The sequence below is a fragment of the Camellia sinensis genome, chromosome 6 (genome assembly GCF_055761805.1).
Source record: "Camellia sinensis isolate YWXY chromosome 6, ASM5576180v1, whole genome shotgun sequence".
NCBI lineage: Eukaryota > Viridiplantae > Streptophyta > Magnoliopsida > Ericales > Theaceae > Camellia > Camellia sinensis.
The window spans coordinates 189,176,641-189,243,800 of record NC_138966.1 but is presented as its reverse complement, the minus strand read 5'-3'; the positions used below and the strand labels follow the sequence as shown (position 1 = coordinate 189,243,800).

General features: G+C 36.7%; 1 protein-coding gene across 2 annotated transcripts; it reads right to left on the bottom strand.

Annotated features, from left to right (window-relative positions):
• Positions 1-10,654: 10,654 nt before the first annotated feature.
• On the bottom strand, positions 10,655-34,960 carry LOC114262636 (DUF21 domain-containing protein At4g14240). Of its 2 annotated transcripts, XM_028203013.2 has the most exons (14): positions 34,547-34,913; positions 18,850-18,926; positions 17,239-17,336; positions 17,038-17,121; positions 16,823-16,936; positions 14,073-14,156; positions 13,854-13,925; positions 13,069-13,136; positions 12,827-12,914; positions 12,660-12,733; positions 12,202-12,565; positions 12,067-12,113; positions 11,898-11,979; positions 10,655-10,944 (listed from the first exon to the last, which is right to left on the bottom strand). In XM_028203013.2, the coding sequence occupies exons 3-14, from the start codon at positions 17,245-17,247 to the stop codon at positions 10,834-10,836; spliced, it is 1,197 nt and encodes a 398-aa protein (XP_028058814.2). In that variant the 5' UTR covers positions 17,248-17,336; positions 18,850-18,926; positions 34,547-34,913; the 3' UTR covers positions 10,655-10,833. The 2 variants fall into 2 exon arrangements, with proteins under 2 accessions (XP_028058814.2, XP_028058813.2); XM_028203012.2 differs by lacking the exon at positions 17,239-17,336 and having other exon boundaries at positions 34,547-34,960.
• Between the last annotated feature and the right edge of the window lie 32,200 nt (positions 34,961-67,160).

Below are 67,160 nucleotides of genomic sequence, written 5' to 3'. Positions count from 1 at the left end.
ACAAACCCAATATAGTACTAGACCATATTTCTCTCTAACTAAGAAGAAATCATATAAAAGTGTGTATAAGAGATTTTTTTCTTCACCACAACTCAGTAGCAATGTTTTCAAACCCAGACCGGACCGACCAGTAGAACTGATGACCGGACTTAGTTCCAATCCAAATGGCCCTCCAAACCTGAGCTATGCTCAAAATCAATTTAGAATTTGAAAATCAGAAGAACCGCCGGTTCAACCGGAATAACCAGTGAACCGGTCACGGTCGGGTTTGAAGAATTAAATTTTTTTCCAAAAATATGTTGTGGAGAGAGTTTGAATATGGAACCAAGTGCATAAAAAGCAAACACTCAAACCATTAAACCATCAATACAATTATTGACAATGTAATAAGTATATATACTATACATTCAATATTATCTTAATTATTTTTACTAAAAAAATTTTAATATATTTATGTCATAATTATGACATTATGATTCAATTCCAGTTCACCCGCAATTAAACCAGTGACTTATCCACCCGTTATTTTTTTTGTTCACTTACTGATCCGATTTTCAAGACATGGTTTCATTTATTGCAAAATGCAAATGTAACTTAATAATGACAGGACAGGACCAGTAGCATAAGTCTCTAACATAAAAATAGGAATGAGCAAGGTTGCCAAGACCAATTCAAAAATTAAAGTCAATTTATGTAGTCGGTGATGAATAATGATCAATCATCAGAGACATTTAAATCAATTTCAGATTTAAATTGGTCTGTAAATCATTTTTATCTATCTAGAAAATAGAGCAAATTCCAATTCTAAGGTTGTAGCTGTAGTATCTACGGATGACATTAATTCCAACAGTTAGGAGGTTTCACGTGAAACTTGACAAAAAATTGAAAGTGATGCATGTACATACAGCGTGATGATCAAACAGACTTTTTTTATGAAAAAAATGTGTTCATAAAAATAATTCAAAATAACTGTAATTTTGTGAATGACCAAAGTGCAGGATACAAGCCCAAAGTGATGTTGAAATGGCTGTGTAGTGTTCGATTGATATATCATATCAATCGAACAAATAAAGCCCACAATTACTTATAAATAAAAACCATAAAACAACAATCAAACTTCATCAAATCAACACGAATTAATACCTATGTTCACTTTAGAAAACATAAAGCTCACATCATCAAACCCATGCAATAAAACTCAACAATCAACTACCAGTATAAAAAATAATCAACTGCTCTCTGACAATATTTAGACAAAAACATTAACAAATAAATTATCAGAAAATTAAAATATAACAAATAAATCAACAAAAGTGAATAAATCACATTGATAAAATTATCATTCACAACAATAGGACTAAAAAACTATGTTTAAACCTCTCTTGTTTATCTTTTGAGTTGATCTCAATCAAGTTTTAATCAAGTCAATCATAAGTCAAACTTGAGTAGTTTTGTTTTTTTATAATGTACATAACCAAAGTTAAACTCTAAGTAGTAGATTGCTATACCTTACATTGAAACTTTACGAGTTTCAAAATGTGTTTAAACTTGATTTATTTACATAATGAGTCAATCTCGAACAACTTTTTAATAAGCCAAACACGAATCAAATTTGAATAGTTTGGTCCATTTCACACTCACATAATCACATTAGTTCATTGAAAGCAGACATAGAGCAGCAGTAAATTAAAAGCCAAACTTCATGAGCTAGGGCAGGCTGATCTAGGGTTTTCAATTCTTATCACTTCACTTCACAGAAAACTTAGAAAAGAAAAGGTCAATTCACTAATTGAATGGTCATCTGAATTCATGCTATCACCGTCACAGGTACAATAGACTGTTCTTTTCTATTTACCCTTTTGGAAGGAACTATTACGTTGTGCTTGGTTGGGAGATTGAGAACAGATTTAAAAAGAAAAAGAAAAAAAATGTATGAAATTAGGTAAAATAAAAACATATTTTATTTATATTTTACCTATATTTTTCTTTTTCTTTTCCTTTTTTAAATTTCTTCTCAAATCCTCCAACCAAACACATTGTTAATCTCATGATCTTTGATCTTTCTAATCAGTCAAATTTTTAGTATAGTTTTGCTTTTGGATTTCTAGTATAGCTCTCTAAGCAAATTTTTGAGTTGAAAGTGCCTCCACACTCAAATTCTGGTCTCTCTCTCCCCTTCCCCTACACATGTTTCTTTTTAGGGAATGTTGTGAATGTGGTGTCTCAGTTAGTCACATCCAGCATTACAAATCAACTTTTTATCCATTATTGTACTTCAAAAACTTTCAACTATGCAACAAAAGAGAACTCAACAACTTGGGTATATCCTTTTCTTTCTTTTTGAGTTCAATAACAAATCAGAAACACTGCAATGACTTGATAAATAAGTTATGTCAATGTTGCTTACACTCCTCTAACTCTCTGCCATGTGTTGTCCATGTCATTGAACAACAAATATACTATGCCTCCATATAATAGATGTGTTGATAGTTAACAATTTAACATAATATTATAACAGATAATAAAACTTGTGTTTCAAACCTCACCGCCTATTCGATAACTATAATACTTACACGTATTAACAATTCTATAGGATCATGTGAAAATTTTGAGACACAAAAATTTTGAACCATAATCCAACAATTACGAATGTTCTGAGATAGGAGAATAAATTTGGAATCAAAGAATCCCGAACCTGAGAGACTGTCTGATTAGGACCAATATTAGCTGGATATCAGTAGTTCATAAACAGAGGTCCACATAGATTCATATATGCTATAAAAGATCTTATCTTTGATTCATCTACTTTAAAGATAAGATATAAACATGTCTACATGAACCCACCCTTGCCAGTCTTTAACATGGCACTGGGACAAGGATAAACACATGAAATAGGACGTTTGATTGACTTGAAATGAAACATGTCACACTCTTGACCCCAAGATAATGATATTATTATAGCTTCATGTAAGGTTCGTAGTGGATGTGTCCAAGAAGCTAACAGCTCTGGTAGAGAAGAAAAAAAATGGAGTACAAGAAAAAGATGAAGATGTGGGGTTGGCAACAATGGAGGATAAGGTTGATGTTTGAAACTTTAAACTGCTTTAACATGGGCTGCAATGATCAGTGGCCAGCAACTTTACCAATTGAAAGGATGTTTAACTTTAAGAGAGTCTAGGGACCTGTTATGTAGGTTGGTTTGTTTTTCACTGCATAACATATTAGTGGGCTAGTAAGTCAAGTTAGTACAATAAGACGTTTGCTAACCGTTTGTTTTCAGAGATAGAATGGAGGGGATTCATAATGGGGGGATTAATAGTGAGGAATTGTTAAATTATTTTTATATAAAATAATAAGACAAATAAAAAAATATAAAAAATTAAACAGTAATATTTAAAAAAAAATTCCCAATATAAAAAAAAAAAAAAATTCTAATCCCCTCACTATTTTTCTAATATCATCTCTATCTTCTGCTTACCAATTTCCCTTCCAAGGGGACTACTAATACCAAGGGATTAATAGTCCCCTCCCCATCTCTCAAAATAAACGCCCCATTAGTAATACCAAGGGATTAATAATCCCAATCCCCTCCCTATTTTTCTAATACCATCTCTATCTCCTCCTTACCAATCTCCCTTCCAAGGAGACTACTAATACCAAGGGATTAATAGTCCCCTCCCCATCTCTCAAAACAAACACCCCATTAGTAATCCCAAGGTATTAGTAATCCCAATCCCCTCCCTATAACCCCAAACAAACAGGGCCTTGATGTTTTTTCATAAACTCAAATTCCAAATCTCCTATAAACCTAAAGGTACAACCACTCAAATTTGACCTACTATTTTTTGGCCTTTCTGTGATTCTTTTTTGTGTTTACAGCAAAGCCGCAACCAAGTTTGATTCGTATTATACTCATTAAAAACACGTTTGAGAGCGGTTTAATATGTAACCAAAACAAACTTAACAACATTTTAAAACTTTTTAGTTTTCTAATCCTAACTCGAACTTGGTTTAATAGTTTGATGTGTTGGATTTGCATAAAAAAAAAAGAAAAGAATGAAAAGAAGAAGAGAGAGAGAGAGAACTGCTGTGTTTATTATCTTACTCTTAAACATATTAGGGTTACACATATTTATAACAAAAGACTAAAGGAACAAATGATATAACTACCCTTACACACTAATACTTAACACTCTCCCTCAAGTTGGTTCAAAGATATCTCTCATGCCTAACATGCAACAAATGGGATGAAAAGCCTTACTACTAAAATCCTTAATAAAGACATCAGCCAATTGATCTTCAAACTTCACAAAAGGCATACATATTAAACCCTTATTCAATTTTTCTTTAATGAAATGTCTATCGATCTCAATATGTTTTGTTCTGTCATACTGAACAAGATTGTGAGCAATACTAATGGCAACTTTGTTGTCACAATACAGTGTCAATGGTTCACTGCAAACAAACCCAATACCATTCAACAAGGACTAGAGAGCCATATCAGTTCACATGTACCATGCACCATAGCCCTGTATTCTGCCTCTACACTAGATCTAGACACTATTGTTTGTTTCTTACTACGCCATATGACTAAATTCTTCCCCAACCACAAATGCACAGTAACCAAAGATAGATTGCCTGTCATCTATAGAACCAGCCCAATCAGCATCTGTGAATACCTCTAACTTCAAGTGACCATGATTGGAAAATAAAATCCCTTTTTCCACGAGCAGATTTAAGATACCTCAAAATGCGATACACTGCATCCAAATGAAGTGCACGAGGCTCATGCATAAATTGACTCGTTATCCCAACCGCATAGGCAATATCTGGACGAATGTGAGACAAATATATAAGCCTTCCCACAAGTTGCTGGTACCTTTCCTTCTCCACAAGATCACCAACACCACTACAAAGATGGTGATTAGTCTCAATTGGCGAATCAGCAAGTCATCAGTCTAACATGCCAGTTTCCTCAAGAAAATCTAGGATATACTTCTGCCGAGAAATAAAGATGCCTTTGTCAGATGAAAACTTCAATCCCAAGAAAGTACCTCAACGGACCAAGGTTTTTGATCTCAAATTCCTTAGCCAACAGCATCTTAAGATGTGTCACTTCTTTCTCATCATTACCTGTCATAACTATGTCATCCACATATACTATAAGCACAATTACCTTATCTGCATGGCATTTGACAAACATTGTGTGATCTGCATTGCTTTGCTTATACCTGAATCTTAACATAGCCTTCAAGAATCTATCAAACCAAGCTCGAGAAGACTGTTTCAAACCATATAACGCCTTCAACCTACAAACTTTCCCAACTGTAGACGGAGATGAGAATTCTGGTGATACATCCATATATACCTCCTCCTCCAAATCACTATGGAGAAATGCAATTTTCACATCTAACTACTATAAAGGCCATCCCAAATTAGCTGTACATGAGAGAATAGCTCGAATGGAATTCATCTTTGCTACAGGATCAAAAGTTTCTTGGTAATCAATTCCATATGTCTGAGTAACCCCTTGGCCACTAGTCGTGTTTTGTATCGTTCAATTGTTCTATCTACTTTATGCTTAATCGTGAACACCCACTTACACCATATAGGCTTTTTTCCACTAAAATGAGGAACCAACTCCGAAGTGTTATTCTTGCTTAAAGCTTGTATCTCTTCTACCATAGCTACTTTCCACTTAGGATCATCGATAGCTTCCTTCCAACCATGGGGAATACGCGCAGAAGACAAAGACGAAACAAAAGCACGATATGTAGAAAACAATGAATCATATGATACAAATTTAGAAATGAGGTGTTGAGTACAAGCCCTAACTCCCTTTCTAAGAGTAATAGGGAGACTCGAATCATCGACAACAAGACTATCAACTACAGATAGAGGAATAGACTGAGGTGCATTACCTAAAATTGGCAAGAGGGATGATGATGGATCTGGGGGCACAAGGGAAGCTTGCTCTTTCAGACGCCGAGAATAAGTCTTAAGATCAACCCTATCCAAACAACCACCAATGTCAAGCTCCACATCAAGAGAAATATTAGGCTCCCCCTCACCACAAATAACAATCTACTAACTAGGAAGAAAAAAAGATAACTCGTGTTGATAGGCCATCTCCTCATCCGCAATCTCATCTATGACACCACTCTCTCCTAAAGGAGATGGTAGAGAAGAAGGAAAGAAGGCTTCAGATTCACGGAAAGTGACATCAATACTAACATACACTTTGCGAGTGTAAGGATCATAACATTTGTAACCCTTCTGAGTAGTAGAATAACTAATAAAGACACAATGCACAGCCTTAGGATCGAGTTTTCCACGAGTACGAGGTTGCAAATGAACAAAACAGACACCCAAATACCCAAGGAGGAAGAGAAGAGATGGGATATGTTACAAGAAGTAGTTGAAGAGGAATCTGAAATTGGAGGACACTAGAAGGCATATGGTTAATAAGATAAGCAGCAGTAAGAACAACATCACCCCAAAAAGACTTAGGGACATTCATGGTAAACAAGAGAGAGTGAGCAACTTCAAGAAGATGGCCATCCTTGCGTTCGGCAACTCCATTCTGCTGAGGAGTACCAACACAACTAGTCTAATAAAGGATGTCATGCTCCTCTAGGTATGCTCAAAAAACTCCATCAACATACTCAATCCTATTATCACTTTGAACAATTTTGATTTGAGCATTAAAAAGATTGGTCACCATTTTATGAAAAGTTTGGAAACAATAAAAAACTTCACTCTTAGTTCGAAGTAAGTAAATCCAAGTCACAAGGGAATAACAATCAATAAATGTAACAAACCATTGATACCCAGAAGTAGAAACCACAGGGAAAGGGCCCCACACATCGGGTATGAATAAGCATAAAAGGAAAAGTACTTTCATTAATTGAATAAGTAGAAACCACGTGCGTTTATGCCTTACAAGTTCACAAGCATCACAACCAAAAATACTCCTAGGACAATCACGAACTAAAGAAAGAAAAATTTTCTTTAAAACACTAAAAGAAGGATGAACCAAACAGTGATGAGGATGTACTAAGAGCACTAGCCGAAATACCTCTGTGGGCAAAATTAGAAGAAGCTGGAGTGGAAGAAGCTGTGGTAGAAGGAGAATCAAGTCGAGCCATCAAACGCACGCCTGAGAGTGTGTAACTCATCCTGGGAAAGAGTGCTAGGCTCAGAAGGACTCGTAACAATCTCAGACACATGTGCTTGGGAACGAGCTGTACTACCCCGACCCCGTCCCCAAGTAAGGCGACCATTTAGTTTCCAACAATGTTCTGGATCATGTCTGTCTTTCCCACAATAATCACACTTCAATCGATCTCGATCAACTAATGTACCCTGAGTACCAGACTGAACCGAACTACGCTGAGGAGCTCGAGTAGGAGGAGCAACAACCAAAGCAGAACGATCTTGAATAGAGGAATGAACCATAGCCCTACGTCGACTCTCCTCTTGTTGGACAAGGGCATAAGCCTCGCGAAGGGTGGGAAAATGGGAACGACCTAACACTTGGACGCGAATCTGATCATATTCCAAGTTCAAGCTAGCAAGAAAGTCATACATACGCTCCTTCTCCACGTTTGCTGAAACAAAGTGGCATCCTGAGAACAAATAGCCTGGAAGCTTTAGTAATAGTCTAGTTCTTGCCATAAACTACTCAACTCAACATAGTATACTGCGAGTGATCTATCCTTCTGATCTAAGCTCCGAAGCTTCTTCCTCAACTCATACGCTTGTGCATCATTACCCTCTTAGGAGTACATCTGGGCTGCAGTTGTCCAAATCTTATGAGTAGTATCTAATGAAAGGAAACTCCGACTAATGGTGGGCTGCATAGAGTTAATTAGCCAAGTCATAACAAGAGCATTCTCAGAAATCCATTGAGTACGTAGTGAGTCATCACCATTTGGGAGGGGAAGAGAACCAGTAATGTAGCCAGTCAAATGGCGAGCAACAATAGCAAGACTACAGGAGCGTGACCAAATCAAATAGTTAGAACCGTCCAATTTAATGGAACTAATTTGAAAAGAGGGACTGTCGTTAAGAGTAATAACACAACGCAGCCCACCCTTATCACTAATTGTATCCTTAGTCTCACCCTCGGCCACTGAAGATTAAATCCCAACAATAGAAAAAACAAATACTAGCCCAAATCCGGCAAAAACAAACTGAGGCAAATCCACAAACTTAACTTAGGGACAAAAATTACCTCTGGAGACAAAAACAGAGCCAAAACATGGGCTGGAGAGGCCAAAAACAATCAGAAACTGAGAGAAACTGTGTTGAAACTGAGGAAAATCGACAAAAACAGAGTGGAACCTTGCCAAATCATCAAAACCAGGTCTCCCAACCTTAGTACAATCCTAGTCAGCTCCCAAGGTAGAGGGAGGAAGGAAAAAATCAGCCAAAAACTAGCCCCAGTAGGGACTCGAAAAATCAATTAGTTTTTCCAAAAGATCAACAAAAATTAGAAAAACACTCAAACACTCATCAAAAAATTAAAATAAAAATTTAGGATGAAAACCCATCAAATTTTGACCATGGAGGAAATTTTTTTTTTTTTTTTTTTTCTGTGTACAGGGAAAAACAAATGAAACAAGGAACAAGAGAACAATCTTCAAGAAGGAAGATGAAGCTCTGATATCATGTTGGATTTGCATAAAAGAAAGAAAATAATGAAAAGAAGAAAAGAGAGAGAAATATTGTGTTTATTATAATTACCCTCACACACTAATACTTAACAAATGCACTATACAACTGTACAAAATAATCAAGATTGATACAAACAAAAAAACCTATTTTTCAAAATTGTTAAATTTTGAAATCAAATTTCAACAACTCACCAATCTGACACTCAACCTCTTTATAACCCTATAGAGAGAAGTGGAACTTCACATCAATGTGTTGTGAAGGTACAAGTGGAGTCCCTAGTAAGGCTACTAATAAGTCTACATGTGGGTCCAATTTTGGCAAGTAGAGTCCTTACACATCAGATAAGAGGTCTCAATAAATTAGGCATACATGGTTCAAGCAAGACAGTGCAATTTAAGGCTACTAAAATGGCAAGGATGGGTAAGAGATATGCTAAGTGGAAGAGAATGGTGAGACAACAGAGAGCCAAACTATATATCACGAGGGTGTGCATCTCTATGCTCCTATGTTGGCACAGGTACTCCTAAAAGCATATATAATGCTTTTTTTGTAGCTAATTTTAAAGAGCCCTCGAGTTTCTTCAATTTTTCAGTTTTTGCACTGTACTTTATTTCCCTTTCCTTTTTTGAGGGGCTTTTTTTATTTTTATTTTTACCTTTTCTATCACCTTAAGTGTACCATATTTGTATATTATTAGGGTTTTAAATCAAAATTCTAGGAAAGGAATGTCTTAAAAATCACTCTCTCTCCAAAATTCCTATTCCTAATACAGTAACCAACTGCACGATGTGGTATGAATTTTGAAATTGATCGTACGATTACGAGTACATTGAAAAAGTGAAGACATGAATTTTTCGAGAACAGAAGATTATGAGCCCATGTTAATAACACCAGTAACACTGATATAGTAGGAAATTTATTTCATAAGAAACCAACTGGGAACTGAGTTGATCACTCTTTGTACACTCAAAATTTCAATTGAAAAGCCAAGAAGTCAATCATTGTCAAAGGTAATAATCTCCTTTTTTTTTTTTTACTCTAAATTGTTTTATTACAGGATCTTTTTTAAATTTTTTGTTTCTTCCCTAAAACATGTAATGATTGCATGCGTTGAACTTGTGGTATGTATTGTTGATGTTGCTTACATAATTGATTGTCCAAATAAAATTCTCCAGCATTAGCTTATTCGATCTCATTAGCAAATGTGGTAGCAACAAACTTGTTACATATAACTAGCAATACCAATCAATGAATTAGCTTGAATCAACAACTGAGTTTGAGTCTGCTCCAACAGAGTGATTTTTGTTTGCTCACTAAACATTTTGAGGAACATTAGCCATAGAATCCAAACACACCCTGAAATTCAGGGAGCCATTTGCTATCTTCCACACACTGGGACAAACACAGCACTGTAAGAGACAAGGGGTGGCCTTCGAAAATGTGATATTTATTAACATTTTTTTAAGTCTCTTTCCATGGAGTTTTTGGTAGGCAGACAAGCTGATGTGTCTGCCTAGTCATCTTTCACAAACAGAGGATCCCCGTCAAGCCCATCCCCATATTCCCCAATCAGGGGCCAACATCTGTCACCCACCACACCTTGTCTCCCACATATCTCCTGCAGCAGCCTCTTTCTCTGTATATATATATATATATATATCTACATAAGACCTGTACTAGCAGAGCCTTCCCATAACTACCAAAATTCAAGTACCTCTACTCTAAAAGTGCATGAACATGGCACAACAATCGTCCCCTACAAGAATCCGGAAGTTCTGGTCATGGAAAAGGTGTTCGAGGTATATCCAAGAGCAGAGAGCGCGCCTCTATATCATATGGAGGTGTACGGTGATTCTTCTACGTTGGAATGAATAGAGTTTTGCACCTAATGTACTCTTTTTCTAGGTAATTCAATAAGTTTATGTTGTAGTCTTAAAGGCTTCTTATGTTTATGATCAGATGTTGAAAGACAATGGAGTACAACCTGACCTACAAGGTCGGTGGTAAATATCATACATGTATAGCTAGTTTTTTCGATTAAGTTTCCAAATTTACAATATATAGCACAAGCCTTGGTATTTTTGTTTGCCACAAAAAAAAAACAAAACAAAACTCTCAGGACTAACACACAACAAATTAAACAGAATTGTATATTCATCTCTTGTTATCAAGAAAAGGCTCACCGCGATTCCCTTGTAACCTCATTGAATTTGAATCTTCCTCTGTAGACTTCTTTGGGGATTGTCCATGCTTACTTTGGGTTCCCTGTGAGATTTTAATACATGGAACAAAAACAGCCTTCAGCAACTAGAATGAGTTTGATATTGAATGAAAATGTTATATCAGAGCAGCAACCATCGAAGGTAAAACCTGACAAGAAACTTTTACAAATGTAATTCCCTTCATTGCAAACTTATTTATCGGATTTTTACAAATTTATTTATCAGAATTTTACAAATGTAATTTATTTGTTTGGAGTTTTTGTGTTTATAATGAATGGGATCCAAACCCCAGCATCTGTTCAACAATTGCTCCCACATTACCACTGGGCCCAAGACAATAATTTCCTTCTTTGGATGCTTATTTATGTCCAATTCACTAAATTCATTCATTTTACTGCTATGGATCTTGAAAGATTTAAAAGCTTTATTTTGGATGAGATCAGAAAATAGCAGTGGAGTCAGAACTTGGCAAAGTCAAGCATGTTTTTTTGGCAGCCATTCACTTTTTGTGATGAAAACATCAGAATAAATCAATCCCTTGTTCATTTATTTATTTGTTTGTTTGTTTGATTATTTTATTTATTTTTAGAGGTAAGCACCTATCCCATTCAGAGATGTAAGAACTACCACTCAAATGATCAACAGGTGCTTAATACTAATGACAGAATTCAATGGTAATTAGAAGTACTGTAGATCTCTCAAATTGAGCTACTAATAGGTAGGTGTTTCTCAGTTTTATAGTTTTCCACAGTCCAAACAGATCCTAGTGGTCCTACATATTATCTGGATTGACTTTCTAGTACCAAATGAAGCCTTCTTGTCATTTTGCTGGGTCAACTTAACTTCAGAAATCCTGATAATATATTATTCCATGGAGAATAAATCATGCAGGGAATTTTATTTTTAAATGCTAAAATGTTTATTACTTTATCTAGCGATAAAGAAGAAATACAAAAGAGAAACCAGATAACAAAATTCATAAAAGAATCCACTTACTGCTCCCTTGTGGCTAGTTAACCTCCGAATCGATGGGGCACGTGCCATTGATGAAGCAGCTGCAGCTGCAGCCACACGTATCCTGCAAAATAGAAACAATATCTCATGATTATTTTCTTTTTCTCCAGCAACTGCTCAAGTTCATATAAAATCTTCAAAGTTCAAGTACCTTCTATGTACATCAACAAATTCATCTGTCTCATCTACAATCTCCTCCTGCATCGGTGACAAAATCATCGCCATACACTTCATTGTTAACTCAAGAACACATATATGAGAAGAAATGAGAAATCAAGTTAATTACCTGTAGAAGTTCTTCAAAGACATCTTCCAAGGTGATGATCCCAATTACTTCACCATCTTCAATATCCTCCGACATAGGAGGCAATCCATTTGGTGCAGCATCGTTATGTTGAGAAGAGGTTTGCCTGTTTATAATAGATGGCCTTGAAGCCTTCTCGATATCAACAACAACATTTTCTGGCTTCTCATCTTGCTTCGATAGCAGAGGGGTAGTTAATTGAGAATCCCCACTAGCAACTTTCTCTTCACTATAACTTAATGGAGGGTTTTTGTTTTTCCCTTTAAACTTCACCACAGCTGCCATATGACTGCTACCCTTTTGAAATTCATTCAATATGTCATATAGAGGCATATCAGCAGGAACCCTGGGGAGAACATTCCACATATGAACACATCAATTTCAATTCTTAATTTCTGAAAAAAGCATACATAAGCAATGTGTCAGGACAATAAGCACACCGTGGAATTCTTCGAATGGAAACAGCACTGACAGGAGTCTCTGTTTCTGGTCTTACTGTAAGAAGACTTTTTACCTAATCTCAACCAACGTAGAAAAATAGAGAAAAATATAAGGATAAAGTACTCAACATATTTAGCTTGCTGATAGTCTAGATTATAAAACCCACCAGTAAAAGTCCAATAATATTTTTTGGGTTTCCAGAATAAACAGGTACTCGACTATGACCTCGAGCAAGAATTTTTCCCATCGCTTCCCTGAGATGATATTTTGAGGGGGGGAAAAAAGATTAAAAATCTAATATGCATCTGTTTACCAGAATTTCTTCCATTGATAATTCAAGAACTTATCAGAAAGAAACACTTGATTGGAGTTCCAAACAGACTGTAAATATCAAGGAGCAGCACTAACCAGTCCAATTTTGAGTTCACATCCAAGGAAAATGTAGACTCAATGGGTGTCATAGCCTCCTCAGCAGTCTGTTCAAAAAGAAGCGGATGTTGTTTGAGATTCTGATGGCAACAATATCACTTTGTTTTAAGATTTAAGATCAATGAGCAAGTAAGATGAAAAATAGAAAAAATATAATTTGGAACTTAATGCACTCCGGAACTAATTCAGAAGCATTGAACATATCTGTAAAATCATCAGTTTTCACCTTTACCTCTATGCAGGAGTCAATGTATTTAATTTGATATTAAATACCTGAGTTGAATCGAGGACAAATTCTGAAAGCATTGCCCGAAAATTTGCACAGAAAATTTGGGGTATACAGTGAAATTTGTGAAAGTAAAACTGAATAATGAAAATATTTAGTAAAGTTAGGTAGCCAAAGCTTGGGTACAAAATCAGTTCAGAAAGTACCACGTTCAGTTCAAATTCAGTAAAAAGTCACTTCCAATTTTCATATATTTAATACTTGAAAAAAAAATGTAACCAGATGTACTAAGGATTAAATACATAGTAGTAGTACTCGCATATTTTCATCCTTTTTCATGTGCAAAGTACTACAAGACAAAACTGAAAAAAGGAACATGACATATTGTTTTGTAGTTTCAAATCAACTGCTACAATTCCTAATTCCTATTTCCACAAGATAAAAGGATGTAATTCTAGAACTTTATGTTAATGTATGGAAAGGAAAATAGACAATTGATTGACAGAATTCAAAATAACAGTGGCAGTGTCCTTCATACCTTCTCGGTTAAATCTAGCGCTCCACTAATAATCGTCGTCTCATCATGTGTTAGTTCACCACCTTTACCAGCCTAGAAATAACAATAGAACCATATTATGTTAAGAAGAAAAGGCAAGAAGAATTTGTGGCATTTTTGGCATTTTATAAACCTTTACATAGCATATCCATGTGAAAATTGTAGCATTTGTACATAAAATTATAATTGGGTTCAGTTTACCTCCTGACCATGGATGGAGACCAGAGCTTTCAACTGAGCCCGTCTAAATAGGGCATCATTATGTCCCAATACCCAATCTAGAATCTGGAATGACATATAGAGTTCAGCTAAAGCCCAAAAAGCCTTAAATATTTAAGGAGCAGAATATCAAATTGCACAGTTGATCACAATAAGAAGACTGAAAAGAAACATGATCTTCTTTCATAAATAGGTGCAGAATAGTATTCTCTCTCTCTGCCGAAAAAAGAAGTTTGGGAGAGCAGGTAGGAGAGACCTAATTACTTCTCCTTCCATTCTATTTCTTTTCTTTTTCTAGTGATAGATGTTATTTCTTTTATTTTTTTAATGTAAAGGTATATGAATAGGCTGCAAATGTAGAACTTCCATTTCTCATAATAATTCAGGATTCATAACCATACTAAGGCCTTGTTTGTCATAACCTAAAAAAAGTCAAAAAGTCACTATCCTATTTAAATCACATCATCTTATTTAAATCACATCACCTCTCTACCACATCACTTCAAACCCAACCCATACCCAACTCATATTTCATAAAAAGTCAAAAAGGGTACTTATTTGGATCATCCCAAACCACCCCTAACTGTAAATGCACCATTAATCTAAATTCAAATTCCTGTTTATTTTAACCCAGTAAAATTGAAGACATAACAAAGGAAAGGAGCACAAGTGCCAATGGATCAATTTTAAGAAGCACAGACACTAAGGGTAGGATGTTCGTGTTGACCACCGACACTCATCAGACACTTCCTAACACGTGTTGGACACTTGTCCAAAAGTGTCCCATTATTTTTAATTTTTTTAAGACATGGAGTTACACACATATCCATGGCTCCAATACACATAAAACACGTTATAGGTTTGAAGAAAATAACTTCAAATAAAATAATAAAATAAAAACAATGTAATCCCTCATGCATTAAACTGTAAGAAAATTTGTGTTATATTGCATTTTTAGTATTATTTTTTAATGAAATATTCATATATATCATAAAATAAATATATCAAAACTACATATATTCCACATCTTCCATGTGTCCCCCACAAGTCATCGCCTGATTTTTTTAAACTTGTCGTGTCAGTGTATTCGTGCCCATGCTCCTTAAGATCAATTATACAACAAATAAGAGTACACAAAACTTAAACACAATGAAATTCTTGAAAGTAGTGTTTACTCAACCCCATAAAGAATAATCTCATCTCATTCCAACTACTTGCGATCGCCTAGACAACAATTTTTCTAGCTTCAGATCTATCTAGAGCCACATCTAATGCTAATTTTTGGGCCATCCTGTCTTTTTCTTATAGCATCAATCTAAATTATTTCATTTTCCTCTACTCCTTGTGCCTTCAACTAAAAGCCTAAAACCATGTCACTGCTGCTGACCAGTCATCATTCTTCATCACACATGAGCAAACTCTCTCAAGTTTTGTTCGACTGTCACACACAGCAGCTTATCATGATCGAGTTCACTTGTGATTCTATCACTTCTTATCTTGTCACCCATCTCAATAACATTATTTGGACACAAATCTAAGGCCCAAACTGTTTGATATCATTGACCCGCCACCAGCGATGAATCAAGCCAGCTTAAGTCATCCTGAGCATGCCCCATTCACGTGACCTGCGATGGGGTGCCTCCATGCCCCATCCCAAAATTAATTGGCTAAGGCAATAATCAACACCCAAATCCCAAATTATGTTTAGGAAGCAGTGATGCATCATCTTCTCAAAGCAATAATCTCTTCTATGTATGATCAGAGAGAGAGAGACAGCATGAATCCACATAAAGAGTAGGTAGCTCCAAAACGGCCACAAAGGCAACAGCCCCACCAAGCCATTCAAGTGACAAGCAGTGAGACACCTAGGGTCTAACGCAATGTGCACAGAGAAGACCATGTAGAGCTTCTAGGACTATGCTTCCCACAATAAGAAGCTGTCAAGCATCAGTTTTTCACACTCAGCTGCATGACTTCAAAGGGACCCTTAAAACATTTCCTACTAATAGCCCTTCTCAGAGTTCTATGGCCATGTGTACATTTTGAAATGTGGTCATCTGAACTAGAAACAAGCTTCTGACATATGGTGGGCGCTCATTGGACAAGTTAGGCTCTCACCTCTTAGCCTTGAGACAGATTAATAATTGTAAGATTGTCATCCCATCAGCCATGTGATGCTCCAAGGTCAATGAGTTGTAAGCCTTCCATCAGGCAATGCCAAATAATAGATCTAGAATACTAACAATTTTTTCTTGAAAATATTTCATAAAATAATAGACAGCTCTCCAAAATGGGTGCCGTGTCCATGTTCGACGCCGCAGGGATACACGTGTCCACGTGTCCGACACACCACATGGTGTGTCAATTTTTTTAACTATTATTTTTTGTAGGACATGTTGGGGACACTTGAACACGTCTTGTATTTGGACATGCTCAGGACACCTCAGTAGGTTTTTTTTTTTTTTCCTTCCAAATTTTAGAAAGTTGATTTGGGGTCAAAGTCTAATATATGAAATAAAGAGGGAAATAGTAGAAAAATTAAGAATACACCCACATATTTATCAATGCCTCTCATATCAATGGTGTTGATACCAAATGATCCTAAATATATATTCATATACATAGTAAATAAAAATATATTTTTTTGCCGTATCCATATCTTGAGAATCATTGTATACCATGTCCGTGCTTCTTGTAATTAATCTTAGCAATCCATATATTTTGGAAATTACCTTTCCGATAGGATAAGCAATTGGATAGCAAATTATCATCAAAATGCGCACGAGCCAAACAAAATTTGCACCGACAGCAAGTCCATATCTAGTGCATATTGCTTGTGGAATAACCTGCCAACAGAAGGGTAATTTGCCAATCAAATTCCATCCACTGTATGAGTTTAAAAAGAATCAAGAATGACACTTAATAATATAATTGAAATTCAATAAACCTCTCCAAAAGCTAGAACAAAAGTCACAGATAGCACAATAGCAAGAAACTGATTGAAAAGCTTATCCAGGTATATGGGAAGGGCCTGCAGATTGCAAAGAACAAAGCAAACAACTATCAGTAAAATGCAATTATACAAGAGTAGTATAGTTGATATAAAGTTTTCAATTAAAAGTTAAAACAAAAGCTTCATAAATATTACCAAGACCATTTCATTCAAATATCTAGAGTCCAGTTAGAGAACACCCCCACTGTTGACACCATTGTTGTCAAATCTCGAATCAAATCTTGATCGTTTTGCTAAAATAATGAATCGTGAATCATAAGATTCACTCTATTTAATACAATGTATAACACATGCTTATACATATTAAAATTTTAAAAAAAAACACTGTTTAAATTGAAATAAATGTCAATATAATTATATTATATATATATAATATAATCACATATATCTAGATAACTAATTGATCTCTTTATTTTATTGAAAAAAAAAAGAAAAGAAATGGCATCATCTCATTCATTATGCACACAAAAACAAAAACAGTATTGAATCACAGAATTTTAGTGAGTCGTAGTGAATTGTAAATTGAATTACATTATCCACTCGATATTCGATTCAACAGCACGATTCAAAATTGTTTTGGTTGAAACCCATTGAATCATATAAATTGAATTGTGAATCGCATGATTCTAAGAACCATGGCTGACACTCCTTTCATCAGACAATCTCATTTTCTTGTTCTTCTTTCCTTCTCCTCCCCTTTGATTTTATTTTTATTAGGTATAAATCTCAATGCTATTACATATGCAATCTCTTTAATTTATGCTACAAAATTAAGAAAAAAGAGAAGAAAATTACACATCTGTGTTGGGGAAGGGAGGGGCATGTCTGCTTATGAATAAATAAATAAATAAAATCAATAGTAAAAAAAATTTCAGATATATATTTTATAGATATGTATATGAAAACAGTAACTTAAACTTTCTTTCTTTCTTTTTTCCTTTTTTTTTCCCCTTCTTTATCTTGTTCTCAAAAAATCAAATAATCTCATAATTAGATGCATAAATTTCAAGTTACAACACCACGCTTCATTATTCATTTGCCTTCACTTTGGAAATGTTTCTCCTTGTTCTTTTCCATTTTTTCAATCTCCATTCAGCAAAGACGGATATGCACATATGTATTTTTCATTGCAGAAGCATTTATGGGATTTTGCAAACTTAATGAAGGTTTAATAAACTTAAGAGTCATGCATTATTCATTTTTTATTATTCATTTGCTTTCACTTTGGAACTGTTTCTCCTTGTTCTTTCCCATTTTTTCAATCTTCATTCAGCAAAGGCGGATATGCACATATGTATTTTTCAATGCAGAAGCATTTATAGGATTTTGCAAACTTAGGCCTCGTTTGGGAACATGCTATTTTAGTAACTTTTTGACTTCTTATGAAAAGATGTGCAGAAAAGTAGAGAGAGTGATGTAACAACTTATAGTAAATTTTTTACTAAAACTGAAGGTTGCCAAACAAAGCCTTAATGAAGGTTTTAATAAACTTAAGAGTCATCCATTGCTTGGGGATGCTAAAAACTCAAACTTCCAAGCAATACCAATTCTAGTTTGAGAGTAGTCACTTTGTGCAAATAATGCCAAAGCTTATGTTTATCTCCTGCCCCTCCCAACACCCTTGAACAAGAACCAATGGCATGTAATGTCATTTTAGAAGAGGTATACCACATTTGCAATTTTAATTCCAGACAGTTAAGACAAAATTTCATATATTTACTAGAAACATAAATTCCATTCACTCACCTCCATAGAACATGCATTACATAGGAGCAAAGTCACAAGAAGTTGGTGTTGCTTCTGGACAACTGGAAGGATAGCAGCTGAATACAGAAAAAGACACATAATGTAAGCTCAAAGAATAACCATAGCCAGCACAAGTTTTCCTAAAGAATCATTCCAAAAATGGTAGCCTTGACAACACCTAAAGTAATATCATACAATGATGGAACAAAAACTTATTCTAGTAATGTCTTTTTTAACCTTCCTCACACTAGCACCTTCTACGTGCACAAAATTACAGCTCAAATGTGTTGTTGATCTGCTTTGATAAATGTAAGCATCTAAAACTTGACTTTGCATTTTGTATATTATTTAACGATTATGGCATCTACAATGTCTGACTACGAAATTTTAGTCCTTATATTCAATAATGTAAAATAAAAATATTTGAAAACATATTGTTGGCTGTGTTTAATGCCAAAAAATTAATATTTGTTTAAGTAGACAAAGCAAAACAAAACTTCAACATCCATAGTAATTCTTCCCTAAGCAATTAAATGTATAAGCATCCATTGTAAGTTCCTCCCTAAGCAATTTATATATAAGTATGAAGCATTTTGTATTTACTTTAGTATTTCATTAATACTTCAAAGAGATAACACGTTCAAAGGACATTACAATCACAAATCACAACTGTTCAGTCAGAAATTAAATTACCTTAAAAATGATCAATTTTTACATGAACTTAAAATTGAGATTTTCTTGCCAAATCGAGTACAAGTTTCTCGAGTATCACTATCAGTATGATTATCCAGCTTCATCATTTGGATAATCAGCTTGCAGTCACTGCATTCCAACACTGGTTTCGTCTTAATCCAAACACAATCCATTCATCATCCGTATCTTCACTAGTTCCATAGTAATCAATCCTAATCTCAAAAAGGCCTAAGCTTTCGCGCATTCAAATCATTCAAGTCGTGGAACAAGGAAGAGCAACAGTTATGTCTTATTAGAGATATTTTGTAAAAAGGAGAGGTTCTGGTTCTCTCTTAGAACGATAAGGTTTCTGGACACCTCTTGGGTTATATGAATGGCTAGTTATGCCATTTGGATTGAAAAATGCTCCAGCAGTCTTTCAAAGGAAGATGGATCTATGCTTCAAAGGAACTGAAGAATACATTGCAGTCTACATAGATGATATTCTGATTTTCTCTCCAGACGAAAAGACGCATGTAAAACATATACGATCCATGCTCGAGATTTGTCAAAAGAATGGGCTCATCCTAAGCCCAACAAAAATGAAAATTGCTGCAGTACAGATGGATTTTCTTGAACTTTGTTTAAGATTGTCAAAACAGGTTGAAGCACTTGAAGGGAAAATCCGAGCTTTGGAAACCCAGAAGTCTCCAGCACTATCAACCGACGATCTGGCAGTTTCTGGATCTTGGCCTTGATCTTATGGATTAAATCCCAATCTTGGGCATTGAGCCTCTTCTCGCCATTAGTTCAATTATGGTATTATTTTGTCGAATCAGGGTTTTTACTCCTGATGGTATGGACATAGGAATGAGGCTCGTTACTGGAGGGGTAACGAAGGATTTGGAAGCACCGGAAAGGCTGCCCTGGAGTACAGAGATGAAGATTCAGATGATTCTTTGGAGTATCATGATCCTTTGGGGTATCAACATGAAGAAGAAGAATCTGACTCCACTCTTAACATAATCGCCATGATGGAGGAAATAGAGGAAGCTTGGTATCCCGTCCATCTTGTGTCCCGTAGAACTAGAACAGCAAGGTTCCCTTGTTCTATCCGATGTAAAACTTTGTAATCGAGTCTTGTAACAAAAAGATTGAAGAAGCTTCCGCTCTCTGTAATAAATTTCTGTAAGTTTCTATCTAGTTCTTTGCTTCTTACTAGTAGATCCTGTACTTGGTATCAGAGCTAGTTAATATGGCTATTGCAGCTTAAACACTTATCAGGGTAGCAAAGGCCTCTGTTGATTGATGATTTATTCTGCTTTATTTAATGTTTAAAACTATATTTTGTTATTAGCATCCTGCCAGGGCAAAGGTAATCGTATATTAACCAAGGCAAAGGCTGTTAAAGTTTCCAAAATTATAAAAAGATATAGCATGAAATCTAAATATAGTCTATAGCGCTTTCTTTTGGTAAATTGGTAACCTAGACAGCTCAGACTAGTTAATATATTCTTACTCAGACCAGTAGGAATGCTATGTCAAATATATGGGAACAAAACATTAGAGAATGGTATGAAAAATCTGAGACTTCACGCCTGAGCTACCTTGATCTTGCCTCAACTGAAAAGCCATCCACTAAAGAACTAGCTCACAATATTGCTGTAATTTACGATCGAGTCTGTCTCTCAAGCAAAGTTAATTTGAAAGAATTTAGAAGCCAGCAAATTCAAATTCAGTCCTTGGAAACCTCAAGCAAGCAGCTTGACAAAAAGATGATACCAATTTCTGTAAGTTTCTATCTAGTTCTTTGCTTCTTACTAGTAGATCCTGTATTTGGTATCAGAGCTAGTTAATATGGCTATTGCAGTTTAAACACTTATCAGGGTAGCAAAGGCCTCTGTTGATTGATGATTTATTCTGCTTTATTTAATGTTTAAAACTATATTTTGTTATTAGCATCCTGCCAGGGCAAAGGTAATCGTATATTAACCAAGGCAAAGGCTGTTAAAGTTTCCAAAATTATAAAAAGATATAGCATGATTTCTATATTTAAGTTTCTAAAGGCAGTATAATCCTTGAAGTTAAGATTTAAGTAAAAGACACAGGCCCTATATCTGGCAGAGAGGAGTAAGTCCAGTGAAACCCTGTGGTGAACAAGAAATTTAACTGGTAAGGACTACTTGGACCTTGAAATCTAAATATAGTCTATAGCGCTTTCTTTTGGTAAATTGGTAACCTAGACAGCTCAGACTAGTTAATATATTCTTACTCAGACCAGTAGGAATGCTATGTCAAATATATGGGAACAAAACATTAGAGAATGGTATGAAAAATCTGAGACTTCACGCCTGAGCTACCTTGATCTTGCCTCAACTGAAAAGCCATCCACTAAAGAACTAGCTCACAATATTGCTGTAATTTACGATCGAGTCTGTCTCTCAAGCAAAGTTAATTTGAAAGAATTTAGAAGCCAGCAAATTCAAATTCAGTCCTTGGAAACCTCAAGCAAGCAGCTTTTTGTCAAATTCAAATTCAAATTCTCTATCTTTTTGTCAAGCTGCTTGCTTGAGGTTTCCAAGGACTGAATTTGAATTTGCTGGCTTCTAAATTCTTTCAAATTAACTTTGCTTGAGAGACAGACTCGATCGTAAATTACAGCAATATTGTGAGCTAGTTCTTTAGTGGATGGCTTTTCAGTTGAGGCAAGATCAAGGTAGCTCAGGCGTGAAGTCTCAGATTTTTCATACCATTCTCTAATGTTTTGTTCCCATATATTTGACATAGCATTCCTACTGGTCTGAGTAAGAATATATTAACTAGTCTGAGCTGTCTAGGTTACCAATTTACCAAAAGAAAGCGCTATAGACTATATTTAGATTTCAAGGTCCAAGTAGTCCTTACCAGTTAAATTTCTTGTTCACCACAGGGTTTCACTGGACTTACTTCTCTCTGCCAGATATAGGGCCTGTGTCTTTTACTTAAATCTTAACTTCAAGGATTATACTGCCTTTAGAAACTTAAATATAGAAATCATGCTATATCTTTTTATAATTTTGGAAACTTTAACAGCCTTTGCCTTGGTTAATATACGATTACCTTTGCCCTGGCAGGATGCTAATAACAAAATATAGTTTTAAACATTAAATAAAGCAGAATAAATCATCAATCAACAGAGGCCTTTGCTACCCTGACAAGTGTTTAAGCTGCAATAGCCATATTAACTAGCTCTGATACCAAATACAGGATCTACTAGTAAGAAGCAAAGAACTAGATAGAAACTTACAGAAATTTATTACAGAGAGCGGAAGCTTCTTCAATCTTTTTGTTACAAGACTCGATTACAAGGCTAGATATCAAGACAAGTTCCAAAAACTACACTTGACACTTGAAATCTAGCCTTGTAATCGAGTCTTGTAACAAAAAGATTGAAGAAGCTTCCGCTCTCTGTAATAAATTTCTGTAAGTTTCTATCTAGTTCTTTGCTTCTTACTAGTAGAACTTTGTCGGACCTGCTATCCTATGAGTGAGTATGAAGGCTTTGATGCGGTTCAATTCATCAAAATGTTACCACAAGCAACCAGACCAACTCGTGCAACTGATGGAGCCGTTGGCTATGATTTAACATCAATAGCCATATATGTCATTCCAGCCCATGCCTTTGACTTTGAATTTATACCATTGAACTCAACAGTATATGTGTTTTCTTCCAAGGCTTCAGCTGGGATGGATTCCGAGTCTACGACGCAAGTTGTTGCTCCTGTATCAAGAATTGCGTGTAGAGGGATCTTCTGCAATCCTGGAATTTCTAGTTCCACAGTGAGATTGTAGAGCATGTTTTTCTTTTTCTCTTTTAATTCTCCTCCTGCTACAACTTCTTCAATAGCAAGAACTTTTTCTGGTGGAACTTCTTCAAAATGAACATGAGCTTCAGCTGCTTCGGCCTCTAAATTCAGAAGTTCATCTTCTTTATACTTCCCTTTTCTCCTTAGTTCTCGTTCATCATCCTGTAGCTGAATAATTAACTTGAGTTCTTCAAGCTCTGTCTTGTATTGAATAGCTTCTTCCCTGAGCCTTTTCATTTCAGCTTCACACCATCGGATGTACTCTTGTTGCTCCTGTAACAATGGCTTTTGGTTGTAAGGGATTGGAGCCTTCCGAGTGATGAACGTTGTGAGGTTGAAGTAATGCTTGGCACATAGTACACATGTTAGAGCATTACATTTGTTACAAAAAGCCTTCGAGTATGAGGATAAATCTCTCTTGCACGTGGTGCATTCTGGTCTCCTGTCTTCTGGTAATGGGTTCTGTTGATCCCACTCATGTTGACAGTGGTAGATTTCTGGTGAAACCTTGATCTGTGCCCTGTATCCTCCTTCCTTCCCAAGCCAATAAGATTTATCAGCTTCTCGAAGCATATAGATTGTTTCTGTCAGACCTCCTCCAATCTGTTCAGTATCATCAAATCCTTCTGATACCGAGTAGATTGCATCTGAGTCGTCATCTCCTGGTTCTACAGACATCACATCATAGTCTTCAGGAATGCTCAGATTTTCGAATACAGCTACCCTCTTGACATTCTTCTTCTCCTTCGTGCAATCCCTGGCATAATGTCCTTCTTCCCCACATAAATAGCATTTACAATGTTTTGACTTTTGCAAATACTTTCTTTTGTCAATTCTGACATGAGAACTATGTGGCTTTCCTTTGTAGGTGGTAGCTTTTCGAACACCATACTTCTTCTCTGGTTCCTTATAGTATCCAGGGATAGGAATCTCCCTGCAGAAGTCCAGATTTCGAAGTGACTTCTGGAATGCCGCGTCCTTGCATTCAGCTTCCAGATATTTGTATGCATAAAGAATTCGAGGAACGACGCCAATTGTATTTGCTCCATGTCGTTCTGCAAATCCTTTCTTGATTCGTTCACCAAGGTCACCTGGCATTTTTGACCAAAGCTTAGAGGACAACTCTTCCCCAATGAATAATCGTCCTGACTTTGTTGCAAGATGTAGATAATCATTTAAGAACTTAATGATATCTTTTACATCCCTGCATGAAAGTCGTTCGAGATCCCGATAAGCTTCCTCTTGCATCAGGGTTGAACCTTGATAGGGGTCTTCTAGAGTAAACACAGTTCTCATCTGAGAGATGATGTTCTGTGTACCTTCATTCCCATCGCCTATGGCTACAAGATTAGCATATTCATCTGCATATCTCATTCGCCACTGCGTCCAGATTAACTTCTCTGTTTCACCAAGGAGATTCTCCATGAACAGGAGTTTATCTCTGACATCTGTAAACCCTTGAGAAGCAACATACGACCTTGTGATTGATTCCCATCTCATGAAAGTATCATCAAATTTTCCAAGAGCTTGGGGAATAACAAACATAGCTCCTGTGTGATGCATTGCTGATGGTAAATTCCACATCTCATTGTTGGCTCCGCGTCGGAAATTTGATCTTATTCCTGTATAAGAAGGTCTTTCAGGAATATTGATTGAAGGGCCATGTCCCGTTGCTGGTGGATAACCTGGGGGACCCATCATAGAATCCTGCGGAGGATTATAATGAGAGGTTACCGCTGATGATGAGGATAAAAGATAATGAGGCTGCTGCTGTTGTCGCTTTTCAATCAAAGCTTTCAACTTTGCGATTTGCGGGTATTCGGTCTCTGCTTCTTCCTCTATTTCCTCCATCATGGCGATTATGTTAAGAGTGGAGTCAGATTCTTCTTCTTCATGTTGATACCCCAAAGGATCATGATACTCCAAAGAATCATCTGAATCTTCATCTCTGTACTCCAGGGCAGCCTTTCCGGTGTCTCTGTACTCCAGGGCAGCCTTTCCGGTGCTTCCAAATCCTTCGTTACCCCTCCAGTAACGAGCCTCATTCCTATCATCGTGCCTGATGTCGCATAAATTACGACCATCTTTCTCCACCATCCTTGGTAAGGAAACCTTCTCAAAGATTATTTGAGCAATCCTGTCACCGGCACGAACTATGAATTCCTCCTGATTATGATTGAAAAGGAGTACCTTAACTTCTCCTCTGTAATCAGGATCAATTACTCCTGCGCCGACATCTATTCCATGTAGTAAAGCAAGGCCAGATCTTGGGGCAATGCGACCATAAAGACCACAGGGTATCTCCATGGCTATACCAGTAGAGATTAACGTTCTTCCATGGGCTGGAATGACATATATGGCTATTGATGTTAAATCATAGCCAACGGCTCCATCAGTTGCACGAGTTGGTCTGGTTGCTTGTGGTAACATTTTGATGAATTGAACCGCATCAAAGCCTTCATACTCACTCATAGGATAGCAGGTCCGACAAAGTTTTTCTTTCTTGTCCTTCTGCTTCTGTTTTCTTGGCTGTTGCTGAGGATGCTGAGGAGGATAGGATGATTCAGCATCAGAATTAGTTTCCGGTGGTTGCGGCGGTTGTGGTTGTGGTTTCGATTTTGATTTTGATCTCCTCCTTTCACCACCTTCCGTTCGTCGATGATACTCTTCATAGCGGGTGTCTGGATGTCGGGTACTAGCTTGTTCCAGAGTTTCCTTGAAAACATTTGGTTGTTCTTCAAAGAATAACAGTGTTTCTTGCCGATTGTGGGATTCATTCTGGATAGACTGAGTGTCATCGTCAGACTGCATCACTTCATTATCATTAGAGTCATAATGAACTGGATCTGCACGTTGAGAGGCTACATAATCTCCGAATCGCAAGCTGAAATTTCCTCCTGGTAAATTTCGGGAAACAGCAGTTGTTGGCTGTTGAGGATGTACCCTTCTGGTTGGTGGTCGTATAATCCAATTACGACCTCGTAAGACGTCAGTGGGAACTTGTTCTCCTGGGATAGCTTTGACTCCTCGAGATGTAAGAAATTCAGTTACTCCTTGAATTTCATATGCAAATCCAACGTTTGGAGTGTTAGATAATCTTCCGACTAATCCTCGAGTTATCAATAGGTTGGCTTCACCTCCTCGCCAATTCTCGTATCCCCTTGTCTGAATCACGATCTGCACATGATTGTAGAAATCTCCGATAGTCATCATAGTATTGGGAACTATGTAGACCATCTGTATCCCTCGTGTAAGATCAACCTCCATAGATGCGAAGGTTGCTTGGTCTCCCGTCCATCTTGTGTCCCGTAGAACTAGAACAGCAACGTTCCCTTGTTCTATCCGATGTAAAACTTGAAGTCGGATTTGAACTACACCGAGATGGATGTACTGCATATGGCTCCTTCGTAATTCTTCATAACTTTCTTCCTGGATGAAGGGCCTTTCGATCTGCGTTTCTCCTACGCAAAGTATGGCTTCCTCCGATCGATGAACATAAACTCGATGATGAACATCATCTCGTCTAGTCCTGTATAACACCTCAGTTGGTGCTATATTTGCTCGTTCCGCCATAGATAATTGTAATTGTACCTCTGGAGAGATCTGCTGCTCCAAGGTATTTGATGTAGAAGGACGCCCCCTTATTCGTTGAAGTGCATTTCTTGCTCTTCTCTGCAAAACATAATTTCGTCGCTGGTCCTGACGATATTCTCTGATCTGATCTTCAAACAGTGGTGCTCCAGGTGTTGCTGTTGTTGGTCGTGGTTGGTTGGTAACTCGTGGCAGGGTCACCGTCCTTGTCCTGGATGTTGAAGCCATCACGAATTTTTAAGCCTGAGTTTGTCAAGCTCCTCCTGTAGCAACTTGTTTGGATCCCGATGAACTCTGAGAAGTCCTTTTTCTTCCTTTGGCTTCTCCTTTGGTCCAAGTGAGAGATTTTTGATCTTTGCAACAAGATCGTCGGTTGATAGTGCTGGAGACTTCTGGGTTTCCAAAGCTCGGATTTTCCCTTCAAGTGCTTCAACCTGTTTTGACAATCTTAAACAAAGTTCAATTATGGTATTATTTTGTCGAATCAGGGTTTTTACTCCTGATGGTATGGACAACTTGTCAGAGGAAGTTGATAAACCAATTCCTGGTGCTTCTGTTGTTTCAGATGCTTTGAGGGCTTCTAGATACACCAAATCGTTTTGACTCATTCAACAAGTGCTTTCTTAAGCTGTTGAAGAATCCCTTCAATTGACTTTAACTGTTGCTCTTCCTTGTTCCACGACTTGCTTTCAAGGAAAACCTGAGTTAAGGAATTAATTCCTTTTTCAAGTTTCTCTATCTTTTTGTCAAGCTGCTTGCTTGAGGTTTCCAAGGACTGAATTTGAATTTGCTGGCTTCTAAATTCTTTCAAATTAACTTTGCTTGAGAGACAGACTCGATCGTAAATTACAGCAATATTGTGAGCTAGTTCTTTAGTGGATGGCTTTTCAGTTGAGGCAAGATCAAGGTAGCTCAGGCGTGAAGTCTCAGATTTTTCATACCATTCTCTAATGTTTTGTTCCCATATATTTGACATAGCATTCCTACTGGTCTGAGTAAGAATATATTAACTAGTCTGAGCTGTCTAGGTTACCAATTTACCAAAAGAAAGCGCTATAGACTATATTTAGATTTCAAGGTCCAAGTAGTCCTTACCAGTTAAATTTCTTGTTCACCACAGGGTTTCACTGGACTTACTCCTCTCTGCCAGATATAGGGCCTGTGTCTTTTACTTAAATCTTAACTTCAAGGATTATACTGCCTTTAGAAACTTAAATATAGAAATCATGCTATATCTTTTTATAATTTTGGAAACTTTAACAGCCTTTGCCTTGGTTAATATACGATTACCTTTGCCCTGGCAGGATGCTAATAACAAAATATAGTTTTAAACATTAAATAAAGCAGAATAAATCATCAATCAACAGAGGCCTTTGCTACCCTGATAAGTGTTTAAGCTGCAATAGCCATATTAACTAGCTCTGATACCAAATACAGGATCTACTAGTAAGAAGCAAAGAACTAGATAGAAACTTACAGAAATTTATTACAGAGAGCGGAAGCTTCTTCAATCTTTTTGTTACAAGACTCGATTACAAGGCTAGATTTCAAGTGTCAAGTGTAGTTTTTGGAACTTGTCTTGATGCTTGAACTTACAAACTTAAGACTCTATTTATAAACCTTAAGAGATAAGATCAGAATAAGATTGAGGATACGTGTAAGGAATTCAGTGCTTGACACGATCGCGAATCTTATCAGAAACCTTATCGTTCTAAGAGAGAACCAGAACCTCTCCTTTTACAAAATATCTCTAATAAGACATAAACAAGGGGATAAGGGATAACATTCCTTCAGCTTTTCCCAATAGTGGGTATTGATTGAAGAGGAACATTATCAAGACTGACACAGACAGACTGACATAGACACAACTGGTCAGAAGAGACGGATACAGATATGGCGAAGCAGACTAGACCCACCACGTTCTTCCACTTATTGAACATACAATAATATCAACAGATACTATAGATAACCCTTATCAGAAACGAAACACCCTCATCAGCATGACGACGTCAAATAGTTCATTGTCAATCTCCTTCAATTCACACGTTTGCTGATGGACTTCTGGTAATTTGTCTCCATACTGGTTATCAGAGGTTGCAGCTCTGGCAATGGCTTCAAGTTTGAGCTGCTGAATCTTGAGGAGCTGTTGCAGGGAAGTCCTGGCTTGGTCAATAGCATCATCTTCTTCGTTGGCAAGCTGGACTTGGATTTCTGCCATTTCATCCAAGGTAATTCCTAAGTCGTAGGTGAAACGGTCCTCGATTCGTTGCAGAAGAGACTGGTAGTGTGCAGCACGGGGATGAAATTGTGAATCAATCCAACGGCTGGATGGTTCTGTCTGAGAGAGAATGATTCTTTCTTCTCTTTGCAGCAGAGGATAAGTTCTTCGAGTTGCTGAAGGCCTGCTAGCACCTCCATATCTTCCGGTTCCACCTCGGTTGGCCATTCTGTAACAGAAAACAGTGAATAAACAAGCCTGGATAATGCATCAGCAAGAGTATTATCAGAACCATTAATGTGTTCTAATGACACTTCTATGCCTAAGCCAGTGATGTAATCCGTGAAGGCTATCCATCTAGACCGTGAAGGTTTATGATCCACTATCTTATTAAAGAAACTGATTATGGCCTGACAATCAGTTCTTAAAGTGAGCTGCTGTTTATCAAGATAATAAATCTTGAAGGATTCTAGAGAATTCATGCATGCGTAGATTTCGGCGTCAATAGTGGATTTGATTGGATTGAATTTTCCACTAGCGTATGCACAAATTTGTTCTGTAGATCGAGGATCTTTAGCAACTGGTTTCCACTTGCAGATTCCTCCCCACCCTTCCATGCATCCGTCGGTTTCAAGAATGATAGCACATTGTGATGGAGGAATTGACAGATCTGGCAGTTTCTGGATCTTAGCCTTGATCTTATGGATTAAATCCCAATCTTGGGCATTGAGCCTCTTCTCGCCATTTGGGCTGACCTTAGAATATAATGGGCTTAACATTCGGCCCAAATCCTTAATATAATGTCTGGCATAATTGAGAAGGCCCAACCAAGAGCGTAAACCCTTAGTTTCCTTAAGAGTATCATCTGGGAATTGGGCTACCTTGGTTACCACATGTGGTTGTAGCTTTATCTTTCCCTGCCCAATTGTTGATCCAAGAAAATCCATCTGTACTGCAGCAATTTTCATTTTTGTTGGGCTTAGGATGAGCCCATTCTTTTGACAAATCTCGAGCATGGATCGTATATGTTTTACATGCGTCTTTTCGTCTGGAGAGAAAACCAGAATATCATCTATGTAGACTGCAATGTATTCTTCAGTTCCTTTGAAGCATAGATCCATCTTCCTTTGAAAGACTGCTGGAGCATTTTTCAATCCAAATGGCATAACTAGCCATTCATATAACCCAAGAGGTGTCCAGAAAGCAGTCCATTCAATAGAATCAGGGTGCATGGCAACCTGATGAAATCCACTTTTTAAGTCAAACTTGGAATAAATACGGCTATGGCTCACCTTTGCCATTATGGTATTTATACCAGGTAGACTGTATTGATCCTTATGGGTGTTGTCATTCAGCCTTTTATAATTGCACACCATTCTTTCTTTGCCACGCTTTTCTTCCTTCGTGACTGGATCAATGTATGTACCAGAGTTTACAATGAACGCAGTGGTTCGATGTCGACTCTGGCTTGGTCGGATTACCTTAAGTTGTAGAAGCTGCTCAATATGTTTCTTGAAACTCTCCTTCATCGCTGGAGTTATGTGCTTCATTGGCCTGTCATTGATTATGAAATCAGGATTCTTCAGGTCCAATTTACAGGTAATCTGATTGTGTGACCAATATTTCATAGGGTCTTCGCCTATGATTCCACAAGTCTTGAGCTGCTCCATTAATTTCTCAAAGTGTTGCTCAAAATGAGGACTGATTTTGGTGGAATGAAAAAGCCATTCTGATGAAGGCTCATAATAATGATCCACTGTAAAATCTTCCTCTTCTTCAAGACCTTCCAGAAGATTTACCGATTGACGGGTCTGAATTGTTATTACATTCTTGTAGAATGTAACATTGTCTCCTTCGATCCGTACGCCTCCATACATTGCTCGAATGAAGTTGCACCCGATAATCATCTGGATTCTTCCTCCAAGGTGGAATGGGAAGCTGTATGTATAAGGGATTCGAAACCAATTATCCCCTATATACATTTTTCCACCCTTCAATTTGATAACTCGAGGATTAGTCGGAAGATTATCTAACACTCCAAACGTTGGATTTGCATATGAAATTCAAGGAGTAACTGAATTTCTTACATCTCGAGGAGTCAAAGCTATCCCAGGAGAACAAGTTCCCACTGACGTCTTACGAGGTCGTAATTGGATTATACGACCACCAACCAGAAGGGTACATCCTCAACAGCCAACAACTGCTGTTTCCCGAAATTTACCAGGAGGAAATTTCAGCTTGCGATTCGGAGATTATGTAGCCTCTCAACGTGCAGATCCAGTTCATTATGACTCTAATGATAATGAAGTGATGCAGTCTGACGATGACACTCAGTCTATCCAGAATGAATCCCACAATCGGCAAGAAACACTGTTATTCTTTGAAGAACAACCAAATGTTTTCAAGGAAACTCTGGAACAAGCTAGTACCCGACATCCAGACACCCGCTATGAAGAGTATCATCGACGAACGGAAGGTGGTGAAAGGAGGAGATCAAAATCAAAATCGAAACCACAACCACAACCGCCGCAACCACCGGAAACTAATTCTGATGCTGAATCATCCTATCCTCCTCAGCATCCTCAGCAACAGCCAAGAAAACAGAAGCAGAAGGACAAGAAAGAAAAACTTTGTCGGACCTGCTATCCTATGAGTGAGTATGAAGGCTTTGATGCGGTTCAATTCATCAAAATGTTACCACAAGCAACCAGACCAACTCGTGCAACTGATGGAGCCGTTGGCTATGATTTAACATCAATAGCCATATATGTTATTCCAGCCCATGGAAGAACGTTAATCTCTACTGGTATAGCCATGGAGATACCCTGTGGTCTTTATGGTCGCATTGCCCCAAGATCTGGCCTTGCTTTACTACATGGAATAGATGTCGGCGCAGGAGTAATTGATCCTGATTACAGAGGAGAAGTTAAGGTCCTCCTTTTCAATCATAATCATGCATGAATTCTCTAGAATCCTTCAAGATTTATTATCTTGATAAACAGCAGCTCACTTTAAGAACTGATTGTCAGGCCATAATCAGTTTCTTTAATAAGACAGTGGATCATAAACCTTCACGGTCTAGATGGATAGCCTTCACAGATTACATCACTGGCTTAGGCATAGAAGTGTCATTAGAACACATTAATGGTTCTGATAATACTCTTGCTGATGCATTATCCAGGCTTGTTTATTCACTGTTTTCTGTTACAGAATGGCCAACCGAGGTGGAACCGGAAGATATGGAGGTGCTAGCAGGCCTTCAGCAACTCGAAGAACTTATCCTCTGCTGCAAAGAGAAGAAAGAATCATTCTCTCTCAGACAGAACCATCCAGCCGTTGGATTGATTCACAATTTCATCCCCGTGCTGCACACTACCAGTCTCTTCTGCAACGAATCGAGGACCGTTTCACCTACGACTCAGGAATTACCTTGGATGAAATGGCAGAAATCCAAGTCCAGCTTGCCAACGAAGAAGATGATGCTATTGACCTTATGGCCTGACAATCAGTTCTTAAAGTGAGCTGCTGTTTATCAAGATAATAAATCTTGAAGGATTCTAGAGAATTCATGCATGCGTAGATTTCGGCGTCAATAGTGGATTTGATTGGATTGAATTTTCCACTAGCGTATGCACAAATTTGTTCTGTAGATCGAGGATCTTTAGCAGTTGGTTTCCACTTGCAGATTCCTCCCCACCCTTCCATGCATCCGTCGGTTTCAAGAATGATAGCACATTGTGATGGAGGAATTGACTTCTCAGAGTTCATCGGGATCCAAACAAGTTGCTACAGGAGGAGCTTGACAAACTCAGGCTTAAAAATTCGTGATGGCTTCAACATCCAGGACAAGGACGGTGACCCTGCCACGAGTTACCAACCAACCACGACCAACAACAGCAACACCTGGAGCACCACTGTTTGAAGATCAGATCAGAGAATATCGTCAGGACCAGCGACGAAATTATGTTTTGCAGAGAAGAGCAAGAAAAGCACTTCAACGAATAAGGGGGCGTCCTTCTACATCAAATACCTTGTTGCTTGTGGTAACATTTTGATGAATTGAACCGCATCAAAGCCTTCATACTCACTTATAGGATAGCAGGTCCGACAAAGTTTTCAAAGAATAACAGTGTTTCTTGCCGATTGTGGGATTCATTCTGGATAGACTGAGTGTCATCGTCAGACTGCATCACTTCATTATCATTAGAGTCATAATGAACTGGATCTGCACGTTGAGAGGCTACATAATCTCCGAATCGCAAGCTGAAATTTCCTCCTGGTAAATTTCGGGAAACAGCAGTTGTTGGCTGTTGAGGATGTACCCTTCTGGTTGGTGGTTGTATAATCCAATTACGACCTCGTAAGACGTCAGTGGGAACTTGTTCTCCTGGGATAGCTTTGACTCCTCGAGATGTAAGAAATTCAGTTACTCCTTGAATTTCATATGCAAATCCAACGTTTGGAGTGTTAGATAATCAAACCCTTGAGAAGCAACATACGACCTTGTGATTGATTCCCATCTCATGAAAGTATCATCAAATTTTCCAAGAGCTTGGGGAATAACAAACATAGCTTCTGTGTGATGCATTGCTGATGGTAAATTCCACATCTCATTGTTGGCTCCGCGTCGGAAATTTGATCTTATTCCTGTATAAGAAGGTCTTTCAGGAATATTGATTGAAGGGCCATGTCCCGTTGCTGGTGGATAACCTGGGGGACCCATCATAGAATCCTGCGGAGGATTATAATGAGAGGTTACCGCTGATGATGAGGATAAAAGATAATGAGGCTGCTGCTGTTGTCGCTTTTCAATCAAAGCTTTCAACTTTGCGATTTGCGGGTATTCGGTCTCTGCTTCTTCCTCTATTTCCTCCATCATGGCGATTATGTTAAGAGTGGAGTCAGATTCTTCAGCAGGACATGAATAGTTACTGAATTCATCAATAAATCTTAGATATCAGTCAGAAATTAAATTACTCAAATACCTCAAAAACAATCCATTCGTACTCAAACAACTTAAACGTGATATTTTCTTGCCGAATCGAGTACAAGTTTGTCAAGTATCACTATCCCTATGATTATTCAGCTTCACCATATGGATAATCAGCTAGTATTAGTAATCACCACCACACTCCAACTCTCCTTTGGTCTTAATCCAAACACAGTCCACTCATCAAGCAAGTCTTCACTAATTCCACAACAATCGATCCACGACATCTACTTAAATCTAAAAAACTCCTAAGCTTTCGTTTCGCGCATTCAAATCAATCCGCACGTTATGAATAGGTACTGAATTCATCAATAAATCTTAGATATATGCATTTACAGATAGAATACTTGTATGAATCAATAGAATTGGGGAATCGTTTACCTGCTTGCTTCTTCTCGGTGGATGTGCCGCTGCGCTGGAGGATCTCGAGCTCGACGAGGCCGAGAGACATGAGGCCGAGTGTGAGGCCGGACATAATTCCAGCGAAGAGGACGAGAAAGCATGAGATTCCGACGTATACGAACCACCAAACCGATCCGAACTCCATCCCTTCCGATTCCGCCGCCCCCAACCCTCTCGCCGCCATTAGAGCCACCGCCGCCGCATTTATCAGCTGCATCGCCCCTCTCTCTCTCTCTCTCTCTCTCTGTTTAATCGGATTCGCAGCTTGAGAGTTGGAGAGAGTTGGAGAGAGTTGAGACCGACTGATGAGTCGTCTATTTGCGCTGAAGATAAAGGTCAGACTCACAAATAACCCATGCCAAGGAGTTAGGCCTTAGAGCATCTCCAAAAAGGGTTAAATATTGCTATAAAGTTTATATTTTATTTTGTCTATCAACTATTTTATGTTTTTACTCTAATCATGCTCTTTATTTTAGTTATTTATCCAAATACTATTAATTTTATAGAATGCCACGTCAACAACAAAGATGGAGGGAAATGATTCTAATGATTGAATACATTTTGCTTAGCGTTGAAGGCTAGCTACATGTAGCTAGTGAATATGAGTTGAGCCAAAATGCCTAATCATATGCCTAGTGCATTGGAATTGAAAAAAGTGAATCACACTAAGTATTTTAACTAACAAGTATTATATGCCTAGTGCATTGGAGATGCTCTTATCTAATGAACATTATGGGTTGGCAAGTTAGGCACGTTATGAACGAGTTAAGACTTATCCCAGTAGCTAGTCTCCAACCATTCATCAGAATTATCATTAAGGCCTCGTTTGGCAATCGAACATTTTAGCCAAAAAGTCAAAAAGTTACTAAATTTGCCAAAAAGCCAACAACCCATACCAAAAAGTCAAAGATTCTTTTTTCTCTCTACTTTTTACACATTTTTTCGTAAAAAGTCAAAAAGTCATCCCAAACATACTAGTTTTTTTAAGCTCATATTTTAGCCAAATAGCCAAAAAGTTACAAAATTAGTCTGTTCCCAAACGAGGCCTAAATTTAAATTTAGTAAAAACAGATTTTTTTTGTTTTTTTTTTTTTTGTGTGTGATCTCTAACAGTTTTATTAAAACAATATCTAATTAAGAACATTTTAAAATTTTCACCAAATTAAAGAGCTGGGGCAGATTTCACCATTTTAATATACACATACGTTGGTATTAGAGCCTATCGGACGACCAGCCGGACGTCTGGCTGATTGTCCCCCGGTCGTTCGGATTACACAAAAAATGAAGAACAACAGCCATGGTTTGGATTGCGAAGTAGCTTGAAAAGTTGGTTATTTTTGTGATACCAAGACGAAATTCATTACCAACATTGATCCATCAATAGCAAAAGCAAATGCATTGCATGTAGATTTAAATTTGTATCAAAATTAGCCGTTCATTTAGCAAGTGCAGCTCCAATAAGGCTATCGTTGGTTTTGCAGAGGATTTGACAAAATTACCATTACTGTGGTTTATAAAATGACTCTACTAGTCTTTTAATTTCATAATATCATTACAATTTCTATTTTCTGTGTGTGTTGGATGTTGTATTTGTTGGAATTTATAGTTTTATAGGCTTATTTTGGGCAAACTTTGAGCCAAAATTTGAGTGGATTTCACACGACTTTTGAGGTGGGTCCAAATAGGTGACATGTTTCTTGCCGCATGGCAAGTCACACAGTGAAGACGGTTTGTCAAAACCATTTATGAGTGAATTGGAAGTTGATGTTGTTTTCGAGTTCGTGGAATGGACAATTCAAGAAGTAAAATGTGGGTTTCCTTGAAATGGTTATCCCACATTGGAAACTTAAGAAAACTTCTGTGTGTATATAAATTCTATATGGCAACACTTGGGTTGTGCCCCAAGGGGCATCCCAAGTTTGTAGAAGAGAAGAGTTATAAACAAAGTGAACCTTAACTCAAATCACCACACGCGCGTGCCACCGTTCAAGCCGAGCAGGGTGGGGGTCGGGTCGGTCCTAACATTAATTTTTGAACAAAAATTATTTAAATTTTTCCAAAAAAATTCTTATAGGAAAAATTTGAATTTTGCACCAATTTGAATTTAAATTTTTTGCTTCCAACTAGTGTGTCTTTTCCAAACCAATCCAAGCAGATTCAAACATATTTTTAACCTATTTGCACCGAATAGATTCTATCTCTTTCCAGACAGTTTTAAAATTACCCAGCAGTTTCCAACAAATCAAACTATTCCAACAGATCAAACAGGTTTTCAAACAAATTTTTGCATCTGTTCAGTTTGAAGTTGCACTTGATCGGATCTATCCAAGGGTCACCATCTATGCCTATAAATAGAAGTCTCATTCTAGCAGATTTTCACAATCACAAATATCCAGAAAATTCATTCATTTCCCTTTTTTGCACTCTTGCATTTTTATTCTTCATCCTAGCTTTTAGAGAAATATTTGCGAGTATAGAACACAGGTTCTAGTTTGCCGTACAAATTGTTTGGAGTGCTACTGCAATTTGTGTAGATCATTATATCTTGGGAGATAGATGCCATTTATCTGTAAGCACCGGAGCGGGACGAATCTGTCTTAAGGACAAAGTGTCACACACTCAACTTGATCATTTTTGTATTTATTCATTTCGATAAAATAAATTCTGTAAGTAATTTATTTTTATTTGTTTGATTTGTTTCAAGTTATTTATTTTGCACAGAAGATTGTTCGAACAGTATCCTATTGAATTTTCTTAAAATTATGGAAGATTTTGAAATGTTTGAGGAATCACAAACTTAAGAGCAAAACATTGATATTAACTTTATTTCGGAAACTTCTCGTGTTTCTCGTGGTAAAGTGTTCACTATTATAGAAGATGAAACTTTATGTAGATCTTGGTTGGCCGTCTCTCAAGATCTCATTACTGGTAATAGTCAAACCATGACAATATTTTGGGTACAAATACTTGTTTATTTTAATTCACAATTGAATGGTGAATCAAATCGAAACCGTATTTCTTTGTCTTACTGTTGGTCTATCATGCAAAAGGAAATTAATAAATTTCGTGGTTTTCTTGAGCAAATCCAATTGAGGTAACATATTGGAACAACTGAGGTAGACATGATAATTTTCATTTTTGTTATTAAATATTAATTTTTTTAGTGCTCAGTCTACTTGTTATTGTTCATGACCCTTCCATCTATCGCGATGTATGTATTTATGTCCTACAACAGAACCACCTCTTTTCTTTGATCGATCACTTGCTACTATAATCTGTATCATACTAGCATTATTTATCTCATAAACACCTAGAAGTTTCATAATTTTTTCATCATCAGACTCATCATCAGAGGATGAGGAAGAAGAAGATGATGAAAATGAAGTGAACATGCAAGAACTTGAGCTAGTCATTACGTTCTGGTTTTTAATTATGGTTGGTTTCAGATATAATGTAAATCATTTGGTTTATATGGTACATGGGTTAATTTGTTAATTTCAATTTTTTGAAGGAAATAATTATTGAAAGGAAATAATTATTGAAAAAAAAAAACAAAAAATGGAAAAGATTTAATAAAGGGAAAAAGAAATGGGAAATGAATTGAGGAAATAGAAATGAAGGGGAAAAAAATCATTTTCTCTGTTCGGTCAACCGACCGGTAATCCCCTCGGACGTCTGTAGACACCCAATTTTGACCACTCGTAAGACTTAGGCGCTTGGTCTAATGCACTCGATGATGAAGACTATATTGTGTGATTCGAGTTCTCGACGAAAAAATCCAAGGTCGACCCCCAAATAATCCTAAGACCTTCCTACTTATCTCAGTCTTACCTCAGAGGTTCATTTTTGACCTTTGTGCCACCTTTTTTTTGAGTTTGAAACAGGGGAGTGGGGCAACATATTAGGGTCCGGCCGTGCCCCCTTGGAAGCCGGCCATGGCTATTTGGGTGTGAAACCCCGTATTTTTATATAATAAAAAAAATAATATATATTTTAATTTTCTTAAATAATTATTCACAATATTTTGAATTTAATAGTCTGTATATTTTTATACTGACCATTTATTCAAAATAAAATAAATAAAATATATTATTACTCAATATTACTTTCTGAACCTTATGATATTTTTATTATATTTTTCCCTATATTTTTTTGTAATCAAATTCCACTGGAACCTAATATTTTCTGTACTAAAATCCAATCCAAAAAAAAAAAAAAAGAAAAGAAAAACCATGGGCTTGCTCCCCATGTTTTCTCACCTCCCACTTTCCACGTGCAATCATTTTCTGTAAAGAAAATGTGGTGGACATGCAAGCTATACACCTCCCTTCTTTTTAATTTGTCTTCATCATAAATTGAGCCTAGCTTTTCCTCACATTTCCTCATCTTTCTCTTCACTTCCAGTTTCATCTCTCTCGGTTCCCTCTCCCTCCACCTCTCATTCTCAAAACTCTCTTTCTCCTTCTTTTTCTATGTTTTTCCTCCTCCCCCGACCTACATAGCCATGGCCTCAACCCATACTATCACCATCCGAAACACCAACTCGTGAACTTCACCACCATTGGCGCACCGTCGGACCGCCACCACCACCATCACCTATTTCAATTATCATCTAGAACCACCATTCACAAATGTGTTGTAGGTGAAGAAATAGAAAAAGAAAGAAGGTGGAGGAGAAAGAAACAAAGTTAGAGAAATTTATTTTGAATTTCAAAAGTTGGTTTTCGGCTTACTTTCGGCATGCCAAAACCATCAATTCCGGGAAGAATTGAGAAAAAACAGGTCATGTAAGATGAAGTACGGAGTAAGTTGAAGAGAATGGCGAAAGAATGAAGTAAAACCGTTAAGAATTAGGAAAGTTATGGGGTCCGAAAGGTGGTTCGAAAAAAATGTCCGAGACGATAGGAAAACAATCTTATTTTTTTTCAAATTTTGGAGATCCGACGGCATGCAAAAAGAGACGGAACAAGGCGTGTGAGTAGTGAACCAAAAACTAGGCCGTGAGGTAAATCCAATGACAAAAAAATAAGATAAAACGGAGTTACGATGAAGAAGATACAAACATGTGAACTGGTGACATTGAAACTAAAATTCTGGGTCTTCTGTTCATGCTTGCTACGGCTGTTGGAGAATATGAGCTTAAATTTTATCCAGCGTTTCTCGGCCCATGGTGCTACGGTGCACTCTAGTACCTTTAGGTTAATCGAGTGGTCCTATGACTTTGGGGATGACCACCCTTAGGTTTTTCGACGTGTAGAATCCATTTTTGGGGTTAGATCTTGCAAATTCTGAGTCTAAGATGATGATCAACAACTGAAAGTTCTAAGAGAATCCAATGGCAGATCAACGGTGAGATTGCGTCCGATTGATATGAAATTTCAGCAAGACGATCATAGAGCCCGGACGATCATAGCTTACGATTAGAATCATAAATCAAATTCGGACGATAAATTGTTAGCAACCTAACATAGTAAGAAAACTCTCATAACCGTCTCATTCTTTTTAATTGTTAAATTTTTAGATTAGTGTTCATATGTTAACATAGCTAAAACTTTAGATAAAATTTTGTTTATAGTTGTATATAAATTTGTGATTGGTATGTTAAATATTTGAAGGTCATTTCTTTATTAGTAGCCTTAAAATCATGATATAATCCTGGAATTAGACTTGCATGTGTAGTTTGTGCCATTAAAGAGATGATTAAAGATTTTATTTGGTTCGATTATATAACTCTTCAATCTGCCAGAAACTTGTACGAATTTTTAGACAATTTTATGCTCAAAATTTTGAAAGGATTTCTTTTACAAAGTTGTTGATAATGATGTCTAGTTCATCCAACAATTTTTCAACAATTATTGAGCTTGGTACGAATTTATACAAATTTATAATTAAATCTGCTACTGTAAGACAGATTTTACTATATGTTTAAAAACTTATTAAAAATTCTATATTAAGCCAAATCTGGTAATTTCTAACTAAAATATTAAATTTGAGAAGTCTAATTTCATACTAAAATTTTAGATTATGGATCTGATTTATAAATTTAAGTATGGAATTAATTTAAGAAAATGTGATAAATCTGTGTCATAAAATTTCTGGGAATTTTACAGAATTATTTATAACTTATTTTTGGGAATTTATTTTTGAAAAATGACCCAAACATATTTATTGAATATTCTGTACATTTTCGCGAATTTTAGAACTGTATAAATAATTTATTTATAATTTTTATTACCTAAGGTATAACCTGAAAATTTCTAGACAGGTTTAAGATCATGACTTCAATTATTTATTCGGATAAAAATCAGTTATTGTGTTGGTCCAATTCATCAAATATAGTAAATTAGTAATTCATGTATGGGTGTATTGTGGTTTATTTAATATTCAGGCAGTCTAATCTTGTAAATTAAAAATCCATGCACGTGTGTTACTTTGGTTTATTTTCTCTGTATCTAAATTATTATTTCATACCATGGTTTAAATAAAATGTTTATTTAAATGCTGTACATTTATTTATTATTGTGTGACATGTGTAATATTTTATGTTGGGAATTTTAATAAGTTGGTGTAACATCAATTATGATTAAAAATTGGAATTATTTGTGAGTAATATCAAAATTAACTGGAATGATTAACGGCATATACGAAGTTAACAATTGACGGTCAATACCAGTTGCTCAAAGTGAGTCTTGGTTTTAAAGAGTGTACGAAATTAAGAGTTGACGGTTAATACCGGTTGTTCAGGGTGGGCCCTGGTTTTGAGAATTCTCACGTAAATTGTGTTGCGAAACTCTAAGATGGCATGGGACTTATTTGAACCCTTTTCGATATTTGGTTTTGGAATAAGGGTGGATGTGCCGGTGGCACACAGGGAGGTTATGTACCCCTGGCAGACCGTTTCCTTGGGGCAGACCACGAATGCTACTACTTGGGTATATAACTCCGGACGTGGGCATCCCTGGTAGTTACGGTTGGTAACACTAAAATATTTGACCAAGGGAGGGTTTCAAATTAACCGTTGCCATGCTTAGTGGTTGGTAAGTTCAATATCTTTGGTGAGATTTCGAGTGTCACCTAATTTATTAAAATTATTGAAATTATTTTAATGGTTGTAATCCATGTTTACAATTATATTATTATCTCGTGTTTGTAATCTCATTATTTTTCTCTTAAAAAGAATGGTAGGTTGGTTATGTTTTCTTACTGTTTTGCAAAACTCATGGCATATATTTTTGTTACCCTGGCATTTTATGCCAGGTTTTGGCAAGGAAATAATTGAAGCTGAAATGGAGTTGACGCTAACGTAGAGCCTTGGTTGACTTGAAATCATGACTAAAGTCGAATAACCTTATTATCTTATAAATTAGCTATTAAGGACCTTATAATTTCATTTGATGTTGTATTTGGATAATCTTAAGTTTTTATTTAATATTATTTGAATCTTTGGTTATGTACGAGAGCTGGAATGTCCTATTAAGATGTCAACTTTTTAGTTTATTAAGTCATTTTGTTTATTTAATTTCCCTTGATATTTCAAAAAAAAAAAAAAATTGGGGCGTCACATTGGGCCCGGCCGTGCCTCACTAGCGATACACACTATTCTGGGTGAAAGCCCACCAGCTGTCCATATTTGAAGATATTTTTGACTTATTTTGCTCAAATTCTATAAAAACGAGATTATACCTCTGTTTTGAGAGCTGAAAAAAATTTCAAAGAACATATACACACAAGAGAGAGCTCTTTCTTCCTATACAAGTCACCTTTGAGCCAAAATATCTCTCTTGATCAATATCCATACACCATACATCACCTTAGGTCATAACCTTAGAACTTTGGTTGAGGCTTGAGCATCACAATTCAAGCTTGAGAGTATGCTTGAACCAAGTTTGTGTTACAAACAAGAGCTTACTTCTTTGAGAGGTATAAGCTTATCACTTTCTCTTTTACTTCTTATTCTATCTCTTACTATCTACTTCTTGTGTTTTTATGCTGTCTTGAATCCATTTCAAGTGTTTAAACTTGGGTTTGGATAGCTACCAAAGGGTAGAGAAGGTTAACACCTTCTCTTGCACCTTATTTCATAGCTCAAGCCATTGCTTTTACACTCTCTTCTTTGCCTTTTAAAATGATTTTTAGAGCTTGAAAAAGGCTTAAAAAATATGGTTTGAAGTCTCAAAAATTGAGAGGTTAGCCATCTCTCCTTACTTTTTGTTCACTAGCTTTGCTTTGCCTTATTCTTTCATACCTTTTTATGCTCTCCAACATGATTTTTGGTCACTATTTTTAGCATATTAGGGGCTGTTTTGGGGTTGTTGCAATTTATTTAATTAGTATATGCTTGAATATCAAAGCTTGTCGCATTGTAAATCTTCACATCTAGCTTGTTATGTTGTGTTATGCATATTTCGGTAGCTTTTCGATAGCTTTTCTATGATTAATTAAGAATCAATCTTACAATCATGTCTGCAATCTCCCTCTTTTCTTCTTTTCTTATTGTTTCAGAGTTATTTCAACCGGTTGATGGCTATTCAAAATATGAGCTAGAGATCTATGCTCAATGGCTTAATCTCTACGGAGGTTCATCATCAAAGGCATGCTCTCTCCTTCATATTTAGGAGTACCTCTCGCTTGACGTTCTTCTCATTTAGCGGACTTAACCATCACCTTGGATAAATGGATTAAAGAATGGACAAGACTAATGAAATTGGCTTAGATTGGATCAACGAACATAAAGAAAATAAATGGAGTTGCTCGGGTTTGGCTGAGCGTTATGCCAAATCCATTGTGTCAAAAGTCGTCACACATCAATTCATGGTGCTTTGACGACCCTTAAAGCGTCTTTACTTCCCTCTTTGAGCTCACTCCATGATAAGATGGAAGGGTAGGTGTCGTTCATTGCATTTATCGATTTTTGTCCAATTCATGCCCGAAATCATCAAGCAATTAACTTGCTCATTGATGGTTTTGGAAGTGATTTTATCATTCTCTTGAGGTTTTCCATGATAAAAAAGTGTAGAAAAGACAAATAGAGCTCAAAAAACTCTGTATGTATTGTTTTCACCTCAAGACACAAAAACAGAGTTTTACACGAAATCAAGGCACGGCTGGCCCTATTTGGGCACAGTCGGGCCCCAATGTTTGGTACACAGAGCAGTTTTGAGAAATACAGGGCAATGGCTGTAGGTGAACACAGGGCAATTTTCCAGCAAGGCAGACAGAGCAGCTTCTGAAAATCGTGCATCTTTAGTTCATATTAAATGTTGTAATATTATTGTTGTGATTATTATTGTTATAATATTGTTATAATATCATTGTTGTAATAAATTAGTTAGCTAGTTATTTATTTATTATTCATTATGTCGGACTTGTAATAAGTAGTTTATTCAGACACTCATTCGGACCCTCTTGCATGAAGGCAAATATGTAATAACGTGTATATCTCTCAACCCATATTTCTTTCTCCCTTTTATTTACCCGCTTATAATGATAATGTAGAGCATCATGTCTCTTAGCATTTCTTATGTTCACATACACTCGTCTCACATGCATTTGGGTTCGGTTCATCATACTAACCAATGTCAATTTCATTTTCATTGTTTGAATACATGATTTATCACATGTCTTGAATTGGATCACATACCATGCCCATAGCCGAGCCTATAAGATTGCATAAATGTGTGCATTGCATTAGTCATATTGCATCGTTTAGAAACATGCATATTTTTTAATTATTTTGCTTTCTTTGGACTTGCCTTGGAGTACTAGGTAAGCGATTTATTGCTTTAGCATCTTGCATTGCGTGTGATTGTCGCCATGTCGAGTATGCTTTAGATGATATACCTGTTTGAATGCCGGTGGATGAAGGCTAATTGCTAAAATTGAGATAAGTTGATTAATGTGCTTACAAACTCGCTTTTTTTAAATGACGAGTATCAAAAATAATTTTCAAACAAACACAAAATCAAAGCGTTCCAATTTTTACAAATTAGTCTATACTTGTGTGCAACACATAGTAATGTTAGTTTAATAATCGGAACAAGAACATATAATGTAAATAAGAATCACATCATGATTAATAGAGGCCGATCTTTGATCGGGCGAGTGGGGTGCTCAATTCATGACCTTCTCCTTCCGTACTTAAGTTCCCGAGCCAAGACACTTTGGTGATGATGGATAAGTACCTTTGGCACGAGTCACGGATTTCCTAAATTTCCTAAAAATATTTAGGTGTCGACTCTGAAATCTGGCAATGTAGCCCATTTTTGGCATTTTTCATTCAAATCGATTTTTCAAAAAAATTGTCAGATTTGGACTCTTTTTTGAGTTTTCACTGTTTCACATTGCACTTGTGAAATTAGATTCAGAACCACGGGAGTCTGAACTATAGGGCTAGTCGTATCCAAAAAGAGCACGAAAAGCGAGCTACAACATCTAGTGTGTTTTGATGACAGCTACAGTGCTTACCATTAGAGTGACTGATATCAAATTGAGGAACTCGTTTTTTTTTAAACTCAGATTTGGTAAAAATTCTGGTGAACCATTGGAGATGCCCTTAGATGGTTGTGTTTGGTGGATATATTTTAAGTTAAAAGTAAATAATCGGAAAAAGGTTTTAAAAAATCAAAATTTTAATTTATTTAAGTTATTTTTATTTAATAAATTATAAGCAGAAGTTATATCAAATAGTTTCATACCAACTCTTCAATTAAAATAAACTACAAACTATTTGTATAATTCTCACTAATTATGGGTTGTAAGAATTTTTTGTGAGTCTCAAATATTTTTTAATATTGAATTTTACTACTGCTCAAGGAGAGCGTATATATTATTGTAATTTTTATAATTTTTTTAATAATGAATACCACGCACTCGTTTGGCATAGCAAATTTTGGGGTTAAAAGGCTATTTTAGTTATAAAAAAAAAGAAGAGAAAAGAGTTATAAAGTTAATAAGATAAAATGTCACATTTAAACTATAATTATTTCATTTTTTCTATTATAAAAGTCAAAATGTCAAAAAGCCTATCCTAAACGAAATTTTTTAATGCCAAGTTAAAAGCCAAAAAGAAAAAAACTAATCCAGATCTCAAATGAATGCTATATATATGACTATAATTCTTTTGGTTAAATTTGTGAATGGGTCAATTTCTTTTTTATTTTTTATTCTTACAAAAAAACACAAGAAACAAATTTGTTTTTTTGTCTTGAAAACACAAATTAAAACGTGTTTTCTGTACATAAATTTAATAATAATAATAATAAAATTGATGAATTGTTGGCGAAAGACGGTGAACAAATGTGAAGCCATGATGGACAGTGTTATTAGATATTACGTGAGTTTCAATGGTTTAAATTGGTTGACGAGTCATTAGAAATAATTAGAGGTTATCAGAGTGTTACTATCGACTATTTAAAAGTCGTCAACAGACAGTGAATAGTGGTCAGAGGTATCAAGGGAGAAAAGAGAAAGTAAAATATATATTTTGGAAAAAACAAGTGATTTTTTTAATTTAATTTTATTTTATTAAAAACAAAATTAATATATCAAATAAGTTTTAAGTTTTAGTTTTTTCATAAATAAAAATAAAAACAAAAAAAGCAAACCAACATGTGGCATATTCATGTGTATTTTATAATGCAGTGGACGAGGCAGACGTTGATGGTTCGTAAAGTACTTTTAGGTCATAAAATAATTTGAGAAGAAATTAAATTAACATTAGAAACAAATTTAGGACATAGGATGATTAGAAAAATATTTTAATTAATGTCAGAAGTGCTTGTTTGGTTTTCATTTTTAGAAAATACTTTTCAGAAATTTTTTTTATTTTTCATTTTTTTGTTTTCAATAATTTTTTTAATATTTTAAGTAATTTTTAAACGCACCTAACATAAATATACTTAAAAAATATAGTATTTGTAAAAAAATCTTTAAAAATTCACTAAATATCAAAAATACAAAAGAAATACAAAAATTCAGTATATTTTTCATATTTTTGTGTATTTATTATTTTTTAAATATTTTTTCATAAATATTTTATTATTTTACATCTAAGTAAATTGGATCTAAAAAAGTAAAAAAAAATGCTTAAAATTATAAAAATATCCACTAAAAATTAAAAAAAAATAAAAAACTCAATTTTTAGATAACTAAATTTAAAAAACTGAAACCAAACACACTTATAAAATAATTATAGAATATTTAACATCAAAGTGTGATAGGGTAAAAGAAAGCATCAATATAATTTTTTTTTAGAACAAAGATTGAGATCTCTAATTTTGGAGCTATAAAAAGAGCTTATATGACAAGGAGTGGGGCCCACATGTGATGTAATATGTGTGCCTCTGTGTTTTTTTTTTTTTTTTTTTTGCCACATTATTAAAGCTCTCTCTAGAGTTTCAAAATTAGAGATTTCTATCATTGTTGTATTTTTTTAATAATTAAAGTTGTGGACAAGCTAGGTAGTAAATTATTAAAACTTAATTTGAAAATTTAATGATATATTTTATGTATTTACCTTTTAAATCAGTCTCAAATAATTTTAATCAAATTTAAATAATTTAATTTTTTTATAACATATATAAATTTATAAATTGAATTTACATTAGGACCAGAGGGATCTTGCGTCCCTGGATTTTTGTTAATTCTACTAGTACCCTAACCTATATAAATTATATCTTATATATCCTTTATAAAATTGTAACAATGTCCTCCTTAAAATTATAATAATGTCCCCTTTATTAAGGATTTTCTTTTAATTACAAAGATTATACTAAAATGAGTCATTTTACCATACACTCTCTAAAAGGATATACCATATACAAGTTATGATATTTCATGATGTTAATTTCAAAAGGTGGAGGATTCCCTCCAATCTCAAATTGGGGCTGTAGGGGGTTGTTTCGGCCCATAAGGGTTATCACAGGTTCCGTTTTAATAATTTGAACTGTTCATATTGTCAGACACTTCATGTATTTTCATCATAAAAAAATTAAATTGATTCAATAATTGTAACTTGTTCAATTTTATTTTTTTTTGTCATCAAAAAAACATATCATTCATTTTTTAAAAATATAATTGTCATCAATTTTTTATGTAAAAGTATAATAAATTGAACAAATTACAGTTATAAGATTGGCCTCATTTCTTTTGTGAATAGAATACATGAAGTGACAAACAAAATGAACGGTTCAAATCATTGAAACGACACTTATGATGGACCCCACAACCAAAAAAATCCTCTCTAGTTTGACTGGAGGAAATCCTCTTCCATATCAAAAAGTGTTATAACTAAATTATTTCTAGTTATAATTAAAAGGATCATAATAAATAATAATCAATGTAATGTCGTCAAAATAATATATAAATTAACCATTCATAGGATTATAAATATAATAGAAATGTTACATTTTCGTTCATCAGAATTTATATTACAAAAGATATTGCATGTATTACACTTTCATAAATGTTCATCTTGAAACTATAGCACGTATCTCCAATTGCTAACAACAAAATAAGTGCCCTGCTGGCTTACACTTTTCCAAGTTATCACTTGGTTACAACAAAGAAGAGTCCTAGCTCTATACATACAAAACCCTCGGCTTGAATTTACACTTAACCACAAAGCAAAAATACAAAATGAAGCCTTTAGCCCCTAACCTCCCAAGTTATGTTCTTGGAGGTAGCATGTCTCCCGCACCTGAAAATGGTTTCCCAAGTAGGGTAAGCCAAAGCCTAGTAGGAGATATGCTAAACAATATATGAGATTAAACTAAGGTACAAGCATTAGATAAATGTTCAATACGTAAAACCATCTAACATCTTTTCATGGCCAACCAACAATGATAACAACATCCAAATCCATTTCCATTCGCATTCAAATTAATTCATAGACATAGTCCCTAGTTATCTACACAATTCCCAAACGAGACTACAACTTATTTGTCAACACTTTAATAGCAATCATTATTCAAACACTTCAATTTTTCTTGCCATTTTACGGAATTCTCATCTGAAGGAACCGGCACCCATATATATATATAAGATTTCGGGACTTTTACCCTAGACACTCCGGCCAACTTCATTTTCAATGGAGTCCATCCTCTATCTCCTCCCAAACAATGGAGTATATCCCCTATTTCCTCCCAAACAATGGTGTACATCTCTTATCTCCTTCCAAACAATGATACATATACAATGTATTTAAAAGTGCATCATATACAATGACTACCAAAGTTCACACATTCAACAATTTAATCAAACCGTCATATTTAATGATGTAATTCATATGACTAGTTTCAATTTACCTAGTCCTCATGCAGTTTCTATAACAATCATAACTATCCTCCACCGATAGCCCAAAACAGATATTTCTAAACAAATAAACAAATCTATCAAACAGATAATTTGTCAAATTTTTCATAGATGAGTGATTTATGAAATCCAACTACACCATTCATTTATACATCTTTCCAATTTCATATTTTCCATATCAATTTTATTATTTATGCAAAATAATTATTTTACACAATTTAGAGTAATTTTCCCCATTTTCCAAGACGTCAATCACAAGTCTAAATTCACCATTTCAACTCATATGATCCACTCTTTAATACTGTACATATATTTCCATGGCTAAAATAGAAAACCCCTCATTCAAATCTTAAGCTCAAACCCTAGTTTCACCAAAATGTTCTCAAATCTCACTATTTACACAAACTAACAAATACCTAGGTCTAAACTCATTAAAGAGTAGAACATCCCTACCTCAAGTATAGAAGTTCAAGAGGAAGAAGGAGAAACTTTGAAGATGACCAACTCCACCCCTTTTCGGATCAAATGGAAGCCTACGTGATACTCTATCTTTTTAACAAAGGGAGTAGGGTAGAAAAACCCTAGATCATGTGGTATTTGTAGAGAGAGAGAGAGAGTTTTAGAGAGAGAAGGTGTTGGATTAGGGTTTTTAGGGAAAAAGAAGATCAAATGGTGTAAAATATCTCTTCTGCGAACTGATATACGCGGTCTTCGCTAAGTGAAGGAGTTGTCGCTCGAGCAACCAGACACAACAAGTAACCTCGCTTGAACGCAAGAAGCGTTGCTCGAGCGCAGAAAACAAAGCTTTAGGTCTACCATAGACGTAGACGCACACTCGAGCGCAAGAAGCCTCGCTCGAGCAAAGAACTTCACCCTCCTAGAAAAGCTGCGTCTGGAAGGAAACCTGAGAGTTCCTAATTCTCGCTTGAGCGCAAGAAACCTCACTTGAGCAAAAAGCAAATTACAAAAGGCTCGCTCGAGCGAAGAAACCAAAATCTGGGCAACAACAATCTAACCCAACTAATAACCAACCTGTTCCAAACTCGCCCAACAAGTTCCATAACTCAAATACAAAGTGTCAAAGGGGAAAAAACAAGACATGGATACAATATTCAACCACGGACCCCAAGTCTGGGACACAATGAAGGTCGGGGCAAAACCGGGATCGCTATAACCTCCCCCCCTTAAACAATTCCGTCTCCAAAATTTTAATACAAGTTCCAAATCATGATTAACAAATTTTCAAAATGATTACAACTCAATTTTCATCACCATGACCCATCTACCAGTCATTCCATCTCTTTCAAGAGAACAATTCCACTAAGTATAGCTCAACATACATTACCAACATGCGTATTCTGAAATTTAGCTAATTGCAACACATACATCTCATGTTTCCAAAACGTATTCAATGTTTATAACAAGTTTGCATTTCCAAAACTCAAATAACATATACAATGTTCAAATCAAATTTGCATTTCCGAGACATATTCAACATTTACAATGCTTCATAACCCAAAACATATATAATGTTTTTATAGTTCTTTAACGAAACTAAGATTTCAACATACACTCAAATATCAACAAATAGGTCCAGATATTTCTCTCAGACCTTTAATTCACGCTCCCAAGTTGCTTCTTCAACCCCATGATGTTTCCATAATACTTTGACCAAAGGGATCGTCTTACCTCGCAAAACTCGGTCCCACCTATCCAAGACTCGCACCGGTCTCTCCTCGTACGAGGCATCCTTATCTACCTCTAAGTCGGTCCAATCCAACATATGCGATGGATTCGGCTCATATTTTCGAAGCATGCTAATATGAAACACGTCATGCACCCCGAACAATTGCGGCGGCAACGCCAAATGATAAGCAACCTCCCAAATCCGTTCAAGGATTTTAAAAGGGCCAATAAACCGAGGGGATAACTTCCCACTCTTCTCAAATCTCATCAAACCCCGTCTAGGTGATATTTTCAAAAAGACATAATCACCCACCTCCAATGACAAAGGTCTCCTCCTACGGTCGGCGTAACTCTTTTGGCGACTCTGAGCTGTAACCAACCTCCTACGGATAAGCGCCACTTTCTCTGTTGTTTCTCGAACCAACTCTGGACCTAACAAAGGTGCATCACCCACCTCAGCCCAATACATTGGAGATCTACACGGTCGGCCATATAAGGCCTCAAACGATGCCATGCCAATACTCGATTGGAAACTATTATTATAGACAAACTCCACTAAGGGCAAGTGTCTCTCCCACGATCCTTTAAAGTCAAGGACACAACCTCAGAGCATTTCCTCAAGGATCTGAATGGTACGCTCGGACTGCCCGTCAGTCTGAGGATGGTAAGCCGTGCTAAAAGTCAATCTAGTACCCAAGGCACTCTGCAAGCTCTGCCACAACCGAGCAGTGATATGCAGATCTCTATTCGAAACGATCGTCACAGGGACCCCGTGTAACCTCACTATGTCCCGAATATACAAGTCAGCAAAGAAATCTATTGAATCTTTCACGCGCATAGGAATAAAATGCGCCGACTTAGTCAGTCAATCAACTACCACCCAAATGGTATCACTACCCCGTTGAGTCCTCGGGAGACCCATAACAAAATCCATCATGACATGCTCCCATTTTCACTCAGCTACAGGCAAGGGTTGCAACAAACCCGCAGGCTTCTGATGTTCGGCCTTCACTTACTGACAAGTAAGGCACTTCAATACAAACACTGCCACATCCTTCTTCATACCCCTCTACCAAAACTAGTGACTCAGGTCATGATACATCTTTGTGCCTTCCGGATACACCGCAATGTGTGAATTGTGAAACTCTCAGAGTAATTCCTCTTAGCAAGACTCCGGCACAAACAAACGGTCACGGTACCTCACACCTAGGTCGGGATACACAGTCAGACCCTTCTCTACCTTACTGCTGGAGATCTTCTCTCAAAGGGATTCTATCTCAAAGTCACCCTTCTGTGCCTCTAACACTCAGTTCACAAGTGTAGGTTGTGCAACTAAAGAAAACATGGCTGCAAACTCGACAGACTTCCCCAGATGTAGGTCAAATTCACCAAGGGCACCCAATATCTCTCATTCCCAGATAGCAATATATGCTACACTACTGATGGATTTCTTACTCAGGGCATTAGCCACAACATTGGCCTTTCCAGGATGATAATGTAACTCGAAGTCATAATCTTCTATGAACTCCATCTACCTTCTCTGCCTCAAATTCAAGTCCTTCTGTGTAAACAGATATTTCAGACTTTTATGATCAGAAAATACCTCAAATCTCTCGCCATACAAATAGTGCCTCTAAATCTTCAAGGCAAAAATCATAGCTACTAACTCTAAATCGTGGGTAGGGTAGTTCCTCTCGTGTGTTTTCAACTACCATGAGCCATAGGCTACTACTTTTCCTTATTGCATCAATACACAACCCAAACCCTCTCGTGAGGCATCACAATACACTAAATAACCCAATCCCCTCTCCGAGATAATTAGGACTGGAGCGGTGGTAAGTCTAACCTTAAGCTCTTGGAACGACTTTTCACAAGTCTCACTCCACACAAATTTGACCCATTTTCCGCGTCAATCTAGTCAAAGGCGAGGCTAGTTTGGAGAAATCTCTCACAAATCAATGGTAATACCAGGCCAACCCCTAGAAACTACGAATCTCGAAAGCATTTTTAGGTTGCGTCCAATCCTACACTGCCTCAATGTTGGATGAGTCTACAGTCACCCCTTCCCCGAATACTACATGGCCTAAAAACTTAACTTTTTTTTAGCCAAAACTCACATTTCCCGAACTTAGCATGCAGCTTATAGGCTTTAAGCAACTTAAGCACCACTCGTAAGTATTCCTCGTGCTCCTCCTCAGAGGGTGAGTAAATCAATATGTCATCCACGAAAACGACCACAAAACAATCAAGGAATTCTCAGAATATTCGGTTCATCAAGTCTATGAACACAGCTGGGGCATTGGTTAGCCCAAAAGGCATAACAAGAAACTCATGGTGGCCATACCGCGTACGGAATACCATCTTTGGGATATCTTCCTCCCTAACCCTCAATTGGTAGTAACTCGATCTTAGGTCTATCTTGGAGAAACAACAAGACCCTTTTAACTGATCAAACATGTTATCTATACAAGGCATGGGATATTTGTTCTTAACCGTAACCCGGTTTAACCTTCGGTAGTCAATACAAAGTCTCAAAGCCTCATTTTTCTTCTTAGCAAAGAGGGCTGGTGCTCCCCAATGCGAAGTACTAGGGTGAATAAAACCCTTATCTAGTAATTCCTGGCGTTGAATCTTCAACTCACTCAACTCAACTAGTGCAAAATGATACGGTGCCATGGAAATCGGTGCCGTGCCAAGCACTAATTCAATAGAGAACTCAATCTCTCAATGAGGTGATAAACTAATAAGATCCTCGGGAAAGACGTCTAAATACTCGCAAACCACCCTTGGCAACTCAACCCGAACTTCATCACACTCACTACTCATAAAGCTAGCAAGAAGACGACTAAGTTCATTCCATCCATGTGAATCATATACCGACGATAAGACTCTATCCACCCGGTCTCCTAAGAAAAAAAAGCAATCACCGCTCAAGGTACATACAGTAACCCTCTGACGGTAGCAATCTATAACAGCCCGATATGTCAACAACCAGTCTATACCCAAAATAACATCAAAACCAGACATATCCATCAATACAAAAGAAAAAGGAAGCCGACAGTCAGGGACCTCTATATCACAGCCCTAACACCCCTATTTCAAAACCAATTCATCCCTAATAGGTGACACAACACAAATAGGAGATGCTAACTGTGCCAACTCTAACCCCAAAACAAATGCAAATGCTGACGAAATAAATGAATGGGATGCACCCGTATCAATCAACACATTAGCAACCAAGTTGCAAACTAGAAAGTTACCTCTCACTACTGATGGAGCAGTCACAAGATCCGGCACTGTAACAGCATACACACACCCCGTAGGTCTCTGATCTACCTGTTCACCCCTCGGAGCACAAGACTGATGCACTGACTGAGCCGAAAAGGCTCCCTGATTGGCTCTCGAGGCCTGTACTGACTGCATTGGCTGGTGACTCTGTGTCTGCCTCAAATCAGACGCACCAGATGTGCCATCCAACTGCGAGCAAAACCTCCTCAAGTGCCCCGCATGCCCACACTGATAACAAGTGAGCGATTGGTCTCTGCCTTGACTCTGGCCCTGAGAACGAGCCGAAGATGAAGCTGCTCGCTGCCCTCCTCCCCTCTGCGGGCAAGCTGGAGACTTATGGCTCAGCTGACCACATTTGTAACAGGTGATGTCTCCCTGACCGCCTCTCCAAGAACCCGAACTCGGTACCGGAAAGGTAGACCTCGAGTGTGCCCCTTGGAACTGTTGGGGATTAGAATCCCTCTGTCTCTTACTGTCCTTCTGACCATCTTGACTACTTTTGGAGCCCCTCATCCTCTCCTCCTATGCATGCATAATAGTCTAAAGATGGGCTGCAATCTTCACTAGGCGCCCATACTCCCTAATAGGGGTGTGCGCGGTGCAGTTCGGGCGGTTTAAGAGTAAAATTACAAACCGAATGGCGGGTTAGTGGGTTAGCGGATTGACAAATTGCGGTTTGGGCGGTTTTTTAGAGATTGACGGGTTGAAGAATATTCTAACTAATTATCATACATTTGCATAATATATAACACTAATTTGTATAATATTTTTTAGATTTATAACACAAAGTAATTTTACATAATATGTTTCACAGATATAACCACTAATTTGTAATAAATTTCATATCTTAAACTTCTCTCACACTCATTTTTACGTTGATATTTCATTGGAAGTTAAAAAATATATACGTATTAACTATAGCGGAGCAGAGTGGTTCGGTTGGTGAATTATAAATTTTAAAGTTTAAACCGCGATTAGCAGTTAGAGCAGTGCGGATTGATGTGGATCGGTGCGGTTTTACCGGTTTGGGCGGTATTTTGCATAGCCTACTTCCTAATCATGAACCCGGCTGCTCGGAACATAAGTCCGATCCGCATCCTCTTCTCAAATTCAAACATCGGCGCTCCTCAATCGCCACTAACTCTGGTGCAAACCTCGACAAACTGGTAAATGTGGCCTCAAACTCGGCCACTAGTGTATTCAATTGCACCAACTTGGAGAACTGATCCCTCAACTTCCCTCTCACCGTAGCAGGCAAGTACTTGTCCTAGAAAGCATTAACAAAGGCCTCCCAAGTCCCTCTAATGCGCCCCCGCGCATACTTTTACCATTGACCCACGCCTCCCTTCAGCTGGAAGAACGCCAATGTCACTCTCAAACCTCCGTTTTCGATGCCAAGCATCTCAAACATCTTCGTCATCTGTTCTAGCCACTCATCAGCCTTCAGTGGTTTCTTGGGATCAGCCAAAAACTCGTCTAGATTCGACCGGAAGAACTCCCTCTTTAGAAAAGAAGGCCCTGCTTCAGCTACATGGGCTTGGACTTGATTTTCAGCCGTGAGAATGTCTATTGATTCCCTCAATGCTCCTGCCATTTCGCGGGTTAAGGCATCCATAGCCTGTTGACCTACTAGCACGGCCACGTTGGCCTGACCCACTCCATCCTCCTGCGCCGGAATCTTATCCAGTATAGGCATCTCATGCTTCCTAGGCCTACCACGCTTACCATCACGACCTCGTCCAGACATCCTAATAAAGGTAACAAAAGGATTAGCACATTTACAAATGTGCCGAAGCTATCTCACTTACGTCTTAATTTGATGAGCAACTGTAATTCAATCCACATAAGCACGTAATCACATAAACACATACGAATTTCATCTCCGGATAATGACCGCCTTGTGTCGTTGCTAGAGTTCTAGTTAGAAACGGCAGTGATCACATGCCTTTCCAATAGAACTCCCAGAAACCCATAGACTCGATCAACATCCTAGAAATTTAATCCTATACCCATATACTCACATAAGTATGTTATCATATAAGTATATAATGTCATACATAAGTCTCTAACAAGCGAGATAAACTCATTGTGGTACTAACCACTTCCTACGTACCCAAAGCATTCAAACCTGGTACGCTCTGATACCAAGTTGTAACGCCCTCAAAATAATATATAAATTAACCATTCATAGGATTATAAATATAATAGAAATGTTACATTTTCATTCATCAGAGTTTATATTACAAAGGATATTACATGTATTACACTTTCATAAATATTTATCTTGAAACTATAGCATGTATCTCCAATTGCTAACAACAAAATAAGTGCCCTGCAGGCTTACACATTTCCAAGTTATCACTTGGTTACAACAAAAAAGAGTCCTAGCTCTATACATGCAAAGCCCTCGGCTTGAATTTACACTTAACCACAAAGCAAAAATACAAAATGGAGCCTTCAGCCCCTAACCTCCCAAGCTATGTTCTTAGAGGCGGCATGTCTCCTGCACCTGAAAATGGTTTCCCGAGTAGGGTGAGCTAAAACCTAGTAGAGATATGCTAAACAATATATGAGATTAAACTAAGGTACAAGCATTAGATAAATGTTCAATACGTAAAACCATCTAACATCTTTACATGGCCAACCAACAACGATAACAACAACCAAATCTATTTCCATTCACATTTAAACTAATTCATAGACATAGTCCCTAGTTATCTACACAATTCCCAAATGAGACTACAACTCATTTGTCAACACATCAATAGCAATCATTATTCAAACACTTCAATTTTTCTTGCCATTTTATGAAATTCTCATCCGAAGGAACTGACACCCATATATATAAAAGATTTTGAGACTTTCACCTAGACACTCTGGCCAACTTAATTTTCAATGAAGTCTATCCCCTATCTCCTCCCAAACAATGGAGTATATCCTCTATCTCCTCCCAAACAATGATACATAAACAATGTATTTAAAAGCGCGTCATATACAATGACTACCAAAGTTCACACATTCAACAATTTAATCAAATCGTCATATTCAATGACATAATTTATATGACTAGTTTCAATTTTCCTAGTCCTCATGTAGTTTCTACAACAATCATAGTTATCCTCCACCGATAGCCCAAAATAGATATTTCTAAACAGATAAACAAATCTATCAAACAGATAATTTGTCAAATTTTCCATAGGTGAGTGATTTATTAAATCCAACTACACCATTCATTTATACATCTTTCTAATTTCATATTTTTCATATCAATTTTATTATTTATGCAAAATAATTATTTTACACAATTTAGAGTAATTTTTCCCCCTTTCCAAAATGTCAATCACAAGTCTAAATTCACCATTTCAACCCATATGAACCCCTCTTTAATACTCTACATATATTTCCATGGCTAAAATAGAAAACTCCTCTTTCAAATCTTAAGCTCAAACCCTAGTTTCACCTAAATGTTCTCAAATCCCACCATTTACATAAACTAACAAATACCTAGGTCTAAACTCATATTAAAGAGTAGAACATCCCTACCTCAAGTGTAGAAGCTCAAGAGGAAGAAGGAGAAACTTTAAAGATGAGCAACTTCACCCCTTTTCAGATCAAAAGGAAGCCCACGCGATACTCTATCTTTTTAACAAAGGGAGTAGGGCAGAAAAACCCTGGATCATGTGGTATTTGTAGAGATAGAGAGAGTTTTAGAGAGAAAAGGTGCCAGATTAGGGTTTTTAGGGAAAAAGAAGATAAAAAATGGTGTAAAATATCTTTGCTGCAAACTAATATACGCGGTCTTCGCTCGAGTGAAGGAGTTGTCGCTCGAACGACCAGACACAACAAGTAACCTCGCTTAAGCGCAAGAAGCGTCGCTCGAGCATAGAATGCAAAGCTTCAAGTTTGCCATAGACGCAGATGCAGACGCAGACGCACGCTCGAGTGCAAGAATCCTTGTTCGAGCGAAGGAACAAATAACACAAGCTCGCTCGAACGCAAGAAGCCTCGCTTGAGCGAAGGACTTCACCCTCCCCAAAAAAGCTGCGTCTGGAAGAAAACCTGAGAGTTCCTAATTCTTGCTCGAGCGCAAGAAACCTCCCTCGAGCAAAGAGCAAATTACAAAAGGCTCGCTCGAGCGCAAGAAGCTTCACTCGAGCGAAGAAGCCAAAATTTGGGCAACAACAATCTAACCCAACTAACAACCAATCTGTTCCAAATTTGCCCAATAAGTTTCAAAACTCAAATACAAAGAGACAAAGGGGGAAAACAAGACAGGGATACAATATTCAACCACGGACCCCAAGTCCGGGACACAATGAAGGTCGGGGCAAAATCGGGATCGCTATAATCAAGCACCATACCTTCGGTCATAACCTAAAAATAATCCCAATAAATTACAAATAAGTCATAACTAATCTCACAATGAGTTATAATCAAGGGTCATAACCAAAACTACAGTCACAAAAAATCATATCTAAGTTATAACTAATATCACAATGAGTCATAATTAATATTATAATATGTCATAACCAAAGATTACAATGATCATACCTACGACATAAAATACACATTTTTTTTGCAATGTGTTTTATATAATTTTTCTATTAAATTATATCATTTATATCTCGACTTGTTTTTTTTTTTTTTATAATAATTTTCCAATCTACTTATAACAGTTACTCTCCAATACTTTTATAAATTCAACCTTAAATCCCTTAATTTGAAATTCATATTTATCCAAATGGGCTTATAATATTTAAGTTTAGTAATATTTCATTGTTGTTTATTATAATAATAATAATAATAATAATAATAATAATAATAATAATAATAATAATAATAAAATCAATCAGTGTATTTGGTTTTAATTTTCTAAATTCAGTTTTATAAAAACTGAGTTTTTTGCCTTTTTTTTTATGTTTTTTTGTTTGTTTTTAGTGAATATTTTTTTAAATTTTAAGTAAATTTTTTAATTTTTTCGATTTAACTTACTTAAATGTATCTAAATAGTAAAATATTTGTGAAAAAATATTTTAAAAAATTAATAAATACACAAAAATACGAAAAGTGAATTGAATTTTTGTATTTTTTGATATTTAGTGTATTTTTTAAAGATTTTTTTTCACAAATATTATATTTTTCAAGTGTATTTATGTTAGGTGTGTCTAAAAATTTAAAAAAAAAAACGCTTAAAATATTAAAAAGTTCATTGAAAACATTAAAATACGAGAAATAAAAAAAGTAGAATTGTCTAAAAATTGAAACCAAACAAAGTAAATATATTATTATTAATTTGTATTCTCCTATACTAAATTTCGAGCTCCGCTGGAGCTTCCTTCCAAGATAATAAATTATACAAAAATTATTTAGAATTTTAATTGTAGAGCTCCAAAAACAGGTAGGTCTTACATGTGATGTGATGTGTGTGTCTGTGATTTTTTTTTTTTGGCCACATCATTAGAGCTCAAATTAGAATTCTGTATCATTGCTCTAGATTATATTTTTGTAAACCATTTCAAAACTGATGCCTAAGTAATTATTTTGAAAAATGTTTTTCTAACAAGTTTTTGTTGAGACACAAAGTAAAGATAATATAAATTGAAGAACATAACTTTTTGTTAATTTTAGAACACATTTCAATGAATTTAAAATATCCTTCAATTTTTTCACTATTTTTGAAGTACTTTTTATACAAAGTTTAATATTAAATAATGACTTAATGATGCTAATATACATATATTTATAATTTGAATTTCTCTCAAGTTCAAATATGTATTTGAGAGAATTATTTAGGCCCATAGAGCTCACTACACATCTAATTTTGATAATTTGAATATTTTATTTTGTAAATTTTTTCATATATATCATTTGTGAAAAAAATTAGTTTGATTTTATAATCATAACATTTTCACTTGATTACATTTGTTAAAAAAATAATTTATTTTAAAAGATATATTTATCATTCATTTTGTAAATATAAAATAATAAAAATAAAATTTGGGCAAATTACAAATAAAACCCCAAGGTTTAGTTTGTTTTGCAATTTGAACCCCTAGTTTTTAATTTTAACAATTAAAACCCTGTAGTTCATTTCGTGTCACAATGTAAGCCCCCCATCCATCTCCGTTTCATGAAGTAACGGAGAAAGCCATTTTTAGTGCTAAAACTAACCTAAAACGACGCCGTTTAAAGAGAATAACGGAGATATTTTTTTTTTGACACATGTCATTTTCTTATTTGTCATTATTAAACCCTTACCCTACCACTTTCACCCCACCATAATACCAACATTACCCTCACCTTCTCAAACCCTAACCCTACTACTTTCAACCAACCTATCTCTGCAGACGCCACTTTCAAATCTTCTCCTATCTCTGACACAACCCTCCATCTCCTTCCTCAACCCCATCTCATCATTCTCTATTCCTCCTCATCGTTCCTTAGCGAGGTCCAGCCTCGTTCTTCTTGTTCAGACAACTAGAGAGCCACAATCCAGATTTATCTTGCCGAACCACTGATCATTGTTCAATTGTCCTTCGCTGAACACTTGCGTGCGTGCATGGGAGAAAGAGAGGGACAGAGAGTTGTAGGGGGTCGTCGTCGCGGCAAGAAGAAGAAGAAGAAGGTTGCAATTGCAGATCGGAGAGAGAAAGCGGTGGGGTTGCAGATCAAGAAAAAGGGGACAGTGGGGTTGTAGAGGCAATGACGTAGGAAAATGAGAAGGATTATGGGCAATGGTAGTGGCGAGAGAAAAGTTAGGATGAAAGGGGTTGCGTCGGAGATAGGGGAGTGGTTCAGTGGTTGTGCTGGATGTGGAAAATAATGAGGATATCACTGAAAAAAATGGAGGAAGTGGTGGCTGGAGCTATCGGAGTTGGGTAAAAGATGGGGATTAGGGTTAGGATTTGTAAAAGTTAGGGCCATTTTATATTAATTAATAATAACAAATAAGAAAATGACATGTGTCAAAAGAAAAATATTTCCGTTGCTCTCTCTAAAAGGCATCATTTTGGGTTGGTTTTGACACTAAAAATGGCCTTCTCCGTTACTTCATGAAACAGAGATAAACAAAGGGCTTACATTGTGACACGGAATGAACTACAGTGTTTTAATTGTCAAAATTAAAAATCTAAGATTTAAATTGCAAAACACGCTATACCATGGGGTTTTATTTGTAATTTGCCCATAAAATTTTTATAATTATTAAATCGATCTAAATAATATAAAAATAAGAGGTAATTGCACCTTAGTGAGATTTGAAAAAAAAAATTTACATATTGATGAAAAAAATTAGTATAATTATAATTATTAATATTTATAATAAAAAAAAATTCACTAATATTTTTACATAATTAAACTGATTTGATATTTTTCCTAACAAAAATGTTTAAGAGCACTAAAAGTGAAACTCTAATGAGAGGTTTACTTATGCGACAATAGATTCCAATCATTAATAACTTAGGCCAAGTTTGGCATATCCAAAATAATCCATCTTTTTATTTTTTTATCTTTTTTTCATTACATCACTTCTCTACTTTTCTGCACATTTTTTCATAAAAAAATAAAAAATACACTTATTTAAGTCATCCCAAACAACCCTTAATGTATGTATTTTGTGCTCTTTTATTATTTTATTTTTGTTCCATACCATATCATTAATATCATTATTAAAGCTTCAAATTTACAGCTGTAAACCATTCCTCTTTTCCTAAATATAAAGCGAGACGTGGGGGAGCTTCTATTTACACACACTCATTCCTCTTTTTACACATCTTTTTTAATAAATAATTGATTCGGAAGTAGATTTTTGAAAATAAGCAATTGATTCAGAAGTAGCTTTTTGAAAATAAACAATTGATTCAGAAGTAGACTTTTGAATTTTTATTGTTTTTTCGACATTCAACTTTTAAATGTATTTATTTGATGTCTATAATAATAATTTCACTTGAAAAAAAATTTATAATAAAAATAATTTTTGTAAAGTGCGTGTAAAGAGAGGAATGTGGATGTGTAAATACCGACCGTTGTTGTGGACTGCAGTGAGAAAAGTCAGAAATGACCTGGCATTGGAGCTACCCGCCAATTTACAGAGGGACACGTGTTAGATTCGGGGAGGCTGAATCAAGGTAGATAAGCTGTCTTTGTTGAAATTAGGGCAAATTACAAACACCCCCCTTAAGGTTTGGTGAAAATACAGATTCCCCCCTGAGGTTTGAGAAATTACATCCCGCTCCTTGAGGTTTATATTTCCATAACAAATTACCCCCTGAGGTTTTTATTTTCATACAGATTCCCCCCTAATTTGTTATGCAAATTTGACCTCCAGGGGGTAATTTGTAATTTCTCAAACCTCAAGGGGGAATTTGTATTTTCACCATACCTCGAGGGGGTGTTTGTAATTTGCCCAAAAATTACTACCACCATTTCTAGTGGTTTATGAAAACTATCATTAAATTTAAATTTGATAATTTTTTTTTTCTCATTCAATAGTTTATCAAATTTAAAATTTAATTTTTTTTTTCATTAAACTCAGGATTAATTTATCTTTCATCAAATAACTATTCATTACGTTGAATTTTTATCACCGAATATCTCCCTTGTCCTCAAATGATTACCTCAAGACAAAAAGTTTATGAAGAAATTATACTGGAAGATCAATCGGCCGGTCGTTCGTTCGATTAACTGGTGATTTGATGAATCTACAAAATCTTTTATTAGAACACTCGATATCAAAAGAAATTTTTACTCAAATTTAATAAAAAAATTGATACACGATTAAAAATATCCTACCGCACACAATTTTGAGCAAAGATCCTCTAGAGTAATTTTTTTCTAAAGTTTCCTAAAGTGCTACATTGTGTGGTTGAGATTTACTGGCAAATCACATCAATTTTTCTGATGTGACTTGCCAGTAAATCTCAACCACACAATATAGCACTCTAGGAAACTTTAGGAAAATTTCACTCTAGAGGATCCTTGGTGCACAATTTTATACTTCCATATTATACTTGTTATTTTACTTTACAAAAATATTAAATTATCAGAAATTTATCCAAAATTTATTATAAAAATAATATGACAATAACATATTTAAAATTTATACTCATAATGACAGGTATACTGTGTTATAATAAAAATATCACAAATTACTGCATTACTTTATATAATAGTTCTATATAATCCTTTTATTAGTATATCATTAGTGTTTTACTTCTCATTACAATAGTAGTCTAATGAGTCTCTCATTCGTAATTTTAATATAATTTTAACAATTAGATTGACACATCCTATAATTAGATAAAATAATTGAAATAAATCATCGTTACTCAATGTTCTGTTTTAATAATTTGAACTTTATATTTTATAAAATTTTACGTAAAAATTCTTAATAAAAAATCAGATTGAATAAATAATTATAGTCATATTATTTTCTTTTATTTATTCAAAAAATAAATAATTATTTATTAAAAACAAATATAATAAAGTTGTGCAATTAAAACTATCAAATTAATTAAATTTTTTAATGAATAATTTAGATATAAAATTAAATTAAATTATTAAAATAAGAGCGAAACTCACATGACTCCCGTCTCTTAAATAATTAAAAGTGGAGCCCCTCCAGAGTGAGATTTGGAGAATCATATTTCGAATATACATATTATGGATGCAACAACTAATAGGGTCCGTTTGTTTGCCGTTATAGCAGTTCAGAGCAGACCAATAATAATGAACAGTACCTGAGAGGGTAATTTATAGGTAAATTGGGCCGAGCTGGATAATGGGCCACAGTGAAAAGGGCTTGGAGATAGCCCGGTCCAGAGAGAGCTTCGGAGTTAAGCTCGGTCCATGAGAGCTTTACAGGTAGCCCGGTCACCACACGCAGAAATAGCTCGGTCGTGGCATATTGTAGTTAGCTCGGTCATACTATGTTGGCCCGAGGTATGTTGAGCTTTTCTCAAAACCTTGCTACTGGTTAGCTCGGTCCAAGCTCATGGTGGATAGCACGGTTTCGGACAACCTAGTTAGAGTGTCAGCCGAGGTACACGTGCAGTGAAAGGAAGAACCGAGCTAGCTGGAGCTCCATCTAGTCTGCGGCTTTAGTGTGGCCATGTTATCTCGGTCGTATGGACATCCAACCGTGGTAGAACCATCTCACTTGGTTTAAGCAGTGAGGGGGGTGTTGAAGGATAAGCATTATCTTTCAAGAATGTGATTCCTAGGAAGACTCTACATGGAGGAGTAAGAGTCCTACTAGGATTGTGCCACACGGAACCTATAAAAGCTCATAACATCACCTATGGAGAGGTAACACAACTTTGATTCCCGAATACACAGGGCTTGCTGACTTAGGCATCAGAGAGGTATCCAGCACACACCCGCCGGCTAGCTCGCGTTTGTGTTTTTAGGGAGTAAAGTAACGTCGTACGGAGGAGGGCAGACTTGATCAACAGGATTATACGAGAAAGAATATTTCTTGCTCGTACAATTGGCGCCGTCTGTGGGAATATCAGACAAAGAACAAAACCTCTTGATCCAATTTCCTTCACTAATTGAATGGCGCACAATGAAGATTTGCCGCAGTCCGCCATCGATGGACAAACCCCAGAGAGGGGTGGGAGGCGCGAAGGATTGCCCTCTATCCCTCCCATGGCGGACTTAGAGCCCCAGTGACAGAATCCCCGGAGGGATGTAAGGGGGAGGCGGAACAACAGCCCCCGTCGCTCTCACTCACAAAGTCCTGAAAGGCAAAGGCGAAGAATCGACCCTCAAGCTCTGGAGGATCGCGTAAAAGAGCAAGATGAACTAATAAGGAAGATGGCGGCAGACATGGAGGCCATGAAGCGCCAGATCAAGGGAAAAGGGGTGGTAACAGGAGAGGGGCGCAAAGGCAATACGCCTCCTCGCCACTCAGAAGATCGTGGTAGACATACCACGCCATCGCAAGCAGAGAGTAGAAGCCTTAGGACAGGCGACACTCAATCAAGGACTTCCATAACTCGTTACTCCAGGTCTGAGAGAACGAAATCATTGAGGTCTTACACTGAGGGAAGTACTTATCGGCCCTCACATACGCATAAGACATCATCCAGGCAAACGGAGTTTCCTAGATCGTCCGACTTACGGACTGTGCTTGAAGAGAGGGCGCGACAAAAGGAGGATGCCAGGGCACACGACCCGCACAGAGTTTCAGCCCTTCAGCGGTTGGCTTCTCGGATGCATGGAAGCGTCAAGGTTGGAATGCCAATACCGCACCTTGTCTACGAACCAACAGATAAAGCATTGGCAAGACTACATAGCTCGCCGTTCGTTCCGGTGATTGAGAACGCACCATTACTCTCAGGCTTCATCCAGTCCAAATTTATCACGTACGAGGGGAAGACAGACTTTATATGCACCTAAGCCACTTTCGCCAGGTCATGGCAGTATACCGGCGGAACGAGGCTTTGATGTGCATCCTATTCCCATCCAGCCTTGGCGACCTAGGTTTAACCTGGTTAGAAAGGCTACCAGAAGGCAGCATAGCCTCTTGGGTGCAATTAGCGGAGGCGTTCGTGACAAGATTCAGAATGAACACCAAGACGCCAGTGGAGATTGATCAGTTACTCTCTATTGACATGAGCGACAAAGAAACATTGAAATCCTACAACAGTCGCTACTGGGAGACGTTCAACCAGATAGAAGACTGCCCCACCAATCTCGCCATCGCACAATACAAAAAAGGACTTCCAGTCGGAAACAGATTGAGGGATTCGATTACAATGACTCCACCCCTCACAATGGAAACCTTGATGGAGAGAGTGCACCACCATATTCGGGTGGAGGAGGATGGCGCTCGTGCCAAGGCAAAATCTGGTGTGACAGCAACACCAAACAAGAAGACTACGGTGAAGGTCAATACGGTAGAACGTCCAAGCAAGAATGGACGAGGCAGACGAGACAACAAAGAGGACCGAGATAAAAGATGGTTAAGAGTCCGCACTGCCATTACCACGGTATTCAAGAAACCAATCTACCGAATTCTCAGTGAGATACGAGATGAACCTTTTGTCAAATGGCCAGCTAAATTGGGAGAGGCGCAGAAGGACTACGAAGAAAGATCTCGGTGCACCTTCCATAAGGAAAAGGGGCACCGCACTGAAAACTGCACGCCGTTGAGACAGCATCTGGAGGAATTAGTGGCAGCTGGTCACCTAGACCGATTCATAGAAGGAGGGACGCAGCCAGCCCCCCAAAAGCACGACCACCTAGACGGAACACCGATTGACGCCCCACCTCAAGGCGTGATAAACATAATACATGGGGTATTCAAGCCTGAGCGGGTATGATAAAGAAGGCTAAGCACTTAAGGGAGGTATTAAGTGCGTAGCCCACCATTAAAAAGGGGAAAACAGAGGCCACGAACATCATGTCTTTTTCAAACAAGGACTTGGAAAGGATATATTGCCCTCACAACGATGCACTGGTCGTCACTCTCCGCATCAAGGACTACGACGTCAAGCGAGTTTTAATTGACCAAGAAAGCTCGTGTGAGATAATGTACTACAAAACTTTCAAATAGTTGAAATTGAAGGATAAAGACTTGGCACCCGCCGTATCTCCCCTGATTGGGTTCAACTCAATGCCAGAATGGCCAGTCGGCAAGATAATCCTCCCAGTCAGAGCTGGAAGCATAACTAAACAAGTGAAATTCTGGGTATTAAAAGTGCCCTCCACTTACAACATAATCTTGGGAAGGACATGGCTGCACGCCATGAGAGCGGCAACGTCAACATACCATCAAGTCATGCGGTTCCCCAACGAAGCCGGAGTAATTGAAGAGGTCTATGGAGACCAAATTATGTCCAAGCAATGCTTCGTCACAGTAAATGGTAGCCGAGCTGCCAAGGGGTTTGTTCAGATGATAGAAGAGCCCGAAAATAATGAATTGTTTGCGGATGTAGGCAAAGCCGCTAAACAGAAGGCAGTGGAAGACTTGGTACAGGTAAGAATAGATGAAAAGAACCCGGATAAGTTCTTTTTGCTTGGCTCATCTATGTCCAGCACTGAGAGAATAGAGGTTATGGAATTTTTAACCTCCAACATCGAAGTGTTTGCCTGGACGCCGTACGACATTCCTGGCATTGACCCAAGTTTCATCTGTCACCAATTGAATGTCCACCCAACTGCCAGACCAATTATACAGTACACTCGCAGATCGGCACTCCACCATGCCAAGATAGTAGCGGAGGAAGTAGAAAACCTGCTAGAAGTAGGAGCTATCAGAGAGGTGCACTACCCCAGATGAATCTCCAATACAGTGGTAATGCCT

Bases quoted from the DNA above. Each gene is read 5' to 3' on its own strand.
- LOC114262636 (XM_028203012.2), bottom strand. From the start codon at position 34,784: ATGCAGCTGATAAATGCGGCGGCGGTGGCTCTAATGGCGGCGAGAGGG. The intron at 17,122-18,849 runs GTGAGTGAATGG...TGCAATCTGCAG, and splicing joins GTAATGCATGTTCTATGGAG to GCCCTTCCCATATACCTGGA. The intron at 13,137-13,853 runs GTATGAAGGACA...CTTTTTGAACAG, and splicing joins CGCTAGATTTAACCGAGAAG to ACTGCTGAGGAGGCTATGAC.